The 72,089-nt window shown below is 35.6% G+C and overlaps 3 protein-coding genes and 1 long non-coding RNA gene across 7 annotated transcripts in view; 1 reads left to right on the top strand and 3 right to left on the bottom strand.

Annotated features, from left to right (window-relative positions):
* LOC141657363 (low-specificity L-threonine aldolase 1-like) overlaps positions 1–3,378 on the bottom strand; it is a 10,588-nt gene extending 7,210 nt beyond the window's left edge. For 2 of the 4 annotated variants that reach the window (XM_074464565.1, XM_074464568.1), the window contains exons 1-8: positions 2,971–3,185; positions 1,866–2,316; positions 1,603–1,714; positions 1,324–1,374; positions 937–1,008; positions 720–852; positions 442–500; positions 1–87 (exon numbers count right to left, since the gene is read on the bottom strand). The exon at positions 1–87 is cut by the window's left edge and continues 14 nt beyond it. In XM_074464565.1, the coding sequence (XP_074320666.1) occupies positions 1–87; positions 442–500; positions 720–852; positions 937–1,008; positions 1,324–1,374; positions 1,603–1,714; positions 1,866–2,316; positions 2,971–2,989 (984 nt within the window). In that variant the 5' untranslated portion in view covers positions 2,990–3,185. Of the gene's footprint in view, positions 88–441; positions 501–719; positions 853–936; positions 1,009–1,323; positions 1,375–1,602; positions 1,715–1,865; positions 2,317–2,970 lie in introns of all 4 variants that reach the window. The other 2 variants (XM_074464567.1, XM_074464566.1) reach the window with 2 other exon arrangements.
* Positions 3,379–15,944: 12,566 nt separating this feature from the next.
* On the bottom strand, positions 15,945–16,574 carry LOC141655314 (protein FAR1-RELATED SEQUENCE 11-like). Its single transcript, XM_074462399.1, has one exon. The coding sequence runs from the start codon at positions 16,572–16,574 to the stop codon at positions 15,945–15,947; it is 630 nt and encodes a 209-aa protein (XP_074318500.1).
* A 3,604-nt stretch (positions 16,575–20,178) lies between these two features.
* Positions 20,179–21,693, top strand: LOC141656090 (uncharacterized). The gene is made up of 2 exons (XM_074463016.1): positions 20,179–20,827; positions 20,943–21,693. Exons 1-2 carry the CDS (start codon positions 20,243–20,245, stop codon positions 21,513–21,515), a joined length of 1,158 nt encoding a protein of 385 aa, XP_074319117.1. The 5' UTR covers positions 20,179–20,242; the 3' UTR covers positions 21,516–21,693.
* A 554-nt stretch (positions 21,694–22,247) lies between these two features.
* LOC141656091 (uncharacterized) lies at positions 22,248–23,014 on the bottom strand. Its single transcript, XR_012548333.1, has 2 exons — positions 22,923–23,014; positions 22,248–22,806 (listed from the first exon to the last, which is right to left on the bottom strand). It is a non-coding gene; the product is annotated as an uncharacterized LOC141656091 (long non-coding RNA).
* Between the last annotated feature and the right edge of the window lie 49,075 nt (positions 23,015–72,089).

The following is a 72,089-nucleotide window of genomic DNA, read 5'->3' on the forward strand; positions in this document are numbered from 1 at the left end:
TGGCATGACCAATATACCATGCTCCTCCAAAGTTTTGCCAAGCTTTGTTGCTGTGGTTCTGGAATCCTTGCACACATTGACATAGATCTGATAAAAGGAAAATGTGACAAAATAAGAAATTTTAGATACTATGGTATCCCCAAGTCCTACATCTAACAGGAGATAGGGTGCTCAATGGGCAAAAATCTGAAGGGCATGTGGCGACTACAAGCGGATGCACGGTATTGTTGTTATAGAAGTTTGGGTATTAGTTCCGAGAACAGAAATTAAAAAATACAAAGAATTGTGGAAGAATGTTTGGGACATTTCTGGTAATGAGTACTTCTCCGGGTCCTCCATTGGTGACAACTAGCAAACATCAGAGTTTGTGATTGTGATTTGTGAGAGATGTCTTTCGCAACTTATGACTTTAATTTGATCGTCAAAATTTAAAACGCTTACGATATTGGTCTCAACTGATGTAATATCCACTGTAAGCCCTTCAATTTTGTTCAAGCCCTCTGCACATTACATAATTCAAAGGAAAACATTTAAATATGAAAATTTTGCAGCGATTGATTACTCGTATATATGAAATAAATGAACTATTACATTACCTACAGGTTACAGGGAAAAGGATAAGAACAATTACTGAAAGCTGAAACATATGTTATGGACTATGGAGTACATAACTGTACTTGAGATATTGAAACTAGCTACTTGTAGCAGAAAATGAGAACCTGCAAGTAGCTTAGCATTTTTATGGTCAGTTTCAAGATTTTTGACATTGTCTTGCACGGCAACAAGAGCAGCAGCACATAAAACACCAATCTGCCTCATTCCACCACCTAAAGTTTTCCGCATAATTTTTGCCTAAATGATTAGAGAAAAAAGTAATTAGGGTGATCACCTGAGACAAGCCCAAGCAAATCTATGTATGCTCAAGTTAAGTGATACCTTGGCTATGAAACTCTTCGATCCAACAATGACCGTTCCCACGGGCGCTCCCAAACCTTTTGACAGGCATACCTTTGGTTCACAAATTAGAAAACCATATATAATGTAAGAAAAAACTGTTTTGGATAATGTGGAAGAAAGCAAAATGGCTCACGATATTTTAATTGTCAATTAATGTCTGTCTGTCAATACAAACAGTGATGCATATAAATAACCCCTACTTGCCATGGGCGAGAGCCTTAGACAAATTGGGGTAATGTTGGTTGCTAATAAAACTAACCAATCTCTATTGCCAGAAATGCAAAGGTTGGTTAAGAAGGTATTCTGTAAACAAATATTTGGCAGTTGAAACTAATCGTCCAAGGCCGGGAAACCAAGTAAACATACCGAAACTGAATCAGCTGCTTGCACCAATCTATCTACAGGAACATTAAGTGCCTGAAAGTGGACATAAGCGTATCCTAAGATCCTCGAAGCATAAAACTATCAAATTTTTATTTTAATGTAAAGAGAGCCACAATTGTCCATGATTATGAAGGTCGTTTTGATGCAACCCAGATCATGAGTAACACCAATCAATAACTTCACAAATAACATGAGCAACATACTACTAGGTTCTATAGTCATGAATGCATTCTCAAGATAGTAACCAGTCGCTCCACTCACAGTTGCAGCATTGAATATACGAGCACCATCGATATGAAGCTTCACATCATGCTTCTTTGCCAACTCTCCAACTCTGTCTGTGTATTCAACGGACAGACATCGGCCGCCAGTACTGAAATTCAACAGCATCGATGGTTAGCGGATTTTTTGTACATCATAGAAATATTATACGCATCAAAGACTTTCAATCTTGATGACAGCATAGTTACTGAAACAATCAATAATCAGAGAGCCTGCAAGTTTACAAGAATTATAATTCTTACTTGGCATGTGAGTTCTCGAGGCAGATAACTCTTGTAACAGGATAATAAAGTTCCCCTTTTGGATCTCTAATGGCACCTTCAATCGAATCCAAATCCATAGTCCCGTCTTTGTTATTCCTCAGTGTTCTTGGATGGATGCCGCCAATGGTAGCAATACCACCATTCTCATAAATATGGATGTGAGAATTATCACCAAGAATGATTTCACTACCCCTTACATCACAATGCACAAGTATACTAATTAGATTACCCATAGTTCCTGACGGGACAAACAACGCGGCCTCTTTACCCATTATCCTAGCCATTTCTATTTCAAGGCCAAGGGCAGTCGGGTCATTACCCAATACATCGTCGTCAACCTCAGCATTTGCCATTGCAGCACGCATTGCATCGGTTGGTTTCGTTACGGTGTCTGATCGCATGTCGATCACCCTTCTCATTATTTTGCCATCTAATTAAAAACAACAAATTAAGTAAATAAAAAAATTGTATAGAAATTAAAAACTAATGGAGAAGTTAACAGGAGCCCCGATTATGTTACAAGAAACTAGGCTCAAACTAACTTGAAACGCTATTCATAAAATTCATATTGAAATGGTTCTTTAAGATTATCAACTATAAACCATGTATTTACATCAAGCCGGAAAACAATTACGCCGTAGGTTATTTAAACTTTGCACAACATTTTAAGCCGAGAAATATGGCATCAGCGAAAAGGCGGCCGGAATTTGAAAAAGAATTTTTTATCTCATGAAGTGTAAATTCAGGGGATATTTCTCTTTCCGACTGAACCAACAAGGCAGAAATAAACATCCAACATTTCCGATACATGGAAATGTCAGGCATGCAAAAAAGAATATACATCTGTGGACAAACAACAAAAACAATAACACTGAACCAGTGGTTCCGGCAATCGCGGGTTAAGGATCAAATATACGCAGCCTTATAAAAGGTAAGGCAACACAAGGGTTTATCCACATGACCGAAAATGAAACGATAAATTCTAACGAAAACATCGATTTCCAAATGATCATAATTACACAAACTGTATAATTAAGAAAATTGACAAAATTGGTAAAAAGGAAGAAGAGAGAAAAACTCTTACCAGTTGCAGCTTCACCCATTTTTATCTGTAAATCAATCAAGCAAAATACAAGTATTTGTGTTGTTTAAAACAAATAATGGTTTAACTTAAAACCCTGAAATTGAAAGAGAGGTTTGCAGGAATCAGCACAAACTTTAGTTTTCTCGTGAAGTAGTGATCCCACAAGTGGTACACTTCGGTAACAAAATACAAATGAAATATGTCAAGTGTGTAGTGTTTGTAAAAGCAAAGGCCACGTTGTTTTATGGAAATATGGCACAAATTCTCATTTGTGACGGGTTAAATAAACACACCTGATAGAAAAAACAAATACACATGACTTTTTAGATACGGTATATTATCTTATCTGAATAATATTTGACTCATCACAAATTTCGGATGAATATAACCGTCATAAAGAAGACTTACGAAAAAGTACGAAAAGTGGACCGATTCTTTTTATCCTAAAAACGAATGTTACGAAAAATTTGTGAAGAAAAACAAACAACTTTGGACAAATTCAAATTCCCCACCTCGTATTTGTTGGGAATGGAGAGAAGGATCCACGTACAGCGGACTTATAGGAATTTTATTAACATTTCATCAACAAATTTGAGCATGAGCATTTTACGAATAAATATATCTTCTTGATCGTATCGGATGCCTATTAGGCATTTAGGCCTGTCACATGTTGCAATTTGGCCATGCAAGTCATTAAACATTGCATTAAAGATTTAAAGCGGGTTGGAATGTGTTAGGATTATAGAGGGGAGAGAGTTGTATAAAGGAAATTGTATTATTAATTGTGTTCCTATACGGTAGCCGTCATATCTTCTAACCTAACCCTAATGGGCCTAGCCTAATATCCTAATACCCTCCCGCAATCGTAAAGGTAGTACGTAGTACGAACTTTAACGTACGAACTTTACGATTGGAGAAATACAAGAAAAACATAAGAAAATAATTCTTCGTCAACTTCTCCATCTTCATTTCCGCAAGGTTGACAAGATAAACGAGTATAAACTCGTCAGAAAATTTCTTCGAACAAGAACGTCAAGTTTTTCGAACTTGTCGAATATCAAATAATTTTTTTAGGAACATTAATCGGACCTAAACAAATTTCACTAAGACGGAAAATTATCCGTTAATTTTAAAGTTTGGAGAACGCTAAGTTTTTCGAACTTCAACTAGATCTGAACCACCATCATAGTGATTAAAATTGCGTAACTCGCCAGTAAATTTGTACCACCTTGAACGAAATTGAAGACAATAAATCAACCCAAATTTCAAAAGAATGCAATCTCAATCTTGTAATAATCTATTTGATGGGGGTATTTTGGCTTGTTTATTGGAGGGTCTACAAGAGTTATGGCATGAAGCATAAGAATGAATATGATTTCCCGTGAAACGTTCAACCAAACAAATTGCATTAAATGGAATTTTTTTTTTTGTTTTGTTTTTTGTTTTTTTTGGTTTGAAAGGAGATTTTAATAATGACCATAGTAACTCCCATCGGTGAGTGTCATGAATTTTCGCCCACCGGCAAGATTACGGAAGCGATTTAAAGAGTCCTCTTAGGAAAGAGGCTCTGATACCATGTTAGGATTATAGAGGGGATATAGTTGTATAAGGGAATTGTATTATTGATTGTGTTGACTGATCAAAATACAAGTAGGATATATATAATAAATCACAATGCCCTAAACCATATACGGTAACATAACCCTAATGAGCCTAGCCTAATATCCTAATAGAATGTTTGATCATTATAGGGTATAAGACCATCCTAAGGAGAAGGTTATATTAATCACAAAATCTCATTGAAGACGGGCGATATCCGTCACAAACTTGTGACGGATACCGTTTCCTCTCACAAAATACCCATTGAGAGGTGAGTGGGAAGCACATGGGGGGTGCCCCACCTTGTCCCCTCTCCTTTTGTGAGAGTGTTCTTAATGTGGGATTACCGTCACAAGCAAGAAAGACTTTGTATATTAATTGGGTCACTAATATTTTAGCCCTTAATCCCACCTTATTTATCTTGACCAACTATTAGTCTATCATCCTCCCAAGGAGAAGGTCAAGACCTAGGTTATCAATCCAATCATTTTCCACTTTCTAACAATTCCAATCATTTTCCACAATCCCTATCCAACTAAGGGCACTAGCAATAGAAGGTTTGTCAAGGGTTTGTAAGATGACATGTCCTCTATTTTTGAGGTTTGTCTACAAACCTTCTATTGATAGACATAGATGTTAAGGTTTGTAGTTAAGAAGTTATCAATCCAATCATTTCCCACTTTCCAACAATTCCAATCATTTTCCACATTCCCTACCCAACTAAGGGTACTAGCAATAGAAGATTTGTCAAGGGTTTGTAAGATGACATGTCCTCTATTTTTGAGGTTTGTCTACAAACCTTCTATTGCTAGACATAGATTCTAAGGTTTGTAGTTAAGAAGGGTTACTATATTGTATCCTGGTTTGTAGAAAGAGAGTGTGTAAGAGGAGGAATAATAGTGTGGGCCACGTTATAAACCTTAAAAAGGTTTATATATTGTTGAGATGAGGTTTGTACATAAATGTGTTTGTATATTAGCTTATGTGGCATGAGAACAAACCTCTTGGAGGCTCATCTATTGCTAATGCCCTAAAAGCTATCGCTCTCTTACTTTTTCAATTATTATTGGGTCCTGATTTTCGCAGTACACATTTTACTCATCACAGTACACCATTGACCATTATACCCTTCTCATTTCCCCTCCCATTCTCTCTTCCAATCTATTCTCTCTCATCTCACCTACCCATAATCTTTAATTCACCCACTTACTATTAATGAATAAAACATTACGGGAAGTGGTTCGCCGCCGGAGTAGTGGCCGGTCGATTAACCGCCGACGGTGGGACTATAATAGTCGTCGGAGGGTGGTGGCTTGGGCGTTGGGTACACATTATACGTTCGTCGTGATGGGTTATGGCGGCTATATTGCTATGTCGCCAGCAGAGAAGTCCATTGACCGGCCGACCATACAGACGGCGGTAAGGTGGCGGCACAACTGTTGCGGTGGTGGGTCGGTGGTGATAAGGAATCGTTGGTGACTTGGTGTGTACTACTGTACTACGTTGATGTACGCTTGTTTTATCATTGTTTTTAATTTGTTTAGTGTGTACTACATTATTGATGTACTACATTGACTAATTACTATATTAATAAATGATAACCGACAATCCAACACAGCCAAATCCTCCCACCACCGTACCACTTTACCGACGCTGGCGGACCACCGATGACTGGCCAAAGTAACCAACACCAACACCAACAAACCCACCATATCACACTTATTAGTCACTAGATTTTGTGCCCGTGCGATGCACGGATAATGAAATAGTATTATGTTTTTAAGCGAGCTATTACAAATGTAAGGTTTTGCATCTGCAAAACGTAAATTTTTCTTCGTAGAATATACTTCCTCCATTCAACTCCAGTCTACCACTTTGCTTTTTCACGTTCGCCAACGCGGATTTTACGCGGTAAATATCGCTAGTTACGTATTTGAAAAAGTTATAAAAGTTAGATATTTTAATGTACTCGTAAAGACAAATCAAATAAGATCCCACATGAAAATATTTTCACTTATGTATTGAGAGAAAATCGAGATTGAATGCGCACTTATAAATAGTGTCGAAAATGGAAATAGGAAGGGTGAAGTTGAATGGAGGAAGTATAATTAATGAGTTAAAGAAGAGCGGTCTATTTCTGCTATTTTAATTGTGGATCTGATAAGGAGGCTCGCATCTGACAAAATTATTTCACATGAGAAGAGCTAATGGTACAATAGCAATTAGAATTATTTATTACTTTCATCCTCATTTTTTTCCCATTGGACATTAAAAATAATTATATTTAATATTTTAAATTTTAAATTACAAAAATAATTGAGAAATCAAGTTATATAACTTTATATCATTTAATAATAATAACATAATAATTATAAGAAAAATAATTCATCTAAGAAAAATAATTCCTACCATTGAGGCATTGACGTAGGCTGATCGTCTTTAGATTCGTATATACAAATGCGTGCATTACAATGTCATGCGAATACGTACCCGTAATGCTTAACATCAACTTCGAACAAAAGTTGAATTCATCTAAGAAAAACTACGATAAAGTAAAATCATAACAAAGGTATACTTTAACTACTATAGTTGGACAAATTTATAAATGGATAATTTTGGGGAAAAGAAGAGATTGAGGTGGAGAAAGTACTATAAATATTTCAATAATAACACAAGTTATGAAAATTATATGAAACAGACTAATAACTAACTCAATTCCACATTCCTCTTTGAGCAATATATAGCATTACTCTTACATATTTCAATTCACATGCATGACAATTTCTCGTCGGCCTATTTCCTCTGATTATCTTAAAACAAAAAGTAATGATTGTCAGCAAAATCAACTATATTAAATTAAAAATCTAAGATCAATAACTAATTAAGACAAATTTGTATGCATAAAATAGATGCATCTATGAGTTTTAAAAGCCAAATAGATCGAGAGGAAAGGTCAATAAAAATTCCAGTTGCGGAATATATCATCAAATAGTGAGTATTTATATATACTCCGTAGTCCGTATCTAGTATATATATATAAGAGAGTTTTTTCGAGCGATTCTAGAGCGTCCACATCATCAAAAATTAATTTAGGAAAGTTTCATAAATAATATTTTCCACATAAAAACTAAAGTGGAGAATCTTTTAATTATTATAATATCTATATTTTCTATTTTATATTCATGAGAAGTTTCTAATTTTTATATAAAAACTTTGACATTTCATTTGGCAGAAAAAATGTTGTTATAAAAATTATGAAGATAATATAATTAGATTCGTGGTAAAAAATGCTTTCATTAGAGTATAGATTTCATATGATTTGCACATACGAGTATTAAAGATGGTGTACTTCTTTTAATATGTTATATGTCCCACATTGAAAAACAATGTTAGTGTGGTGATTATAATACGTATAAATTATATAATTGTCCCACATCGAAAGATTAACATAAGGTGGGTGATCCTATGAATATAAATAGGAGTCGTCACCAACCAAAAACCTTTTGAGCCTCTTAAGTATTGTTTTGGAGAGCTCTTAAGAGTGTATATCATTATCTTCACAGTATGATATATACATATTTTTTCTATATTATGTATTATATTCAAGTGATGTTTATAATCTTTATATAAAAACTTATACATCTCATTTGCCAAAAAAAGTATTTATAAAAAAACGTACGAATATTAATAAATAGTACACCCTCCATTCAAGATCAAATACAACATTTTCATTTACACACTTGCCAAGACACAAATTACAACGTAAATATCTTTAAGTTTACATTATAAAAAAATTTAAAATTTGATATTCTCATTGTACTTTATAGGTGAATCAAATAAGATCCCACATGACCATGTTTTGTCTTACATATTGCAAGGAATTGTAAAGATTCTATTCGTTTATGAATAGTGTAAAAAAAAGAATGTTGTATTTGGTCTTGAATCGAGAGAGTATAGTATTTGCTCATTATTATTAACCCGGGTTAGATGTCGAATTATGTGCGAAAAAGATGGTGTATTTCTAAGTATGTTATTTGTCCCACATTGAAAAATATGTTGGTGTGGTGAATATATTACATATAAATAATAGAATTGTCCCACATCGAAAGTTTAGCATAAGGTGGGTGATCATATGATTATAAATAGAAGGCATCCTTAGAACCTAAATACCAACCCAAAACCTCATGAGTCTCTTAAGCATTGTTTTGGAGAGCTCTTAAGAGTTTATATCATTATCTCCACGATATGATATATATATTTTTTATATTATGTCCAAGTTATGTTTATAATTTTTATATAAAAACTTATACATCTCATTTAGCAAAAAAGTAATATAATTTTTTTTTTGAAAAATTATATAATTAGATTCGTGGTAAATAATGCTAGCATTAGAATATAGTATCATATTATTTGCATATATTTTAATTACGATAAGAAGATAAAAAAAATGTACTATACGAATATTAATAAATAGTATAGTATTTGCTTATTATTATTAAACTGGGTTAGATCTCGAATTAGGTGCGAAAAAGATGGTGTATTTCTAAGTATATTGTTTGTCCCACATTGAAAAATAATGTAGGTGTGGTGAATATACTACATATAAATAGTTGAATTGTCTCACATTGTAAGAGTATCATGAGGTGAGGGAGGTATCACATGATTATAAATATGAGTCATATTTGAAACTTAGGAGTATCAACCCAAAATCTTTCGAATCGCTTAAAAATTATCTTAGAGAGTTCTTATAAGAGTTTGTATTAACGGAAAACCTTAGTTACAAGAATACCATACAAATATTAATCACGTAGATATTTATAAAAGCGATTATATATTACTATATTAGTGATATTATAATGTTTATTTTAAGACAATCAATAGTATAATAACTTTATTTAAGACAAAATCATAATTAAAAAATAAAATGGGTGCTAAATATACATAAATTTGTTTGTGTCATATAATGATAATCTCTATACTAAAATAGAAAATTTATGAATTATATAATACAATCAAGTGTTGCATAAAAAGATCTTAGCTTGAATCCACAAACAAATCAATAATGAGCTTTTTTACTTTGATAAATAGTAGAATTAAATCTTTATAACTTTCAAATATAGGTAATTATTATGCCTCATTACATTTGAGTAACTAAAATACATCATAATTTTTAACCATTAATCAAAATCGCACCAGAAAAAGGAAATATTTTGCATTTGTTTATACATTTTATTGCTCCCTCAATTACATCTTAAAAGTCGTGTTAGGAAAAAAAATGTAATTTAAATCATATCATTTGCATTTAATTATGACAAAAAATGAAAAAAAAAACGTACGAATATAAATAGATAGTATAATATTTTCTCATTATTAAATCGGGTTGGATATCGAAATAGGTGTAAAAAAGATGGTGTACTTTTTCGTGTGTTATTTGTCCCACATTGAAAAATAATGTAGGTGTGGTAAATATACTACATATAAATGATATAATTAGTTGAGTTGTCCCACATCAGAAAATTATCATAAGGGTGGGTGATCTTAAAAATTAATTTAGGAAAGTATCATAAATAATATTTTTTGATGTAAAAAATAAAGTGAAAAATCTTTTAATTATTATAATATTTATTTCCTATATTATATTCAAGTGATGTTCCTAATTTTTATATAAAAAAAATTTACATTTCATTTGGCAAAAAAATATCTTTAAGAAAATTATGAAAATAACATAATTTGATTCGTGGTAAAAATGATATCATTAGCGTATAGATTCCATATAATTTGTACATATATAAAATTGTGTACTTCTTAGTATGTTATATGTTCAACGTTGAAAAATAATGTAGGATTATATAAAAATAATAGAATTGTCCCACATCGAAAGATTAACATAAGATGTAGTGGTCTTATGATTATAAATATGAGGCATCATTGGAACTTAAGTATCAACCTAACATCTTTTGCGTCTCTTAAATAAGATGTTTTGACTTTTGATCATATCTAAATAAATGATTAGACATAAGATGTAAATATTAAGACCTTATAACCAATTTTTTTTACTAAAGTTAATTACCCCGTTGCAACGCACGGGCATCCAAACTAGTATATTAATATTAAATGGTAAAATTCTATCTCTAATTGAAAAGAATCATAATTTTATCTTTTAGAACATATTTTTTTTTATTTCACAATTCAGAGTTTTATCTTTTATACATAGTTTTATCTTTTATAATTTGTGTGGTTTTTTTTTCTAATTTCGGTAGTTCAGAAAAGTTGGAGACTACCACGTGCTTTGAAAAAAGTTTCTTTTATATATATACATTGATTAACTCTTAATTAATTTAGACATAAACCCTAGTTTAAAAAAAAGGGAACAAAATTATAAAAAAGAGTCAAATTAATAATTAATATAGAATTAACAAATTGAATAATTATTCGTATGTGAAGAATTGAAGAAATTTAAAGTGGTTGAAGAAGGTAAAGTTTCAACCATTGAGAGAAGGTAGAGAGATTTAGGTTTGATGATTTTTAGTCAAGGGTAGATAAATGGAAAGTGTGATGAAAAAAGTACTGAAATGAGTAAAAGTTGTACTGCGAAAATAAATTCTGTTATTATTTACTTAGCAAATTTTAAATAAGTTAATTTTCTAATTTTGTAAATATCTTAATAAAAATAATACATACTGCAGTATGATAAATAAAAAAATTGTTGACGGTGTTATTTAAAATAAAAAATTTAGTCCGGATTATAAATAAAAAAAAAATAAAAAAAACGTAAAAACAAGTATATTGATAAACGGTTAAATCCAATCGAATGGTCAAAGTTTAAGTACACCCGATATATATAGTCTAACAAAAATCGTTAATTAATTCAAACGATTATATTTAATGGTCGTAACCAAAATCGTAAAAATAAAAACACCAATATTAATAAAGAAAAATAATTTTAAAATTAATTATTTGGAATATTAAGTAAAAATTGAAAAAAAAAAACAAAAAAATAAAAAAGGAAAGAAGTTAAATGTTAACGTGTTTAACTTTAACCCACAACCCTCAAACCAATTCAACTAATTTGTTCTTCACTTCCCGGAGTTCCAAACACAAATAAAAAATAAAAATAATTACTCTCATTCCCTAAACATAAATCAAATAATCCAAGCAAAATACACTGATTTGTTCTTCATTTTCTGGATTTCCAAGATCTAATTTTTCACAAATCACGGTCACCGTCTTCAACCCTCCTTCATCATCGTTCACGGCCAGCATCATCACGATCACTGTCTTTACCTCCACCATCAACTTCATCTGTCTCTTACCCAGATCATCATCACCGTCATCACCACTCTTCCCGTTCTTATTTGAGGTAATTAATTTAATTTGGTTTCCATTCACATAATAATGCTGTTTATACAATTAATTTGGTACTTTTTGTTTGAATTCAAAATGGATCAAAATATGTTATAATTGAGTTTATTTTATAGATAATTTAAAAAGTGACTCAAAAAAGTATGCTCATATTTTATTTAATCTTGATTTGGTATATAATTTTAATTTTACATCTTATTAAGTTATCTTCTTTTTTGGCAGAGAATGAGAAAGGAGAAAGAGATAGGGTGTTGTGCAAGATTGCAGGCTTCAAAGTCTTCATCCTTTTTCTTCTTTCATTTCTCACCAATAACCAATCAGAGGAAGCCACATACAAGGTCACCAACAAGGTTACCATTATTCTCAACTCAAGGTCACAAATTGACCATTGCTAGTTCAAGGTCATCCTAAACACCATCTTAATACTACTTAATTATGTCAATAACATGACCCAACAAGGTCACGACCCAATTGGTGACCTTGCTTGGGCACGGTCTAAAGATGGGTTGAATACACTTGAGTTTTTATATTTTGTCGGATTATTTTTGGTCATTTCATGTCTCTTTTAAATTAGTCATTTTAAGTCTTTTTTGGTCAATTAAAGTTATATTTTGTTGAATCATTTTCGGGTCGGGTGGTTTCGGACCGGGTTAGTTTCGAATTAACAAAGCACGGGTTAGGTTCAGGTCTGGTCGGGTCAATTCGACTTTCGGGTTACACTCGACGGTTATAGTTCGGATCAATTTCGGGTCTCGGGTCAGCCTTTTCGAGCCAGGTCAATCGGGTCGGTTGATTTTGCCAAGTCTAATTATATTAAAAAAAAACCAGTGCGTATTTCGTTTCAAATGAGCCGAGCACGCCCAAAACTTATTAGTCTAGGATAAAAAAAGCATGATAGGTAAGAAATCTATAAATTTAGTGAGTATAAGGTCATACTACGCCAATCACACAATTTGGACCCTCAATCTTTATTTGTTTCTCTCCATTTCTTCTATAATATACGCATATTTTAATATATTTTATTTCTTCATTCATTAAACTTTTTATGAAACAAATATAACCATTAAATTGTCACAAGATTTAATCTAGGTCGTTCATAAACTCAAAAAAATTTCAAAAATTGAAACTAAAACTCATAGAGAGGTTACCTTTAGTGTTTCAATTTGATCACCACCGAATATTTTCGCTTTGATCCAAGTAATCAACAATTTAGCACATACATATTGCAAGTAAGACTAATATTTTACGCAATTAAATGTGATCTTTATACTCTATATTACAGTATGTGTATGTGTTCAGTTTATGTTTCTTTTTATTGCAAATAAACTCACAAGAATAAATATGGGTTTAGTTTATGCTGAAAAAATCCACGTACGCCCCTACTTATAGTAATGAAGACGTTGTTTATATCAATTAGGGCGAGCATGGTCAATAAAGTTAAGGCTGAGATTGCCAGTTTGGATACCACTAGGCAGAAGTGCTTGCAATCTTGCATGCATGCATGATGAGTCAATAATGAGTCATTTACGAAGAAGGTGGTAAGCCCAAGTTCTAACCAACCTCGGAACTTTGGAGGCGGCTTGTTTTACCCAAACCATGAAATTTTGAGATGTAATCCTATGAGGTGACACGGATAAGCATAATTAGGAAATAATATTAGTTAAATAAGGACACAGATTCGAGATAACGATTTTAAGAAAGGAATAGGAGTTGTATTATTTTCCATATCCTTCCCAGACTCCATTATGATATATGATACTATATATTATAAAAGGTTTTAGGGTTATGGAAAAAGAGGATGGAGTTTTTTCATCTGAAACCACAAGGGAGTAAACATCTTATTCTTCCTACATACTGTCTGCCTCAAGCACCCATAAAAGTAAGAGACCGGTAGTGATCCATCTCTTCCATTCTAGTAGACATGGGTTTCAGGGTTGTGCTTGTGGACCGAGTAGAGGAGCAACAAGTGAGGCTCTCTAATCTCTCCTATTATAAGCTATTTGAGGAATTTATGCTTCAAGAGGTAAATATTTTTTTGTCTTTTAGCATAGTTCATATTATCTTATGCATGTGATCATAGGATAAATGTTAGGAAATTGTTTCCTGTAATATTATCTTTAGTATGGTTCATATTTTGTTAGCTTTGATTGTCTAATTAATTGTTAATTAGATAATATTTGCATCGGTTTTTCTAACGCGTGCCCTAAGGACACGCATTAATACTTAATTAGGCATACATTAAGTGTTATGCATAGCCAAGATTTTTTAGTTACCTTAATTATCTCTTATTATTATTATTATCTCCTAAATATTCTTTTATTATCTCCCTAATATTTCTACCCCAATATTGCTTCCCCACGTTTGCCACTAAGTTTGACTTTTTTTTTTTAAAAAAAAAAATCTACCTAGTACATAATTGTTCTTAATCAACTACAACTACAATTAATTAGAATATATTGACAGTAGAAAAACAGTAACGGAATATATTAAACTTAATCGATGAATGTCATAGTCACTCCGAACAATTTTAAAAAATCTCAAATAAAATTGCAAGATACAAAAAATAAAATTTGGAAAGATACAATAAAGCCTCTAAATTTATTCTACTCCTTTAAACAAAAAATTAGATTTAAGCCTTCTCTTGTTTGGGAGTCTTTTTTCCTCTTCTTAGCATCAACCGGGACAGTATTTACATGAATGTTTTCCTTTTCTGGACAAGTTGTAATTTTATGTCCGAGCTTTTTACAAAAAGAACAATTTCTACTTTGCCTTTGTGCAGCTTCTTTTCCACCTATTTCTCGCCTGAATTTCGGACGACCTTTAGTTTTTGAAACCGGAGGATTATGAATGTGATTATCCTCTCCCAAATTAATTATTTCAGAACCCAATACTTCACTTTCAGAAATTGTTTGATTGAGTGGCGGAACGATTACCCTGGTATGGAACTCATCACGACACCATCGTAAGGGTAAATATCTCACTGGTATGTCAAAACGGTCTTTATGTATGAATACAGATAATATATGTCGGCAATGAATACCCCAAAACTCAAAAAGCTTATAGCTACAACTAATATTGTCGCAATTCCAAACGACATTATGCTTTTGTGTACGTAGCTCCTTATAATATCGGACAACGAAAACGTGAGTGTGATCCAAACCTACCGTATATTGAGTAGCCCTTTCAAACTCTTCTTGAAACTTTTTGAAAGAAAATGATGTGAAAACTTTATACACTTGCTCTTCCAACGGAGATGACGTACGCAAAGAAGATCCTCTATATGTATCCAACATGGTATGGTGTAGTTGAGTTTACCCAATATCCTTAACTGCTAGATCAATCTGTACGTGTGCCAATTGATAAGAAATGAATTAGAAATGTATCAACATGGATAAAAAGAAAATACTCTTAAAGTGTAGAATAATAACAAACTTCAAATATTTACCTGACTAATAAGCTGAGTCAAACACAATCGTGATGATGTAAATCGTTTCACAAAACTGTTGACACTCTCATATCTTCCCGTTGTGGTCATACCACCAAAAAAATAATCACGAAGGTAAGCCGGCGCTCAATTTCGCCCGATCTCGTATAAACCACGGACATGCTTATTTTCTTGTAAATTAAACTTCGATACCATAAGAGGCCATTCTTGTTCAAAATCATCAATATTGTCAAACATATAAAGCCATTAAAAATCAGAACACCAACGTGAATATTGATTTCTAAGAAGAGCCGTAAACCAAGAAGAAAATTTAGATGTAATATGCCATATGCAATAAGCTTGTTTTGTAAGTGGCATTTCTATTGAGATTGCTTCTGACATCCGTGGATCCTGGTCAGTAATTATTGTCATTGGCGGCTTCTTCATCAGTGTAACAAAAGTCTAACAACAAACAAAAAATACGTAAGAAGTATATACAACAATATAACTTTACAACATAAAAAAAAAGCGGATATCTATAGAATATGTGTACCTTCATCAACCAACAAAAAGTAGCTCTACTTTCTCTTCAGAGAAGAGCACAACCAAATAATATAGTTCTTCCATGATTATCAATGCCAATAAAAATGCCAAAAATCATGTCATATAAATTTACTCTGTGAGTTGTATCAAAACCAGTAGAGTCTCCGTACTCTTGATACAAATCAAAGCAGTGAGCAGGCGACCAAAATATATTCTCCAGCCTATTCTCATTGTCAATAGTAAAATCAAATTGAAAGTTAGAGTTCTCAGTTTTGGCGCTCTTACAAATTTCGAGAAGATCCATAGCGTCATTGGCCAAATTCTCTTGTCGCTTTCTACTAAAACAATTATGAACATCTTTCTTAAAAAATGGTAAATCGCCATACTTCACATTTTTCTGGAGCCCCATCACTCGTATTATTTTCCTGACTGAAAGACCAACATTTTTATACAACATAAGTTGTTGCTCATCTTCTTTAGATATGCAGCGATAAGAAGGAAGAAATCGCACTTGAGTAGATGACAAAAGTTGATTGTTATGATGTGAATTAAATTGGGTAACATGCCACTCCTCAAGAAAAATGTCACAAGATTTTTTAAGAGTTATACGCATAACAGCGTTACAACCACACCTCGTTGATGGTCTGTTTCGCTGCTCCTTACACGGCTCCACCATTTTCACTCTTGGAAATCCTTCTCGATGACAAAAAAAATCTTTCCTAACCATTTTTCCATTCTTAGTTTCAAACCGACCTCTACGAATTGAAAACCCATTATCTCTAGCAAAATTCTCGTAAAACAAATAAGCCTCCTGTTCACTTAGAAAACATTGACCAACAAAGAGTTCAAAGAGTTTCTATCAATATTTTCTTCCCCATTGTTAATCAACTCACATAATTCATCTTTTGGTTCATTGTTTAAGTTAAACAAATTAATTACATTTAACCTAGATACACAAATCACAGAAAAGTATTAGTATTTTAAATAATGAATAAACATGATAACTGTTACGACATCTATATGACTATATTCATGTCAACTATGAATGAAGCGTATGTTATCAGTCAACTTAATGTCAACTTAGAAAACAGAAGGTTTCAGGCCTTGAGGGAAGGGAAGTATTGCAATGCCAAATTTCATGTCACCTAACCATATAATGATAGAGACAATAATTAACAAAACATGGAAACCAACACGCATGCTCTCTGTGACGATAGTATAATTCATTAAAATACATGTTATCGGTCAAAGATGATGTTCATGTTAATCACATAACATCAAATGGAAACTAAGAACCGTCTCAAACACCTTAATGCGACAGTTTACGCTTCCCCAAATCTTCTGCGGTGACGATAATATGATTCATCAAAATACATGTTAACATCATCCATTATGGGTCTGGCAATATTATGACACGATTCAATTTCAATTATAACGTTTAAGATACCATAGTTTCGATCGAGATAGAAAAACACAAAATTTTACACTAAAAAACAACAAAATATGTGAGAAGACGACCTGTTAAATATAGAGAAGGGATAGTAATTCATATACAAACCTTGCATGAAGAGATTTCGTTGCACCAGAATCGATTGAATTCCTCATCACTGATTTGGAATAGAAGAAAAATTGAGTTTTATTAGATTTGTAAACAGTGTTGTAGAAAATAAAGGGACATACTTTTTCACATACGAATTTTTCTCTTTCACATATGACTTTTACAATATTACCCTTGTCATTTTTCATTCTCTCTCCCTAATAATTTTTCCCTCTCTTCCCTTATCTCGTATCACCATCTCCGATTAATAAAAAATAAATTATGGAGTGGTAGTTAATTATTAAAAAAAATGAAATCCAATTAATCAATGAATAAGAAAAACAAACTAGTTATTATTATTTAAAAAAGAGTAATTTATCAAATACACCCTCCTCAAATACACTTTTTTAAAATAACTCCCACCTCAAATTTTTTTATTTTCTTACACCCATTTTAATGTCTCCGTTTATAACTTGCACCCATAACCGTTTTCAGGTGAAAAAGCATGTGAAATGACGAAAATGCCCCCGCGTGTTTAAAAAGCTATGACTCTTCATTTCCCTCCCTTATTCCATCTGTTGAACAACACAACACTTGTTAAAATTCCCCCAAAAATCTTCCCAAATCCCAGTTTAAACTCTTTAAAATTTCCCCTAAATTTTCCCCAAATTTCCGCTTAAAACCCTAATTTTCGAGGGATTGTTCATTCATCAGGATTGATTTATGTAAGTTTTCATTCTATCTCTTATTTCGAATTTCTTTGTTTGTTATTTTTGATTTCTGTAACCTTTGTCTTCAATAATGTTGATTGTAGTAGCTTTATTTTCTCGGTTTGTAATCCGATAATTCTATGTTTAATTTTGAGCATCCTAATTTCGGGTTATCTATTTTCGGGTTTAGGGTGTTGGGGTTTTGTATTTTCGGGTTTATGATTCTAATTTTAGTGTTTATTAGTTTAGGTTTTCCAATCTTTGATTTTGTCCTTTGTTATAGGAAATGGCTTCAAAAAGTACTCCTATTAGGGTGACTTTGCGTGTCAATCATGGTGGTCAATTTAAGGTTCACGAAGGGAAGTTTGACTATGTGAAGTCTTGTGCATCTTCAAACCGGTGTTCTGTTTGATGATGTAATCGTAGAGATGTTTAAGAAATTGGCTATTAGATTAACTAGAAGAGATGACTCAGAAATTTGGTATAGAAGACCAATGAGGAGTATTAGGGATGCTAATGGAAAAGGGTTATTGGTTTCCTGTTTTGATTTAATCAATTTAGTAAAGACTCTATGCAAGACTACCAATACATTGACTGTGTGGATAACTGAACCCTTAACAGTAGAATCTTTTGCTTCTACCTCAACTATAGTACAAACAAAGAAAAGAGCAAAAGTGCAACGGTGGTCCCACCAAGTAAAGATGCTTTGATGGGAAGTACCTCTACTTCTTTATGCACTCTGAACAAAACACTAAGGCCCAAAATAGCCTTCTTTGTCCCATCCCACTCCAATTCAAAGCACCCACCCAACAAATACCTACCCCAACTAATGCAATTCTGAGATCTTTAAGAAGAAGCCCTCGACAACACAAAAATACCACGAAAGCTTCAACAAAAAAGATCACAAAACCGACCTTGTTATTGTAAATGAGGCCATCTGCTAGGGAGAAGTTACCCTTGAGGAGGAGGGTAAACTTTGGTGCTCAGCCTGGGATTGTTATAAGGGATTCGGATGTGGAGTCCGAGCGGGAGAGTGGTTGTTTGAATGGTGTAGTAACCGGGTTTATTGAGCTAGGAAGACATAAAAAAGGGACGAGAAAAGGGAAAGCTAAAGTGAATGAAGGCATAGAAGTGACAAAGGAAGGTAAATGTAAGAAGATAGCAACTGTGAGAAAGGAGGAGAAGAAGGTAGTTGTGAGAAAGGGCCGAGGAAGAAAGAAGTAGATCTTGGGAAGGGGAAGAAAGTAGATCTAAAGAAGAAAGGAAAGAAAGTAGATTTGAGAAAGGGTAGGAAGAAATTGCTTGAAAACATAATAGAAGAAGAAGAGTTCGGTGATTCGAGTTGAGTGAGCAAGCGGTGAAGATTTTGGTCTTAATGAATTTGATATTGGTTTAAATAAGAGTGATGACTTATTTGAAAAACAAGATACTGGCTTAACTATAAAGGGAGTAGAAACTGGTTTAGGCATTGAAGAATTGAAAGGAAAAGAAATAAATGTACTTGAGCCTTCAAAAGCAAAAGAGAAGGTTTTATATGGAGTTGATGACTTGAATGTCAATGTGGAGGCAGATTTGGATTATGACTCGGAGGAGTTGAGAAGCCTGGTTGGATCTGATAATGCTGATGAGGGCACATCTAACCCTACATTTAACCACGACCATGACTTTAGCAAGCCTATAAAGCCGAGGTTAGGGTTAAACTTCCCTAGTGTTGAGGTTTTTAGGAAAGCCCTTGTGCAGCATAGTGTGACAAATGGCTATGACTTCTACTACTCACACAATGGAAGGGACAGGTGTGACTCATTGTTACAATAGGTGCAAGTGTGAGTGGAACAAGAAGAGGTCAAAGCTTCCAAAGTGTGTTTGTGGGATTAAGAATCCCCTGTAAGTTCGAGTACATGCTAGGGATGTGACAGAAGGAATTTTTCGATAATCTGGGTTACATTTGAAGCATAAGCGTGTAATGTCCACTTACAATAGAAAAGTGGGGTCCGAGTACCTAGCTCATATGTTGAGTTTTGGAGAAACAATAGTGACTGGAAATTACAGAAATTCCAAAAACATGTACTACAAGAGCTAGGAGTTCATGTAACCTACATGAGATGTTGGTTGGCAAGAGCTAGGGCAAGGCTCATGATTCATGGTAATGGCAAGGATCAATATGCCAAAGTATGGGAGTATGCAGCAGCAACATTGAAGTACAACCCTGGTAGTTCAGCATTTGTGGTGTGTGACAATATTGAGAGGCCTCCACCTATATTCAAAAGATTCTATGTCTGCCTAAAAGCTTGTAAAGAAGGATTCATACAAGGATGCAGGCCTATAATTGGAGTGGATGGATGTCATTTGAAGGGTGTATATCCTGGCATATGTCTGGTTGCTGTTGGGGTTGATGCAAACAATAACATATTCCCAGTAGCATGGGCAGTGGTTGAGGTGGAGAATAGGGACAGTTGGACCTGGTTTTTGGAGCTTCTAGCTAGTGATATAGGCAAAGTAGAGGGGGAAGGGCTTACAGTGATGTCTGACAGACAGAAGGGTCTGATTGATGCCCTAGCTACTGTGGTGCCAAAGGCCAATATCAGATTCTGTGCAAGACACATTTGGGCCAATCTGAAATTGAGATTCAGTGGTCAGTTATACAAAGAAACATTCTGGGCTGCAGCCAGAGCTATGACAAGGGTAAGCATGCCTTCTCTAATGTATCTGAAATTGAGATTCAGTGGTCACTTGTTTTTTTATGTTTACTCTTAACTGTTATTTCTTACAGTGTATCTATGTATCTTAAAATGTGTAGGCTGATTTCTCAAAAGAAATGGAGGGCATGAAGCTATTATCAAGAGATGCATGGTCTTTTTTGAATGACATTCCCCCAAGGCATTGGTCTAGGCATGCATTTGACACTACCTGTAAGTCACACCTTCTCTTAAACAATGTGTGTGAGGTATTTAATGCTGTGTTGAAGGAAGCTAGAGATAAACCTATACTTACACAACTAGAATGGATGAGAAAGTATGTTATGCAAAGATTATGTCAAAAGAGAGAGGGTGCTAAATCATATGAAGGGAGAGTGATGCCATATGTGGATAAGTACTTAGACTGGGCAAAGGATGAGTCCAGATTTGCTACCTTTATGCAATCTGATGAGCATGAATTTGAGGTGGAACTCAGAGGGGAACAAGTTGTTGTGAACTTGTTAGACAAGACTTGTGGGTGCAACCATTGGAACTTAACTGGTTTACCTTGCCCACATGCAATGGCATGTCTCTTGGAAAAGAGAATGGACCCAAAAAACTATGTGGATGATTTTATTCAAAGGAGAGGTACATGCTCACCTATGCCAACAAAGTTTCCCCTATGCCTGGGGTAAAACATTGGGAACCTACTGCTATGCCAGAGCCACTACCACCACCCTTAAGGACCATGCCAGGAAGACCTAAGGGAAAGAAGAGAAGAAAAGAAGCTGGAGAGATAGAAGAACAGCAACTGAAGAGAGGGAAGAAGTCTAAACATTGCAGCAACTGTGGAGGCTCGGTCACTACAAGAGAACTTGCAAAAACCTGCTTTTGCACCACCAAACATCTTGTGAGGGCACCTGGTGGCAGACCACAAAAAAAAGACCGAATGGGCACGAGAACATCGAGAGAAAGCAAGGGCAAGGGCAGCCCAAAAGGAAGCATGGAAAACAAGACATCTCGGTGGAGCATCATCAAGCACCTCCATTTTGCTATGCCATCAACAAACACTGCTGCACCTACTTCATTGTCATTCACAGAGCTTTTATCCCAAGCTTCTAATGTTCAAGGAAATCAAGCATGGCACCAGTCTTGATCAAAGTCATGAATGCTATTGTTATTGAACTTGTGTAAGGTTTATTTATGAACAATTCAACAAATTTCTAAACCTGCTTTTGTTACTTATGAACAATTAGTTGGACTTGTGTAAGGTTTGTGAACTTGCTTTTGTGATGTAATGCAATTCATCGATTTACGGTTTATCAATATTTCAAGATTTGTGAACTTGCTTTTGTTGTGCTAATAACCAAATGCAATGTAAAAAATTGCAGCGTGTAATGAACAAGCAATTAAAATGAACAAGCAATTAAGAAGAACATAAGGTCTGACATTATCATTAAGAACTTAAAACCCACATTGTCGTTGCCATTACATTAAACATAGATACTCAGACTTACATACGACAAACTACTATGAAAATGATGAGCATCATACAGGCAAACACTACCATAGACAAGCTGCAACAATAACTGCCCCTCTCATACTTTGCCATGAAGGCTTTGTTCTTCAGATTTTCAATCTCAAATTGTAGCTTCTTCCTATCCTCCTTAAGCCATTGTATTTCACGACTCAAACAACCAACTTCATAATCAACAAGTCTCTTCTCCATCTTGAGCTTGTTGATTATCTCTTCGCCACTCGGTTTGAACGCGATCATGCCAACGAAACCAACGACAACCAACCATACCACCTGTTGGGTTAGAGAACTTGCACTTCTCAAAACGTCTTCCTGGATTGTCATTAGTACCAGACGTCAAAATGGCAACCGGCACACCACAAAGACATTTTCTAGGTTGCTCTTCAACGCCACTGTTATGACTGCTTTCATAGCTACTTTCAAATGACATTTTGATTGGCAAGCTAACCCTAATTTTCAGAAGACAAATCAAACCAACATCAAAATCACAACCTAATTACCAACAACCATATCGAAATTAAAATGAAAAAAGTTAACCAAATCCAAACAATGGAGAATGATTTACCTTGACAGAGAATGAGAATACAATGTAGGAAACGAAATCCAAACAAAATTGAGGAAAAGAAGAAGGATTGAAAGAGAAAGAAGAGAATGAATGGGGGAATTAGAAAGAAGAACACAACACAATTATAAAGGAGGAAATGAGGGCAAAATGGTCCGAAAAAATAGGTTTTAACTCAAAAATTTAAAAGCGACGGAAAAGTCAGGAAACGTTATTGGGTGCAAGTTTTGAACGGAGCCATTAAGTTGGGTGTAAAAAAATAAAAAAATTTGAGGTGGGAGTTATTTTAAAAAAGTGCATTTGCTGAGGGTGTATTTGATAAATTACTCTTTAAAAAAATAACAAACTAATTAAATATTACACAGAAAAAAGAAAAAAAAAATCAGCAACACAGTAAACGTTAAACTCTCATCATCTCCGTTCCCCCACCACCACGACGCAACCACTTAACCACCACCATCCTTTTTGCAGCCGGCAACCAGACCAACCACTCCAGCCTCCAACCGTTCGCACCAACCACTCCTATCCAACCATAACCCCGATCGGTAACCCGACTCCGACGCATACAAAATGCAGCACTCCGTATTCAAGCCGTACCCCACATTGCACCACCGTCACCGCGCCACCCCCTAGCCACCGCACATTCAGAGCCGCGTCAACCACCCTACCCACCGTGCCTTTCACCATCCATAAACCCTAATTAGTTATAATTTTGCTTCACATATTAATTTCACCAAAAATTAAACCTAATAATTTCAATAAGAGGTATTAATACTTGTTAAAAACGAAAAATTATTTCATTAATCGAAGAATTGTGATTCATTGTTCAAGTTTTTTGATTAATTAGATTTAATTTTAGGGAAAGTGTATATTAGGAGTTAATTTGATTATGATTAGCAAAAAGGGTATAATATGGAAATTTTATGGAAAAATGTATGTGAAAGAGTAAAATCCGTATGTGAAAAAGTAATTCCGAAAATAAAAACTTAACGATGGAAGAGAAGAAATATTAGGGAGATAATAAAAGAATATTTAGAAGATAATAATAAGAGATAATTAAGGTAACTAAAAAATCTTGGCTATAGATAACACTTAATGTGTGCCTAATTAAGTATTAATGCGTGCCCTAAGGGCACGCGTTAGAAAAACCGCATTTGCATTTATTATAAGTTAATATTTCAATGATTAGATTCATTTTTTTGTCCGTCTACATTGTGATTCAATTATAATCTAGAGTTTATCATGGGAAAATTTACATGATTAATATGGAGAAATTGGTTGATTGAATTTTTGTTAAGTCGGCCGTAAATTATGAATTTTACGATCAAAGATTAATTTTTTTTCATTTATATCTCTATAATTATAAGTTAAATTCATTATAATTGCTTGACTTCATTAAAGCCAAATTCTATAAAAAAGTCTTTTATGAATTTGGGTAACAAATTTGAAAAATCGTTTTTCCTTATTTTGTTATAAGTTAATGATACATCCTAATACTTCCCCAATAAAATTCTGATTTGTGTCAATTAGGTAAAAGTGTTTATCTTTTTGTTACAAAATTGAGTTTAATTTTATTTTCCTTCTTTAATTATTGGGTTGTTTGATAAAACCGATTAATGACTAGGGAAGTAAGGGAAGACATGTGCTTCACCTATTAATTAAGCTCACTCTAATTGATTCAATTTGATTGTCATATTGAATGACAGAAGTGTTCTTCTTTTGGCCTATCAGGGAAAACGTGATTTTCCTTGTGACAAAAAGAAAATTTATTTTTCAATTATGAATTTTTTCATAATTTGATTACCCCCATGATAAAATATTAATTATTGAGTCATAATAAATTCGTTTGTCTAGTTTACGACTTAATCGTCAAGTCGTGTTACTAGTTCTTTTAATTTTATTCTAAATCGTTAATAATATGATGAATGGTTCATTATTTTTGCATATTGCGAATGCGGCGCTTGAATGCCATCATATTTAATGTTGTGATTGCTTGAGGCGACTAGTATGACCTAAACTAGGATGGTTTACGATCTACGTATCGTTAATTTTTGTAATTGTTTAAGACCCGTGTATCGTTTTGCGTTGTAATAACTTATTTCGTCTTGTTATCCGAGCAATGTGTAATTATTTTAGGTCATATGATTGCGTGCGCATCGTATTTCAATGTAATAATTTATTATTTTTTTTAATTTTTATTAGCTAGTTTGTAATTAGTAAAAATTAATGTAATTCGAAGACAAAGTCTAGAGAGGATGAAGGATGGAGATCCAAAAGATTCGAGGGAGGTTTCTTGAAGGACTTTTTCCGCTGAAGAAGTTTTTGGACCTAATTAGTTTAGGGGCCATACTAGATCATTATTCTTTTTTATGCTTGCATTTAAGTTCGTTTTACGCTTGCTTTTTTTTTTTTTTTTTTTGTGAATGTGGTTATTTTTTTTATAGGTTCACCGTATTATGTCCGACATTTGATCCCCAAATTTAAAATATTGAGTCTCATGTTTTTCCAAACAACACCTATTAAGCCTTATGAAGAGTCATGCACGAGAGCACCTAAGAGGGGGATGGGGTGAATTAGATGTCTATTTATAAATTTAAGCTTAATGAAAGCTTCTTTTAAAAGTCTTAAACACTTTCGACTACACTTAGATGAAAGGATATGTTGATACTTAGAACTATAGAGTTAGAAGTATGCAACGACAATTCAACAAGTATAAGTCACAGTGTAAAATCCATAGTGGATTCTGAAATAACATCGAGAGTTAAAGTGCAGCGGAATCAAATCGTAAATAGACAAAACAAACGGTAATTTTAAAACTGATTCGGTCACTACTTTGCGACCTACGTTGAACGCTATTTTATTAAACGTCTTAGAAGTAACTCATACAAACTAAGACCACCCTTAATAATAAAACTATTATACCGGGATATTTTGGAACCCGCAAAGGAACCTTAGGATGCGTGAGCCTCGGTTTTGATGAGTCTACTCTGGAGTGTAGTATAACTATAAAGTGGAGTGAGTATAACCTATACTAGACATAGTGGAGTTGTTATAATGTCCGCCTATAGAAGGGTCATCTTAAAACTGTCATAACTTGAGATCTAGACATGGTATTAATGTGATTCGAATTGGAAGTGATAGCTTGTTCGCTTACGATTCCAACGGTAGGTCACACACCCAAAATGACCAAGAAACGAGTGAGATATGACTGTTTTACGAAAATTGGTCATTGCTGAAAACTGCGTTGCACTCGACCGAGTGAAGGTCACTCGACCGAGTGGACTCGAAACTCAATCGAGTGAGTGACACTCGACTGAGTGAGTGACACTCGACCGAGTGGATCGAGTGACGCTGAATCAGAACACGGGAAAAGGAAATCTTATCCCCTTATCCCCATTCATTCTATCTTTTTCCTTCTCACTCCAAATGCTCTCCCTTCTCTCTAAAACCCTCACAAACACTCTTACATGGGATTCAAGCTTACTTTCATGGATTATTCATCCTTTTCCTTCCTACCTCAACATTTGTAAGTTAAGATCTACCCTTCTTTAATTAGTTTAAACCCTAACTTTTGGGGTTTTGTATTGGGTAATTAATTAGTAATTAGTATATGTAATATTGGTAATTAGTGGGTAGTAATAAGGGGTTTTGTAGATTATAAGATGTATTTATGATAGTATTAAATTATTTTTATAAGATTAAGACGATCTTACGAGACGGAATCGTGCGGGATTCGAGTTGCTTGTGAAGAATGCTAAAAGGTAAGTTAATCCTACTCGGTCTCAATAATGTGGTGTTATTTATGTTGATGTTGTAATTAGTCTCATATAATTTAGGGCATTTGCATTACAACATGTTTAGTTGTTAATTGCATCATTAAGAGGATGATTATGACATGTTGGGTAGTATTTCATGTATTGGTTATTATTGTGTATGTGGAGGACGTGTTGCTGTTAAGGAGACGTAAGACGGTTAGGAGACCGTCTTACACATGAGTCGTCTCTTGGAGATTCCCACTCCAAGAGGGATGTGCACACTAATGGCTTGAGTTCGGAGGGACGCGTGTGGTTGAGGCACGACGTCTGGCAGGGGATCCGGTTGGCTTTCGGACCCGGTAAGTCTGGGCGTGTCCCAGTACCAGTGTGATTGTCGATATGTCTGGGCATGTCCCGGTACTGTGGTTGTTGTGGGTACGTCCGGGCGTGTCTCGGTACCGGCGTGGTGGTTGTTGATAGTATATCATTCATATTATTGGCATATTGCATATTTATTAATCATGTTGTGTCGTATGTTTAATTATTGAAACTAACGTGTTGTGTGTCTGTGTAATTGTCACCTATTTCCGAGGTGGTCTATGTCGATTCATATGATATTTCCGATCATATGGGGAGCAGGTTAAATACAGGTTATCTTTGGTAGCACATGGAAGGCGGGACGAGCCTTGATAACATCCGAGTCGAGTATAGTTAACTAGAAGAGTATAATAGTCATGAGTTGTACTCTATTATTTATTCATTCATGGTTATATAGTTGACTAAATTTATCATTTATAAGAAATGTTTCTTGATTGTATCTCCGATTTACCGCTTCGGGAAACCAAGATGGTAACATCTCCCGATTACCTTGGCCGGGTAAGGGGGGAGGGGGGATTACAAAGTGGTATCAGAGCGACGATTTTGGAACCTAAACCAATGAACCAAAATGAATCTAGGAGTGTCTAATAAAATGAACCCAACATGAGTACAATAGAAGGTCGGTTTTGGATGAGTAGGCGCCCTCATATAAAAACTAGTGCCTATTGTCTCGGTTGGTCACTACGTGGGTGGTTAAGAGTATGGGTGACCGTGATAAGGTTATTTTCAGTCGTTGACCTATCAAAATAAATCTTAAATTACTACTAACTGGTAGCTAGTGGGGTCGAATCCACAGGGAGGCGAAGTAATTAATCTAGTTTGTTTATATTCAAGTTCGTCTTAAAGGTAACAAATTTATTGGGGTTTGATTGTTTGATTTCTAATAACTAATTGCGATGTAAATAAAGACAAATTAAATAATAATAAAGAGTCTAGGGATCGGGTTCACTAAGTAGTCATCCAAGGGTAAGGTTTAATTCATTGATTGAGCAATTTATATTGTTGAAATTCATATGATCGGTCGATTCTAATATGTCTTTTTAGATCTAAACTTAACACGCAATCGCTATTATTAAGTCGGTCTAATTCAATTATCGTGGCCTATACTAGTCTTAACCCGGTCGGTGAAAATCCTAGTCTATGCAATACTAATTAATCAATTCTGATCATTAATTAATTAACTAGATGTAAGACGATAATTAAACAACAATCAAAAGCAATTTAACAATCAATTCATAAGTTAACCCTTTTCTAACAACCTAGATCCCCTTTCACCCTAGATTAAAGGCTTAGCTACTCATAGTAAAGGGAAGAACAACAATAGCAATAATAAAAAATATGATGAAAAATAATAAAAGATGAATAACGATTGTATAATAATAATTGAGGAAAGATTAATACCGTAATAGAGGAATGCTTAGATCCGGAAGTAAGAGCAATAAACTAAACTAAACTACGAGTTTTAGAGAGTTTTCTAAGGTAGGTATGTGAAACTATGTAAAATAAGACGTAAAATAAACTAGGGCACGATTTAGGTATTTATAATAAAACATAACCGACTTAAGGAAAATTGCGGAAAATATAAAAACTAATGGTTCCTCGATCGAGCCTCGAAGTACTCGATCGAGTACATGCTTCCTTGATCAAGCCACCTTAAACTTTATCGAGGATCTCCTCTGTTTCAGCTCCTTTCTTCGTGTTATCTTCTTAACTTCTCTTCCTTCATTCTTATGGATTCCCGTGCCATACTTCGTGTATTCCTTCATGCCTACTCCGCGATGCCCATTTTATTCCTTTGCTCCTCAAATGCATCATTCCTGCATTAAACATCAAATAGCGGAAGTATCGACATTCTAACATAAAAGGCATGTAAATAATATAATTTAGCACGAAAACCATATCAAAAGCAATTAAGGGGAGACATAAATATGTATATAATTATTGATACGTGCATTTTATATAGTCTTTTTAGCCTATTTTGCACGTATTTCCATGTACTTTTGTACCGTTTTATATTGCATTATGCCCCGAATGGCTACTTTGGTTCGTTTGGTTTGTTTTATAGGAATGAACCTGAAAGTAGTGGAATCGTACCGCTTTCGTCCTGTTTTGCATACATTTTGAGGAGACGGGAACTTTAGAGCGAGAGCACAACATTGGGATGCGTGAAGGAATGGTCAACAAAGCCGTCGGCAACGAGTTGAAGCTGATTTTGGAGGAAGAACACTCGATCGAGGAGTAATTAGGTCGATCGAGTGCTTTTATATGCTGAGGAGGTCGATGAGTAATTTATTTTACTCGATCGAAGTGTTGATTTGAGGCTTTCCTCGATCGAGTAACATTTCTACTCGATCGAGAGGATTTTATGCTGAAGTCCTCGATCGAGTTGTCTCAAACTACTCGATTGAGAGGATTGGAAGTCTCACAGGCTTTAATTAACCCGTGTTGCTTATTTTAGTTTTGGACTTTTTATTTTCTATTTAAGCGTGGAATAATTAGGTCATTAGGATTTCTTAATTACGTTTTACACTGCTTAACACCTGTATTGCGCCACTTTACTCTTTTCTCTTTCCCTAAACTTTTCTACTGCAAACTTGCTTTCGGATTATTTTGCTTGGATCTTGGTTGTTCTTTACGCCGGAATTCTCGTGATTGTAATCTTTCTCTCCTATTAATCTTAATCTTGCTTTTATTTACTTTAATTCCTTTGTTCTCTATTCCTTAATTTCTGCCTTAATTTGTTTATGCATTATTATTATTGTTTCATTATGTTTATTATTAGTTCATTCATTATTATTAATATTGACAACATTAATAGCATGAGTAGCTAAATTCATTCATGTTGGGATTAGGGGATCTATGGTAGAAATGTGACGATGTAGCGAATAGGCTAGATGACTTATTTGTGAGAATCTGTACCCATGGCAATTTAATTATAATACCGACTTAGTTGAGTGCACGCTTCTAAGTTACCCTTTAATCTGGTTAAATTTATTCCTGGATCGGAAGATTGGACTAAATAGACCTGCTATGAACAGTAGACTACCCTAATGAGGACGGAAGTTAAGTTAGTGGAAGTCTAGGATAGAAAGTGGACCGGAAGGACCTTTCAACATCCGTCTCACAGCAAATTATCTAGATTATTTGCAGTTGAGTCATTAGACTACCGTAGTGAACCGAAGTCCCGACATGTTCCCTCTTTATTGATCATCTTATTCACATTTTCTTGCCTTTACTGCTCTTTCCTTGCTACTCTTTCCCTTAGACCTTTTTAGTTTAGAAAACCAAATTCAAACCCCCATTTGTGACCAAATAGACGGACCTTTAACAAATATCTTGCTTCCCTGTGGAGATCGACCTGACTTCCCTAGCTATATTAGTTAGTGCCAGTTGGTTATTTTTGGTAGGTACACGACTAGCCTGTCAAATTTTGGCGCCGTTGCCGGGGAGGCAATAGCCCTATCTGTTTTTGTTTTCGTTTATTTTTATCCGTCTCAGGGAATTTTTATTCTCTGAGACAGCTCTCATTTATCTCTTTAAGTGTTGTGTATGCCCAGGTCAAATAGGTCGGAGTTAGTTTCAGCTGATTCTGAGCCAGAGAGACTGTTTAGGCACAGACTCCATTTGCAAAGTGAACTTCGAAAGGAAGACTTGAGTACTTTCGAGCCCGAGCTGCAGCATTTTCTATTTGCAGAAGACCAGTCTTTAGAAGAAGACAATCTCATTTTTGCTAACCAACCAGTAAAGATGCCGAACATTACAAGTCATTCGGAGCCTAAAGCATCTTCTATTCCCAAGGGTTTCAACCTCCAGACTGAGGACGACAACACCTTTGATATCAGACCGTCTTACATAAATCTGGTGGAGAAAAATCTGTATAGGGGTGTGGCGGGTGAAGACCCAAGGAAGCACATGGAGGTCTTTACTAATTACTGCTCTACTATTCCCGCTACAAAGGGAGTAAATCAAGACAAGATTAAGGAGGTGCTCTTTCCTTTCTCTTTGATTGACTCAGCCCGTGAGTGGTTGACTGATCTTGACCGTGCAGCTGCTGGTATCACCAATTGGGAAACTGTCGCACTTGCCTTCTACAAAAGATATTTACCTCCATAACGCACTAATCAGTTGAGGGCAAAGATTACTAGCTTCAAGCAGGCACCTGATGAGACTTTCTATGAAGCTTGGTGTCGGTTCAAGAGGTTGGTGAGGTCTCTTCCTTACCATGGGTTTGATCCGTGGTTTCTGTCCAATCAGTTCTACAATGGGTTGTACGATGACCAGAGAGCTATACTTGACGCCTCATCCAACAGAAGATTTCAAAAGAATACTGATGATGATAAGGGATGGACCATTATTGAGGAGATGGCGACCCATTGTGCTGAATATGAGAACTCACGGGACGGTATTCGAACAGTCCATTCAGTTGACAAGGCAGTTGTGGCTCAGCTGGAAGCCATGAATGCTAGGTTTGATAGATTTGAGCTGCAAAATGCTGGGGAGCCATAGACGGTTCATTTGCTGACTAGACAGGAAACTGTCATTTGTGAGAGATATGGAGTAGATGACGGTCATACTGCTATTGACTGTCTTACTGAGAAAGAACAGGTCCTTACTTTTCAACAATACAGGCAAGGAGAGGGTGCTTATTACAACAATCAAGGGGCAGTCCATCCCAATTTGAGGTGGACAAGTCAAAATGTGCTCAATCCCACTCCTCCACCACAGCAGTAACAACCATATGTCCCCCCTCATAAGGCTCAACAAGGCTTCCAAAAGCCTCCTTCTTTTCCTCCACCAAATCAAGGTGCATCATCTTCAGGTGGGGTAAGTGAGCTAGGTGAGCTTAAGTCGATGTTGCAGTCGTTGACAAAGCAATGGCAGTTAAGTGACCAACAGAAAGAAGCATCCATCAAGTCACTTGAAACTCAAGTTGCTCAGTTAGCCGCGAACCAGTCCACGAGGAAACAGGGTCATTCGCCATCTCAAGCTGATAAGAATCCGCATGAGACGGTGAATTTAATTAATTTGAGAAGCGGTTATTCATATGAAGGACCAAAATTACCTATTGACAGGAGTATTTCAGACCCGAGGAATGAGGTAAATGACGATGATCAGTCATTTGTTGCTGAAAAAGAATTAACCACGAAGAAGATACTCGATCGACTGGTTTCTGGGGGTCGATCGAGTAAAATTGAAGCTGAAAGGACTCGATCGAGTGGAGTTCTTACTCGATCGAGTGAACAGGATAAAGAAGAGGTCGATCGAGAGGTGCAGATAGCTCGATCGAGTGATATTGCTGAGGAAACTGTTCGATCGAGTGGTAATTTTTATCGATCGAACACTACTGATATTGTAGACCTCGATCGAGAGCCTGCTAGTACCCGATCGAGTGATATTTCACCCAGAAGAATTCGATCGAGAGGTAAATGGTCTCGATCGAGTGATAAGGAGCTTGATCCAGCTGATACATTGGAAGAGAGAAACAAAGGGCTCGAGATACCTATTACCGTGCCCTTTCCGAGGCGATTACAGAACACGAAAGCCAATCAACAGTTCGCCTCCTGAAAAGCTTATAAGTCACTGTTCCATTCGCCGAATTGCTGACACAGGTACCCTCTTATTTAAAATTTATGAAAGAAATTTTATCACGTAAGAGGCACATTAATGATCATGAGACGGTAGCTTTGACCGAGGTAGGGACTGCCCTTGTTCAAAATAAGTTACCTCCTAAACAGTCAGACCCGGGTAGTTTCTCAATTCCATGTCATATAGGTACCTGTAACACCCCCACACTCCAAGTGCCTTACCAGGACCACTCAGGTATAAGGATGCTACCATCTCGGTTACCCGAGGCATGATAATCATAAGACAATAACGAAACATTAAATAATATAAATTTAGTGAAAAGTTACAACTGAAACCAAATACCAAAATACGATACATGTTCTCAAAACCAACTGTCTACTGAGTTAACTGAAAAGTCTATAAAACTAGTAAAGCTACAGCGGAAGACTTCTATCGTCAGACGGTGGCACATCCCAGCTATCCCAGTAACTCAACTCAAACCTGCTCAATTACTGCTCACCATCCCCGAATGAATCACCGTAGGTTTTACAAAACAACAACCGGGGTCAGTACTAATCACACAACTTATATATATCAACAATACGACAAACAGACAGCTTACACCGTCACACACACTCAATCACACCAGTCCCATCAATCTCAATCACCGATCGTCCTTTGGACTACCACGCCGATGGGGGACCGCAGCCGTACCCACCAAATCCCCGCTCCTCAAATTGAGCGATAACCCTGTCCATTAATGTGCACATCCCCTTCCGTGGCGGGTTCCACGAAGGGCGAAACTAGGGCGTGAAGCCACTCCCGCAAGTGACTCCACTCAGCCGAGAACGCGTCTCGAGAACCAAAGACAAACAATCACAATCAACAACCGTCACAATACAATTACTATATTATTCAATCAACCACAACACATCAACATCACATTATGGGACTAATACTGAGTAGGAAATCCTGCCGGAAAGCACAACTATCGAGGACGGTATCAACATTTTGTATCAAAAAGCCTCTTCTACAAATCCTCCTCCTATCATACATACACATAATTACTACCAATCATAATCTACACAAAACCCCTAAATCCCCATATTAGGGTTTAACCAACTTAAAGGAAATACTGTAAAAACGGTACATAGATCTTACCCTCGACGCAAGGATCTCAACGGTATAACGAAAGGTGAAATCCGACCTTCCAAACTCCGGGATTTGCTAACAATGCGATTAAAGCGAAGAACGTACTTTGTTTTTCTCTCTTGTGGTGATTAGGTTTTGAAAAAGTGTTTAAGAACAATGACGGAAGTATTATATACCTTAATCGCATAATTAACAAAACCCGAGAAATAACTCCCCGTAAACCGGCTACTCGATCGAGTAGCTAAGGTACTCGATCGAGTGCCCCCTTACTCGATCGAGTATCTTAGTTACTCGATCGAGTACCCAACAGGTCAGAAACTATTTTAAAACACAACTCACCCTTACTCGACAAAGTAAGGCCTACTCGATAGAGTACCCAGAGACTCATAAATACGGAGTATTACAGTCTTCCCTCCTTAAAAAGAACTTCGTCCCCGAAGTTCAACCCATACAAAAAAACAAACCTACCAACTTGACTAGGACACAACAACGCAACTAAGACTCAAAACAAAACCTCACCCTATAACTCGTGATCTCTTAACACCAACTCCACCAACTATTCCTACCTCCACACATCGTTCACGATGTCGTATCAACTACATCATAAACTCTCCCGACACTAATTCCATACACTACCAACTACCATTCTCTAACGCTGCTAGCTCCATAATATCATCCACTACCAAATCACTCATAGACATCAAACGGAATGTTACATTCTACCACCCTTAAAAGGAACTTCGTCCTCGAAGTTTACTCAGACTCATAACATCATCCTCCAACTGTCAATACTATATAAAATATTCTCCCACTCCTAAACATCACACTACTACAAGCTCGACCATCGCCTTTTACAACATCAACCACAAAATATTCAACTTCCTTCTTTATGCTACACCAACACTCTACTTCTAATTATATTACAACATGCACAAACATGAAACTCTCTTTTACCGCATCCTACTCCTCTTAAAACAAATATTACGTCCTCGTAACTCACTAATACTAAATTCTTAGTTATATCATCTCATTATCCTCATCACCACCACATGTCAAAGATAACCGCCTATAACCTCATTTCTATAACCATTCCTATTTCCAAGACTCTCTTACTTAAACAGTTCTCATACTTCAATTCACTCTGCACTCCATTTAACCAAAACCATAAAACTCTTAGTATAACCAATACTCCAACTCTTCCACATTACCGCAACATGGCATACCTCTCTATGTAAATCACCTATCTCCCAAAAGCATAACTCACAATCCACACTCGTTACGTACACTCACACTAGATCCTCAAGTTCTTTCCTTTATTACCGCAAAACTCATACATAACTTATCATGACAATAATTCCCCCAACACCCTACACTCACTGTCTCAACAAAGGATTATGAACCACCTGCATCTTTCAGGTCATTACCACACATGTTTTACGAATCACTTGCCATGACTATGTGCATCGATGTCTCATCTACAACAAGATCAAAAGTACTGTAACAACTTCTAACAACTGTATCCCATCAACAGAACATTTCTATACCATGACAACAACGAAAACATATACAACTCTCTTTATATCATACTCTAACCTCATTCTCAAACTGAAACTTGTAAGAAACATCAGCAAACAAAACAACAGTCTATCTGTCCAAACTGAAACTCACAGGAAACAACAACAAACAAAACAACAATCTATGTATAACTGGTATGTACTTTCGAAAACTCGTATCATAATCATCTGTCTACTCCACCAACAACGGTGTGGCATCGCAAAACCGTCACCAACAGCCACACCGCAGTGTGAAAATACCCGCATCACAACACTACGTACCGTGCCCGGATCACCACCCGAGACGCCACAACCACACCGATAGACATCACAACTACGTACAATTCCATAAACACTGACTCAGAAATCACTTTTCGGACAAGAAAACTTACTCAAATCCACTTTACTCAATCCCAACACAACATATTATATGAATAAAACAGATAATAACCTCATGAATATCATCCCCTTACCATATCACAGATTAACATGTATCATGAATACATACAAGTATAACCAAATCATGCGGATAACTCAAATTATTACCTTTTTAATCATCATTCAATTAGATTAGCGTACCCAATCATGCATTGAGAACATTCAAATAACAACTTTATGATAATCACACCATACCACGTCTTGTGAGGTCAAAGCCTCACACCAACATTTATATATATATATATATATATATATATATATATATATATATATATATATATATATATATATATATATATATATATATATATATATATATATATATATATATATATATATATATATATATCATGCACCCGTAATCACACCCAAAGTCAATCCCGATCACGTAAGTTACCACCGATAAAAGTTACCTCTCACCCGAGCTTAACTCGTATACCCCTCATAACATATTCTTCCATTATCATATCTATCACCCCCTGCCAATTGTAACCATGCCATTAATACTCAACTACTAACAACCGCCTCATATAACCACCTCTTATACTCTCTCACAACCATACCTATCAATCTGGTCTCTACAAAATCAACCTCTTTAGAATTGTTACCTTTCTAATATACCATCACCCTTAACCACTAGTCACAAACCATAACACTACCACTGTCCGGACATCAAACCTCTTACACTCATCTCTAAACATCACGATTTCTTTCCGATCTTTGGTTATCATCCCAAACAACGAACATCAAATCCATCAACAAAATTAACTCAACATTCTTCCCAATACTATCCTCAATTGTATTATCATCTAGCTCTCCACCAAAATCTCTTATCATGCAGATATTCTACCAACTTCTTACTTTCCTTAATTCCTCAAAACTCGAGACTAATCATGTTGTCTCGAAACTCCTATATAACCATTAACTAACATCCTCATGATTGGTGTCGCACATCTCGGTGACTCCTTATCTCTATATCACATAACTCCGGTCAACATTTTCTTAGTTTTACTCCCCTCATTCTTTTCTTTTTACACTCGACAAAAGTAATTAACCATTCAACTCCTTATTACTTCTTCCTAACGCTTTAGTGCTGCAATTACCTTTTCGTTGCTCCAAAACTCAAATCTCACTATTTCATGTCGATATCATCTCACTCTTTCTTACCATGGATCTTCTTTTATTGTGCTATCACTCACACTTGCCACTAACCTATCCATAAAATCAACGTTCACTGTTCAAACAATTTCAATTCATGTCGTTAATTGCCCAAGGAAATCACATATTAGTTTCACCTCTTAATAAACCAAATCTCCTAAACTCACTCATTGTCTACAAGTCCACCTCGCGGCATGTCTCCATCTCAGTTCACTATAGACCACCATTCTCCATCCCTTTACAACGACTTTTCATTACAGATATTCCTAACCAACACAATCTAACCATCTCCCTCCATAATTCTTACACATCTCAAGTTGCTACTATCCACATCCTTCCTGACACCCCTTTAGTCTCACATTCCTTACACTTACATTACTCCTTACTCACATCCACTTGCCTTTACATCACTCAAATTCGCGAATATATCACTCACCACGTCTCACCAAAACTTGCGCCATGCCTCAATCGGCTCATCAATGTTCTTTTTGCCTTTCCACTTCTCAGCACAACCACATATAGCTCATCTCCTCCCACCAAACTCATACTCACCATAAGGTGCCACTCACCACCATAATATTGGGTAACTTACGCTTCAGGACCAACACATACGTAAAACAATACATAACGAAATAATTGAACACCTTTGAATTAAACATAATATCCAACGAAGTCAAAAGATAAGCATATGACCCAAAATAGGGGTCACTAGATCGAGTACAGGCCACTCGATCGAGTAAGTGACTTACTCGATCGAGTAGGTGAAGATCAAAAGCACGTAAAACAAATTAACAGGGCCACTCGATCGAGTAAGTGACGTACTCGATCGAGTTCCCTCCTACTCGATCGAGTACCAAGGCTACTCGATCGAGTACCTACGCATTTCTCAGCACTGTCCAGTTTTCGTAAAACAGCCATAACTCACTCATTTCTTGGTCGTTTTGGGCGTGTGACCTGTCGTTAGAATCGTAAAAGGACAAGCTATCACCTCCAATTGGAATCACATCTAAACCATTTATGAATCTCAATTTATAACAGTTTAAAGACAACTTTGCTGTAGTCAGACGACATAACTATTTGATTTTACTTCCAAACAGCTTAAACAGCAACCAAGCAAACAAAACCAGTCCAAAACTCATAAAACCAGTATTCATAATCATATGTTACTATTTTCAAAAGCCAAGCAACAACATTCATCATGCACATAGGTTATTTAACTTGTCAATCACGATTTACCCACATGCTTTTATTTTATAACTTTACGTACACAATAACATAATATACGACATAAAATCCCCTATTCACATGTTACTAACATCGCAATATTATAAAATCCATTACCCACATAAACATGTTCCACACATGAATTTCATATTTTTATGCAACTACTTACTTAATCTCTTCCAACCAATTCATCCATTACTGCTACACACTTCTTACCACATTTACACATGAACAATAGTGGACAAGTACATAAACTTATCATACAACTTTATGCAAACAAAATATACGTATACGACACAACATTCCTATGCACATGTTATTATTATGCCACATTATGAATCATCCATCCTGCAACATCATCATTCATCACATATTATCACATATGAACTACTTCCTTTTTCTACCACATCATTCATCATTCTCATATACTTTTCCTACAATTCCAACCAACATTGTAAACCAACTACCATGCAACATGCTTTCAATCAACAACAGTTCTATATACTTCACCAACCTTGCATTCACAATCTCAACCTTTTACTCCAACATTCAACAATTACAACATACATCATCACATCCACATACGAACTAACAAGCATCACATACGACCTTGACATACACCCCCCATGTGACCGGTTCAAAATTGTAGGGCGAGTTCGCGACTTTAGGACGTCTCCCAAGCCTTTGCATTAGCTCCTACAACCTTTACCCCGGGTTCATTTTAATTGACTCCTTAGATTCATTGGTTACAGGTTTCAGGATCGGCTCTGATACCATTTGTAACACCCCCACACTCCAAGTGCCTTACCAGGACCACTCAGGTATAAGGATGCTACCATCTCGGTTACCCGAGGCATGATAATCATAAGACAATAACGAAACAACATTAAATAATATAACTTTAGTGAAAAGTTACAACTGAAACCAAATACCAAAATACGATACATGTTCTCAAAACCAACTCTCAATGAGTTAATCGAAAAGTCTATAAAACTAGTAAAGCTACAAGGAAGATTTCTATCGTCGGACGGTGGCACATCCAGCCTATCCCAAGAACTCAACTCAAACTTGCTCAATTACTGCTCACCATCCCCGAATGAATCACCGCAGGTTTTACAAAACAACAACCGGGGTCAGTACTAATCACACAACTTATATATATCAACAATACGACAAACAGACAACTTACACCGTCACACACACTCAATCACACCAGTCCCATCAATCTCAATCACCGACTGTCCACTGGACCAGCCCTGCCAGTGGGGGACCGCAGCCGTACCCACCAAATCCCCGCTCCTCAAATTGAGCGATAACCCTGTCCATTAATGTGCACATCCCCTTCCGTGGCGGGTTCCACGAAGGGCGAAACTAGGGCGTGAAGCCACTCCCGCAAGTGACTCCACTCAGCCGAGAACGCGTCTCGAGAACCAGAGACAAACAATCACAATCAACAACCGTCACAATACAATTACTATATTATTCAATCAACCACAACACATCAACATCACATTATGGGACTAATACTGAGTAGGAAATCCTACCTGGAAAGCACAACTATCAGACGGTATCAACAGCTGTATCAAAAAGCCTCTTCTACAAATCCTCCTCCTATCATACATACACATAATTACTACCAATCATAATCTACACAAAACCCCTAAATCCCCATATTAGGGTTTAACCAACTTAAAGGAAATACTGTAAAAACGGTACATAGATCTTACCCTCGACGCAAGGATCTCAACGGTATAACGAAAGGTGAAATCCGACCTTCCAAACTCCGGGATTTGCTAACAATGCGATTAAAGCGAAGAACGTACTTTGTTTTCTCTCTTGACAGTGATTAGGTTTTGAAAAAGTGTTTAAGAACAATGACGGAAGTATTATATACCTTAATCGCATAATTAACAAAACCCGAGAAATAACTCCCCGTAAACCGGCTACTCGATCGAGTAGCTAAGGTACTCGATCGAGTGCCCCCTTACTCGATCGAGTATCTTAGTTACTCGATCGAGTACCGAACAGGTCAGAAACTATTTTAAAACGCAACTCACCCTTACTCGACAGAGTAAGGCCTACTCGATAGAGTACCCAGAGACTCATAAATACGGAGTATTACAGTACCCATTTGATTGATAACGCGCTATGCGATCTTGGTGCTAGCGTGAGCGTCTTAGCTTTGTCTCTTGCTAAGAGACTTGGTTTGACTAAATTTAATTGCACGAACATAACTGTACAGATGGCCGACCGTAGTATATCACGGCCGTTAGTTGTCATTGAGGACATACCTGTTAAAATCGGGAGATTCTTTATTCCCGTTGATTTGTTGTGCTAGATATTCCCGAGGACACTCACACCCCTATTATTTTAGGGAGACCATTTTTATTCACTGCCCGTGCAGTGATAAATGTCGGGGGTAAGACACTAACATTTTAGGTAGGAGACGAGGAATTAATTTTCCACCAGTCTAAGTCTCGCAGGACTCCCATGCAAGCTCAACCTTGCAATGCCCTTTCCTCTACTGACCCTCCTATTGACACTCCAGATGAAAATTTGGAATTTTGTGCTGCTATTGTGACCCCTCCGCCTCAGATTGAGAGCAAAAAGGAGGAGATTTCGTCTATTTTCCTTGCTGCAGGTACAGATGAAAAAGATGCAGGAGCTGTCAAGGGTCGTTGTGCAATTAAAATCAATCAAAGTGGGGATGACAAAGTCAAAGCTGGTGAGAAAGAAAAAGGGACGAGAAAAGTTCGTGCGTATGTGGACGTCAACTATTCTCCTCCTACTGGTTCAAATTCAAGATCGTGGAGAATGAAGAGGACGGTTAACGATGCCGAAGGGACGTCCTCCAGTCAGAAGCCCTCCGTTGGGCTACTGAATTGTCTTGAGAAATGAGCGGGGAAATGCCCCGTGTAACAATTTGGTATATCGGGATATGTTTGCGATTGTTTTTATGCAGGTTTGGGGAAGTTTTAACGCATCTTAAGGACTTATACGGGGAAAAGCACTCGATCGAGTACTTTTTGTACTCGATCGAGATGATACTACAGGAAAAGGGGTCGCTCGAAGGCTTTGCAGTTGCTCGATCGAATTGGCTAAATAAGGGAGTTCTCAATCGAGTAGATTTCTACTCGATCGAGTAAATAGAAGCTGAAACGCGTCGATCGAGTGATTTCAAATCACTCGATCGAGTGAAAAGGATTTTTACACGCAGGAAGTGTCTTCTAAACACCCTCCTTTTTCATTATTTCGTTCATTATTCATTATCAACCCTTATTTGCGATAAAAACCTCCCAAATCCTCCATTTTTATTGCCCTTTTACCAAATCAAACACCTACAAACTCTTCATTGCTAATTAATCGTCATTTCCCCCTTATTTTCCCTCTGATTGTTGTTGGTTTTTGCGATCAATTGAGGAGTTAGAGTTTGCGGTTTTTGCTCAAAAATCGCCTAATTTGCACCATTCTTTGTCGATTAATTGCTTCTTTTGTAGGTCTCAATCATCAAGTAAGTATCCCTTCTACCCTCTTGTTGTTTAATTGCTTTAATTTTATCAATTGAGGTAAATTAGGGTTTAGGGTTTAGCATAGTCGAAATTCGAAATTTTCGACTGTTTTTAGGATTTCCTGTTTACATTGCTTCACTTAATGATTGTTTTCCCTTTACCTATCGTTGATTATCTGCTTGTCTCGAATTATTGAGGTAAAATTGGGAATTAAGGTTTGTTAAGTCAAAAATTTTGACTGTTTTGGGGAAATCTCGCTGTTTACTTGTTAATTGATTATCGTTTCCCCTTCCTTACTTGATTAGGATGGACAGTAGCTCAATGCCCTCTTCCAGTTCGACTGCTACTCTGTCCTTGATTGAGATGGTGGTCCCTGCTGTCACCACCGTCTTCACTTCCGTTAGTACCACTGCCACTGCTCCCGTGTTCCTTGTGACGTCGGCTGGTATTGTCGTTACTGCTGCTAGCACTGCTGCTAGTTCCGTCTCAGCTTCCACCTCCGTCACAGCCTCTGCTACTAGCACTGCTGCTAGCCCTTATTCCTCTGTGTCGGTCTCTGCTGCTTCTTCTATTGCAGCTTCAGCTAGTACTTCAGGTACGGTGACCACCCCTGCTGCGTGGTCACCCGCAGTCATAGCTTCTTACCGGGCGACTCTAGTACCTCGTCCCATCGGAGGACGGACTTCTACTTCAGGTTCTAGAGGCCGGGGTCGTGCACGAGCTATACCTACTGCCGGCCGTTCTGCTGGCCGTGTTACCATCCGAGGGGACGAGTCCGTCGACTCGCACCCCGACTACCCCGAGGTAATTTTTGTTAACAATATTCATCGCACTAGATTTTATCGTTTAGTAGACTGTGACTTTCTCCCGACTCACTTTTTGTGCCGTTCGTCACTTGAGAGGCTTGGTATCTACGAGCCGGTGTGTGAGATTTTGAGGGGTACGGGGATGGCTGGACTTGTGACCATGAGTGTCCACACCTTCAGGGAGCTGACCCTTGAGTTTTTAAGCTCCTTTACCTTCTCCTCCGGGGCACACGACGCTACTTCTACTTGTGCTTCTGTTTCTTTCCGGTTGTTCAACCGGACTTTTTCTTTGACTTTGGAGGAGTTTGGTACTAGACTTGGCCTTTCCTTTACGGGCGCCACTGCCGCCCCCAGGAAGGTTCTCCGTCAGCTTTGGCGGACTTTGGCACAGACTACCTACGAGGAGCGACGGCTCGCTCAGGTCCACCTTCCCCCTTCCCGTTACTTCCTACGACTGATGGGAAGTACTATTTTTGGCCGTAGGGAGCCAAATAACGTGACTAACACCGAGCTTTCTATTCTGGACGGGTACCTGAACATTGACAGCGAGGGCCCCTTTGCCCTCAACATTGCTTACCTGACCGCCCATTACTTCCAGTCTCAGGGGGAGAAGGCCACGGGCACCATTGTCTGTGGTGGCATAGCCACCTTCCTTGCTCGTTATCTCCTCCCTGCTTTACCTCGTGACTTACCGTACATACCGGAAGATAGGTTCCTGGACCTAGCATCTATGTTGTCCATGACTTGGCTGACTTCTGACTACCGGACTTGGAAGATTAGTGGTTCCTTGTCCGAGGACCTTCCTTGCACCACCCTTCCTCGCCTCGTCCCCCTGCCCACTGTTAGGGGCAGGTTACCACCACCGTTACCCATGTACCACCTATCGCTCCGACCACCTACTACCTTGCCCGCTTCTAGAAAGCGGCGTCGACCTGAGACCGGAGAGGGATCCACACCTTCTACGGGTGGCCAGACTTCCACGACCACTCCTACCCCGATCCCTACTCCTACTCCTACTCCTGCGCCCGGCCAGGCACAGCCGGTTCTTCCGGCTAATTTTGTTTCTCCTCCACCCTTTGAGGCGACTGCGGTCATGGACCAAGGGCGCCGTGACGGTTTATTGCTTGATATTGCAGAGAGACAGGCTCGTATGGGGAGGGACATAGCTCTTACTTTGTTCCCTCTATACGAGTATCACATGAGGCGACACCGTCCCATTCCAGAGGGTTGGCCACACCCGTCCTTCTACCGGTACCCAGCTGAGGGGTACCCTGAGCCAGCTAGTGAGGAGGAGGAGGAGGACGCAGCAGCGGCACCATCGAGAGCTCAGGCTGAGCAGAGGAGGCGGAGAGAGCAGGAGGAGGACCCGGACTTCACAGTGACGGTGGAGGACGTGACAGAGGAGGCTGACGAGTAGCTACTGGTCTACTCACTTCCCCATTTTTCAGGCTGGTTTGGGGAAGTTCGTGTTTTGTATGTATATTCTCGCTCTTTTATTTTCTTTTGTCTCGTTTTTCTTTTATTGTTTTCATTCATTTATTGGTTGTCTATTCCGGTTCCCCCATATAGATCTGCTGGTGTATGCTGGAGAACAATGAGGGCGTTGTCCGTTTTAGTTTGGGGAGGGTAATGCATCCTTTGAGTCTGCATTTGCATTTGTTTTGCATTCACGTTTCTATTTTCAGCTTGCATCGTATTTATTTATTTCATAAAATCATAAAATCCAAAAAATTAGAAAAATTTTAAAAAATTAATAAAATATTCACGTTTATTTTGCATATAGGTTGAGTCGGAACGGTTGATTTCCGTCATGATATTGCACTTTAACTTGTCATTTTACTTGAGCATTGCACTTTCGTTGACGGTTATTAGCTAAGTCTTACGTATAATCTACGAGTTTTTGTTCAAATATAGCTGACTGTTAGACGTGACCTAATAAAATGGCAACCTACTTACAATTTCTGAGAGTTAGAGCCTTATAACTGGTGACATTCATGACCAGTTTACATAGGAATTGAGAGTAGTACTCCTTGCATAGCTTGTTCATCATTTTTGCACTTTTATGACATTCGATTTCTTGTCAAATGCATGCATTCGGGTTTGTGGTCGGTGTCACATGCAGGGAGGTGCTTGCAAATTTTCCCTTTCTTACATTTTTCACCCATTTAGCTCCACTTAAGCCAAATTTAGCCTTTTTGACCCATTAGCTACATCCAAAACTGAGCCTGTCTAGTCAAGCTAGTTTAGTATGTCTTTTGTAGTATGTCTTTTCGTCTACGAGTTTGGCCCGTATATATTGATTGGAGATGGTGGAAATGAAGGGAGGATGAGAATGAAAATGAAAAAAAAAAAAAGAAATTGAAAAAGAAAAAGAAAGAAAAACGTGAAAAAAAATGAAAAAAAAGAGTGAATCACGTGTGATCAGAGAAGAAAAAGAAAAAAAATTGAAAAGTTTATTTGATTTGTATTGATTGTTTAATTAAGGCGGTATTAAAAAAGGGAAGTTTGTGACCGTCTCACTCCTCTGTTCTTATTCATATATTTTTGAGGAGATAGTGTATTTGGATGGTGAGTTGTGCCAAATGAAGGGCACTTGTGGTTATTTTCAGTCAGTTGAGATTCAGACGGTCTTATATGGTCCTGTTTAGGAACTAGCTTGGCGCTTTTACCTCCACATTTCCATAATCTGTTTTGCCTTTTCTCACCTGAACCTCACTTTCCTATACTATTTATAAGCCCTCGGCTGTGACGGACATTGTCGGTTGGAATGTGTGCATTAGTACTCGAATCGTCTTTCATTTTTGTTGCATGGATGCTATGTAGGTCGCAGTTTAGGTGAGTGACTGTTTCTCTTTCTCTCTTTTACATAATAATTCACCCTTTGCTTCATGAGAAAAGAGTAACCACGTGAGAGTCCGATTTTGTTGGTCTTGCAAGGTCGATAGGTTAGCTTTATTTCTGAACATCTTATAACTCGTTTGCGTATTGACTACTGTAGCTGTAACTGTTGATTTTTGTTGCATTAAATTGGTTCAAGTAGGCAAGTTATATCTAGATCTGAGTTATCATTTCCGTTCCATTAGTTTGCATTTAGTTTACTCGAGGACGAGTAAAGGTTCGGTTTGGGGAGATTTGATACGTGCATTTTATATAGTCTTTTTAGCCTATTTTTGCACGTATTTTCATGTACTTTTGTACCGTTTTATATTGCATTATGCCCCGAATGGCTACTTTGGTTCGTTTGGTCTGTTTTATAGGAATGAACCTGAAAGTAGTGGAATCGTACCCCTTTCGTCCTGTTTTGCATGCATTTTGAGGAGACGGGAACTTTAGAGCGAGAGCACTGCATTGGGATGCGTGAATGAATGGTCAACAAAGCCGCCGACAACGAGTTGAAGCTGATTTTGGAGGAAGAACACTCGATCGAGGAGTAATTAGGTCGATCGAGTGCTTTTATATGCTGAGGAGGTCGATCCAGTAATTTATTTTACTCGATCGAAGTGTTGATTTGAGGCTTTCCTCGAACGAGTAACATTTCTACTCGATCGAGAGGATTGGAAGTCTCACGGGCTTTAATTAACCCGTGTTGCTTATTTTAGTTTTGGACTTTTTATTTTCTATTTAAGCGTGGAATAATTAGGTCATTAGGATCTCTTAATTACGTTTTACACTGCTTAATACTTGTATTACGCCACTCTACTCTTTTCTCTTTCCCTAAACTTTTCTACTGTAAACTTGCTTTCGGATTATTTTGCTTGGATCTTGGTTGTTCTTTACGCCGGAATTCTCGTGATTGTAATCTTTCTCTCCTATTAATCTTAATCTTGCTTTTATTTACTTTAATTCCTTTGTTCTCTATTCCTTAATTTCTGCCCTAATTTGTTTATGCATTATTATTATTGTTTCATTATGTTTATTATTAGTTTATTCATTATTATTAATATTGACTACATTAATAGCATGAGTAGCTAAATTCATTCATGTTGGGATTAGGGGATCTATGGTAGAAATGTGACGATGTAGCGAATAGGCTAGATGACTTATTTGTGAGAATCTGTACCCATGGCAATTTAATTATAATACCGACTTAGTTGAGTGCACGCTTCTAAGTTACCCTTTAATCTGGTTAAATTTATTCCTGGATCGGAAGATTGGACTAAATAGACCTGCTATGAACAGTACACTATCCTAATGAGGACGGAAGTTAAGTTAGTGGAAATCTAGGATAGAAAGTGGACCGGAAGTACCTTTCAACATCCGTCTCACAGGAAATTATCTAGATTATTTGCAGTTGAGTCATTAGACTACCGTAGTGAACCGAAGTCCCGACATGTTACCTCTTTATTGATCATCTTATTCACATTTTCTTGCCTTTACTGCTCTTTCCTTGCTACTCTTTCCCTTAGACCTTTTTAGTTTAGAAAACCAAATTCAAACCCCCATTTGTGACCAAATAGACGGACCTTTAACAGATATCTTGCCTCCCTATAGAGATCGACCCGACTTCCCTAGCTATATTAGTTAGTGCTAGTTGGTTATTTTTGGTAGGTACACGACTAGCCTGTCAATTATGACTCATCAAACTCCCCCAAACCATCTCTTTGCTTGTCCTCAAGCAAAGCATCACACAATTACAAAAGGCAAATCATACAAATGGCGAATAAACAACTCAGAGCTAATGTTGATGCACATACAAATCCCAAGCTATCCATAGTAATGACCAAAGTGTACCAATAAAACAAATTCAAAGGTACGTGAAATAGAAAACATAGCTCAAGTCTCATGTCACCGTACTATAGACAAATGCCAAATACCTTTCGATCCTGCAAGACAAATTAGTCATATTCTCGCGGATTCACTCGTGATAAAGGGAATAACAACAATAAGATTAATGAACAACATAATTAAAAATATAAATTTGATAAGGTTATTTTCAGTCGTTGACCTATCAAATTAAATCCTAAATTACTACTAACTGTTAGCTAGTGGCAAGAAAGGGTCGAATCCACAAGGAGGCGAGGTAATTAATCTAGTTTGTTTATAGTCAAGTTCGTCTTAAAGGTAACAGTGTTTTCGGGTTTTACTATTTGATTTCTAATAACTAATTGCGATGTAAATAAAGACTAATTAAATAATAATAATAAAGAGTCTAGGGATCGGGTTCACTAGGTAGTCATCCAAGGATAAGGTTTAATTCATTGATTGAGCAATTTATATTGTTGAAACTCATATGATCGGTCGATTCTAATATGTCTTTTTAGATCTAAACTTAACATGCAATCGCTATTATTAAGTCGGTCTAATTCGATTATCGTGGCCTATACTAGTCTTAACCCGATCGGTGAAAATCCTAGTTTATGCAATACTAATTAACCAATTCTGATCAGTAATTAATTAACTAGATGTAAGACGATAATTAAACAACAATCAAAAGCTATTTAACAATTAATTCATAAGTTAACCCTTTTCTAACAACCTAGATCCCCTTTCATCCTAGGTTAAAGGCTTAGCTACTCATACTAAAGGGAAGAACAACAATAGCAATAATAAAAAACATGATGAAAAATAATAAAAGATGAATAACGATTGAATAATAATAATTGAGGAAAGATTAATACCATAATAGAGGAATGCTTAGATCCGGAACTAAGAGCAATAAACTAAACTAAACTAAGAATTTTAGAGAGTTTTCTAAGGTAGGTATGCGAAACTATGTAAAATAAGACGTAAAATAAACTAGGGTGCGATTTTGGTATTTATAATAAAACATAACCGACTTAAGGAAAATTGCGGAAAAAATAGAAACTGATGGTTCCTCGATCGAGCCTCGAAGTACTCGATCGAGTACATGCTTCCTCGATCGAGCCACCTTACACTTGATCGAGGATCTCCCCTATTTCAGCTCCTTTCTTCGTGCTATCTTCTTAACTTCTCTTCCTTCATTCTTATGGATTCCGTGCCATACTTCGTGTATTCCTTCATGCCTACTCCGCGATGCCCATTTCATTCCTTTGGTCCTCAAATACATCATTCCTGCATTAAACAACAAATAGCGAAAGTATCGACATTCTAACATAAAAGGCATGTAAATAATATAATTTAGCACGAAAACCGTATAAAAAGCAATTAAGGGGAGGCATAAATATGTATATAATTATGACTCATCAGACCGCTATATGGAAAGTTGTATGGTTGCATGATTATGTGTGTAATACCTCATAAATTCTAGAGCTAGTACTCGGTCGAGTGGCCGAGTACTCGACCGAGTAAACCTAACTCGACCGAGTGAGTTTACAAATTTGTTAAAGCTCTTGATTCTTAGGTCACTCGACCGAGTGGAGGTTCACTCGACCGAGTGGAGCCTCACTGGACCTAGTGAACCGAGCACTCGACCGAGTGCTGCGGGAAGCGCTGAGTTTTCACGCGTGGGCTTTTCTATTGATGGGCCTTGACATATATATACCCTATTGTCTGATTTTTCCCATTTCCAAACCCTAATTCCTTATCTCTAAACCCCTCCTACCTCTCTCTACAATCCCTCCTCTCTAAATCCTAGATCTAACACTATGGGTGAAGAATTTAGAAGATTCATTCACATATTCTTATTCCCTATCACTTGGGGAGTATTATACTATCTTTTTTCCTTTAATTTGGATAATTCGTTTTAAGACTCAAACCCCAGAATTTGGGGGATTTTCATGGGTAATGTTAATTAGTGTTTTAATTAGTAATAGGAGTAATTAATGGGTAATAATGAAGGGTTAATTAGTAGTATTAGTTGTTGTAGGATACTTTGTGATAGTTGTTATGGAATTATGTAGGATGAGACGATTTTATGATATGGATGCTTGGTGGTTTCGGATTTGCTTATGGAGTATGCTAAAAGGTAGGTTAATCCTACTCGGTTTCAATAACGTGGTCATTTGACATGTTATTGTTAATGTTGTAACTAGTGTCACATAATTAGAGTAATTGCATTATAACATGTTTAGTGAGTAATCGAGGATATAAGTATGTCCGTTGAATTGCATTATAACATGATATTGATAAAGATGCATGACTTGATGAGTCGGTAATTGGCATATTGTGTGGTATCTTGCATTATTGTATTTGTCACGTATATTGGAGAATATGACGGTTGTGATTATTTGGTGGTGTTACTTGGTTATTGAGGAGACTAAGACGGTTGGAGACCGTCTTACACTTAAGTCACCTCTTGGAGCTTACCGCTCCAAGAGGGATGTGCACTTTAATGGCTTGAGTTATGGAGGGACTCCTGTGGTTGAGAAACGACGTCTGGCAGGGGATCCGGTTGGCTTCCGGACACGGTACGTCTGGGCGTGTCCCGGTACCTGTATGTGGTTGTTGGTAAGTCTGGGCCTGTCCCGGTACCAGTGTGGTTGTCGGTATGTCTGGGAATGTCCCGTTACCGTAGTGGTGGTTGTGTGATAGCATGTTATTCATATCATAGTCATGCTGCATATTCACACACTCGTGTCGTGTCACACTTCATTTATAGGTTGTAGGTCTGTGTAATTGTCACCTATTTATGGGGTGGCCTGTGTCGATCCATATGATATTTCCGATCATATGGGGAGTAGGTTGAGTATATGTTATCTTGATAGCACGTGGGAGACGGGACGAACCATGATGACATCCGAGTCGAGTTGGTGGTGTTGTAAAACTCGTCGTCAAAAGTTACTCAACCAAAATAATATTTATAACTTCACAAACTACTCTTAGTAAAGAGGCAAGTAAAGGTCGGATCCCAAGGGACGGGTATTGATGTAGGATTTTCAATTGTAAATGGTCGTGTCTTAGGGTGTCACAATTTGGGGTTGAGATAGGAGATCAATTAAAACTAATCAACAATAAAAACAAAGTAAGTTAGATAAAATGAAGGTGTAAACAATTAATTAAAAGCACTAGGGTATCATGGGTTCATAGGGGATTCATGGGAGTTGATCATACAAACATGTTATCGAATTATAAGCAAGCAATTATTGTTGTGATGGGATCGAGTTAATGTATATCTTACAATCCCTAAGAAGGTTTGGGTCCCGGAGCCGAATCGATTAGATTGTACAACACCTACAAGTCGACTTAGTCCTTCCTATTCAATATTATGCACGGTCTAATGAGGCTCGAGTTGGTTTATGTCTTACAAGCCTCATTGAAAAGACAAGTGATGGGTAAAAAATACTAGGATTCATAGGCTCGCATTTCATCAAACATAACATGTGCATAAGTTGAAATCACCACAAGCAAGCAAATTAATTATGAAAACATATTAGATTAAGTATGAATTAATGCCCATGTTGGTTTCCCCTAATTCCCCATTAACCCTAGCTAAGGAAACTACTCACTCATTATCAAGTTTAACATGCTAACAAGGTTGTCAATCATACTAGCAAGACAAAACATGATGAACAAATAAAAATGATTAACAATAATTAAAAGGATTAAGAGAGAATTATACCTATGAAGATTCCAAATAATAAAGCAAAGAATAATAGATGTACTTAATGATTGATGGAAGATTGTCAATCCTCCAAATAAACCCAAATAAGCTTCTAATTACCCAAAATAAATGATGAACAATAGAGAAATTAAGGAAAGATTAAGAAATGAGATTTGTATTAAGACTAGATTAAGAGTTGATTACAAGATTAAGATGAGATTACTAATTGATTACAATTTAAATAAGAGAGTATTAAGATTGCTTCTTTAATCTAGGTAGTACAAAGGGGTATTTATACTAAATATTAGGTACAAAGATTAGGGTTACTAATGGCGTAAATGACTATTAAGACCCTTAATAAAAGTTGAGGAAGTGCTCCTCTCCAAGAAGACGCGCATCTCCGTTTTGCTAGTCCCGCATAGATATGCTCGTCCCGAGTGGCTTGGAAGCTGGCACAGTGGTTTCTGTCAGGAGATCCGAGCGGATCATTAGGGGAGACGCTCGGATCATAGGGCTTCAAGACGAGCGTCTTAAGCTCGGGACGCTCGTATTGTTGTGCAGGGAGACGCCCGGATTGCTTGCAATCCGCTCGGATCCTGGGTCAGACATTTCTCTTTTCTTCAATCCTCAACAATCCGCAGGGATCTTGTTGGGGATGCAAGGATACTTTCATCATTGCCCAATCTACTTTGTTATCTACATAGGCCTTCTAGTATAGTCTTCCTTTTGATGCTTGGTCATTAGATGCGATCAATTTAGCTCCATTTCGCCATGTAAATGCAAGGTTTGCACTCCTCTCCTACCAAGGAACAAAACCTCAAAGAATATGTAAAATGGAAAACTAAAGATAGTAAATTACCCAATTATGCACTATAAAGCATAGGAACGAGGCTAATTCGAGGACTAAATGTGCTCAAATATGAGTCACATCAAACATCCCCAAACCAAACCTTTGCTCGCCCTGAGTAAAGAGGTGACAAAAACAAGGACCTTTATTCAAACTAACCTACTAATATAGCCAATATGAGACAATTAGCGGGTCTCACTCCGCCCCTTCAACTCAAAACAAGACAATCATGAGGTAGGATGCCTTCTTGCAAGGCAAGGTGGGGCTTGCAAAAATGGCGACACATCCAAGCATTAAAGCACACAAAACAAGTAATGTATGCATCTACAAAAATGAATAGCCACTTTCCTCATCTAAGTGGTGGAAATTATCTAAAAGGGAAGCAATCTAAGGGTACACATTGTTAGGTTCATATACCTATTATTAGACTCCTCTAATATGGAACTAATTAACTTGTTAATTATTTGTTCTTTAGATCAAGTGCATGCATAACAATATAAGAGATTTATAAGAAAAACAATGTCCCTTACATTGCTATATGGTTCGAAATATAGGGCACAAGTAAGGTCACCTTCCTTCACTTGTTCTTGAGCTTAATGTGATGGATGATCCTCCAAGATCCCAAGTATAGAAATCCTCCTTTGATTGCACCCAAGACTTACCCTTAAACTAGTATACTAATTAACTAGATTATTATACTAGTACCCTTAAAATGATTCTAATATTATTATTATTACTACACTAGTAATGTTATTGTGATATTAGAATGGATGAACAAATGCTTGTGAATCTCCAAAAACTTGTAGAGAAAAGTAGAGAGAAGGACGAGTGTTTTGCATGTAGATGTAAAATGAATGAGTAAAAATGAAATGAGAACAAAATTCTCATTAAGAGAAGGAGGGGGAACCGGTGGGAGTCAAGGGGAAGGTGCCAAAATTGGCATCTTACTTTTTCCTTTTGGTCTTCTCAAAATATTAGGTGTGTAAGCTAGTATGCACTAGCTAAGATGATGTTCCATTTATCACATAAAATAATGTCATCCTCACACCCATAATACTCCCTCCATTCGGTCCATATGTCATAAAATGGACCACCATTTTATTTTGTCAATTTGTCATTTGTCACACAATATGTCACATGTAGTATGTTACATGTTATTAATTAATTTTAATGCATACTTATCACATAAATATCATTTTACAAATTAATTAAATTACATACAACAAATTGACTAGTGATACTTGATCACATAAATAAAATGGGTCATATAATTATAATACACAACATCTTGTAATTATAATTAACCATTCATTCTTTCCTTTATTGTTTCTCAAACAATAAACAATTTTAGTAACAAAGCATTTTTATTATTAAAATAAATCTTATTTAATCCCATTACAATAAGATATCAATATTCTCTCTCACAAGTAAATTATTCACTTTTAAGGAATTGATTACCTTGTATCGTCATACAATTAATCAATTTATCCATTAAGGGAATTGTCCTTTAGGTGTGACCTTAAGGGATCAACTGACCACCACCGTCACACGACAGTAATGTCAAACTCTAGTCAGCCAATCATTACCGATTAATGACGATGAGTTGATTATATAATAAATCATCCCTCACGTATTCTTAATATGAGATTTTAATTATGATATTAAATCATGTGAGCGCACTATTGTCGAGGACACATTTCCCAACAATCTCCCACTTGTCCTAGACAAGTGTGCGTCACCTATTCTCTTGTCCTATTACAATCTCTCACTAAATGCAAGGTGTCTTGCAGGTCGTACTTACATTTGATCATATCTTTAGTGGTTTCCTCGATCTGGAGATTAACTGTCTGACCGGAATTATCTATCATAGATACCTTCCGAGCGTGGCCACGCATTTCCAGTTAACTTCTCCTCGAGTGGCCTTGAGATTTCAAACAACCCTGACAAGGGGTGGACAATTCCTATCGCCCTATTCCCTTCGTTCAGCCACAGTTCATCATTACCCAAAATATACCCAGTTTGACCTCATTTACGAAATCGTAGAGTATAAATCAAAGCTAATCAGAAGTTGTGCCAACTTGGGCGAATAGTCTCTAGTCAAACGAATTGACTCATAAGAATACTATAGTAGCTCTTGCCACGACCAGGCTTTATGAATTACCAGAACTCTATAAGCGGTCACTGCCCGACAGAGTGTCACATACAGTCTGCCTATGTGATCGACTAGTCATCCCATATGACTCTATGGCACTTGAACTTGCCATCAATCGCATCACACTCTAGTCACTTCGAGACGCCACCTCATATAAGTAACTAGGGGCGAATACCATGTCAATCCAGATTACTTTAATGGGGTTCAATTTGTCTCTACAACCCATTTGGATACGACAAGGTAGCGGTTGAGTTGAATGAAACTCAAACGATAAACGATTATCACATATGAATAGTCAATACACTATTACTACTTCATATCTTATAATCTTTAGTGTATTAATAACACTAGTTTAAATGCAATAAAAGCTTGGAAAGTAAATATACCCGATATCCATATATTCCAACTTTATTAATTGCTATTTCCTTCCATCCAATGTCATCTCTAATGGCATGAATTTATCTAAGTATGTGTCTAGACTTCTTACTAGACTTGGGTTCTTTAACTTGAAAGATGCTCCCACTGTTATCACATAACTTGTGATAAAGTCATTTGTAGAGGGATTCACTCTTAATTCCCAAGTTGACCATTTAATCACTTTTTACTTAGATTCCTTTTGTAGAATTTGTAATGCGCGAAACTAAAACACTTTTCTTAGTTTCTTACTCCTAAGTCAATAAGATATCCTAGGATTTCAACAAATCCCTTTGAGTTTGGAAACTAATGTTTGTGCAACGCTTCAACACATTACTTAGTTTATCATCCGAACATATGAATGAATCCTTAATTCTTCTCAAGAATCTCAAGGATGTTCTTTAAGGCTCTCACAAGCCATATGATGGGAATTATCTTGTTATTGACTTATCATACCCTAGGCATATATCACATCATGGCACGTGCGTCTGTTGGCATACATGATCATTCTAATGGCGGGAACATTAGAATTCGATTTCATGTGATCAACAACTTAATAGGTTCAGTGAATGATTATGACTCCATCATAGTAATTCTACTTCCATCAACATGAATAGCCTATTTGACCTTGTTGTTGTACAACAGATGTGAAATATCTTATCCTCATAAGACTCTCAACTCTATGCCAATATTCTCTCACATAGATTCAAAATCTAGAATACTTTGCATCCCTTTCCAAGTCTCCCAATTACTCTTGCCAGAAGAGAGCATTGGTACATTATTCTCAATAAGTAATATGTTATCAACATATAAGACATGGAGAAATGATTTCGGTGTTGGAAATGTATATCTCATTGCTTAACATATTCATATATGTGATGATTTTAATTTAGTCATAAAATTAAAAGATGATCTTATGCATGCAAACTTAAATTAAAAGAGAAGAAATCATTGTCCTTACTACATGATTTCGGTCATATGAGCACCAACAAGATCTCCTTCTTGTTAGTTCTTGAGCTATCCATATATAAGGATGATCCTCCAAAAATCCCAAAGTAGAGATTCTCCTCTTGATTGCACCCAAGACTATCCCTTATCCCCACTAAATAATATTAGCTAGATATTAGTTTAGTAGTTTACCTTAAAATTGATTACTAACACTCATATATTACATTAATAATTTTAGTAATTTCTTTGAACAATTTGGATCAAAGTTTCTCAAGTTTTTAGAGAAAATGAAGGAGAAGAGAGAAAAAGGCATGTGAATGAATTATCATCATATGAATGTGTAAGAGAGGAAAATAATAACCAACAACCCATCATGACAAGGGGAGTGTCACGGTTTTGGTAGAGCCAAAATGGCATCATTTCTTTTCCTTTTGCTCTTCTCAATATTATAGGTGTGTAAGAATAGGTAGAGTAGGTTTTATTAATTTATTCTTATCACATAAAATAATCACCCACTAAAGCCTACCACCCACAATATTTAGGTCCACTTCTATAAAATGGACTACCATTTTATTTTTGTCAATTTGTCATTTGTCATACAATATGTCACATGTAGTATGCTACATGTTATTAATTAATTTTAATGCATATTTATCACATAAATATCATTTTATGAATTAATTAAATTACATCCAATAATTTGACTAGTGATACTTGATCACATAAATAAAATGGGTCATGTAATTATAATTCACAATATCTTGTAATTATAATTAACCATTCATTCCTATCTCTATTGTTTCTCAAACAATAAATAATTTTAGTAACAAAGCATTTTATTACTAAAATAAATATTATTTAATCCCATTACAATAAGATATTTATTCTCTCTCACAAATCGAATTGTTCAATTTTAAGGAATTGATCAACTTGCATCGTCATACAATTAATCAACTTTATAGATAAGGGCATCATCCTTTAGGTGTGACCTTAAGGGATCAACTGACCACCACCGTCCCACGACAGTAACGTCAAACTCTAGCAAGCCAATCGTTACTGATTAATGTTGATCAGTCGACTATATAATTGAATCATCCCTTACGTATTCTTTATATGAGATTTAATAATGATATTTAAATCATGTGATCGCACTATTGTTGAGGACACATTTCCCAACAATCTCCCACTTGTCCTCGACAAGTGTGCGTCACCAATTCTCTTATCCTATTACTATCTCCCACTCAATGCAAGGTGTCTTTCGGGTCGTACTTGCAAGTGATCATATCGAGAGTGGTTTCCTCAATCTGGAGAATAATTGATTGAACGGATTTATCTACCATAGATATATTCCGAGCGTGGCCACGCATTTCCAGTTCATTACTCCTCGAGTGGCCCTGAGATATTGTTTTAACCCTGACAAGGGGATGGAAAATTCCTATCGCACTCATTCCCTTCGATTAGCCACAGCCATCATAACCCAAAATATGCCCATTTGACCCCATTTACGAAGGTCGTAGTAACACAAATCAAAGTTAATCTGAAACTGTGCCATCTTAGGCGAACAGTCTTTAGTCAAAAGAATCGACTCATTAGAATACTATAGTAGCTCTCACCACGACCAGGCTTTATAAATTTGCCAGAACTCTATAAGCGATCACAGCCCGACAAATTGTTCTTAACAGTCTGCCTATGTGATCGACTAATCATCTCACATGACTCTATGGCACTTGAACTTGCCATCAATCGCATCACACTCTAGTCACTTCGAGACGTCACCTCATACAAGTGACTATGGGCAAATACCATGTTAATCCGGGTTCACTTTAACGGGGTTCAATATTGTCTCTACAACCCGTTTGGATGTAACAAAGTATAAAAGGAGTTTTTAAAGTAAAAACTCGAACGACAAATGCGATTATCACATATGAATAGTCAATGCCTGATTACTATTTCATGTTCTATAATCTAATTTTGATCTTGTATGTAGTTGTTCATTTCAATTCAATTGAAATGACATGACTCATCATGTTTAGCTTTTGAGAAGGCTTTGGTTAGTAGGTTTTATCAACTTCTTGTACTTTACTCAACCTTACTACATACTCGTTTTCCTTTGTAATGTATACATTTGTATCACAAAAACTTTCTGAGTACGTGTCGAGATCCAATCAAGACATAGGCCCTCAAGCCTAAGAATAGCTCCCATTTGTTTTCACGATTGTGCGGGACTCATCCTCTTGCACATCTCATGATTGCAAGTGTACTCAATTTCCGTTGTAAATATTTCTCATTGTTCTTTATTGCCTAGAACGATTCTAGAAAATCTATTTCTTAAATAACATAGCCACAATGGTATCTTAACGATCTTAATGTGTTTTAATTATGGTTTTGTCGGAAACCATGCGCAATCTCAATTGTCAATTGTCACTTGTGTAACACCCTTACACAAAATTGCATCAAAAACACTTTGCATTATATCCTTAATGCTTTTGCAAGCACTTAAGGGTAATTTATATGGCTACTTGGTAACTATTTCTTGAATTTGATTTTGAAACAATTCATCATACTCAAAGTATATGAAGTGTTATACATCATTACTTATTTAATTGATCCGGCAGCGGAAGCAAATGGAATCAATCAAATATGTTCAACTTGATTGAACTAGTCATGAATCTTATCAACATAAGACTTCTTATTTGACGCTAATATCATGTGGATTTATCTTCATAAATCCGGATATTAAAGATGTATTATAATACTCCATAAGTCTTAAATCATTCCCAATGATCGATATGTCATCCACATATAAGACTAATTAAAATTTCCGTAACTCCCACTAAACTCCATGTATAAAAACAACTTCTCGTCTTATCGAGAAAAGTTTTATAACATGATCAAAACATTGATTCTTAACTCATTGATGTCCTACTTAAGACCATCTCTTAAGTTCCATATTTTCTTAGGATTGCAAGAATCTACAAAACTCAAGACATGTATTGAATACATTCCTTCTAATTGAAGAAGTGGGTTTTAGATTCACTTGCTGTATGTGTATCCTCATAATGAAACACAATCCCTAAGAAGATCCAAATAGACTTAAGCATTTTAACTAGTGCAAAACCCTTTGCAACCAATCATGATTTGAAATCTCTCTTCATTAGTGCAAAACCCTTTGTCACTAATCAAGCCTTTATTTCGGATTTTCATGGCTCTAAGCCTTGTATTGAGTTGTGGCTTAAACATTCTCATGTAAGTCATATGTTCATTACTTTCTAGAAGTAATCAACTTGAATCAAAAGATTTCTTTTGTAAGTTATAAGCTCTTTACTTTCTTAGAAGTAGCATGAATTCATCATTTTCAACAAGTGACGAGTTTAACCTCCTAGGTTTTAAAGAACAACATCTTACACAAAACGTCTCATGTAGCCAAGAAAGACCAGTTTCTTGCGACATAACATTCTTTGTGGCATTCTTTGTGGCTCTTGAATAATTTCTCCCACTCTGTCTTCTAAAAATAAACTTGTATTTTAGAAAGACAGCTTCACGAGCCGCAAACCCGTCGTACTCGTGATAATTGAAAGGGAAAAATGAGCATTTGTTTCTTGTGAAAACTTACAAATATGATACCCTACCATTTCATATCTCATATGATTCGTTTTAGATTTAGTGGAAAAATAATTTAGACAAAATATAAAATCCCCAAAAGGATCAAGTAACTCAAAGTAACTTGATTGAAGTCCAAACCATATTGAATAGCGTTTGAATTCTTATCTAATCACACATTATTCCATAATGCGTGCTAAGAGAGATTAACTTGTGATACTATATCACATTTCCTTTGGCTTATATCAAAGTCTTCACTTTGATAATCCCATCACGACTAAATCGTGCTTCCTTGAACTTTTGAACTTCTTCAAAGATTTCTCTATTTACCTTATTAAGTGAACACATTAGTGTCAACCTAAATCGTTGGTAAAAGAAAATGATCAACCTATTTTGGATCAATGATTTACAACCTCGATCTCCTTTTCAACCAAAAGACACGAGACATCTTGCTTTGAATACAAGATACGCATATACCATTAACAATCTAATGGTTTCAAGAGTAATCAATAACTCTTTGCGTTCATCATTCGAGAATCTAAGGTTTAATCTTGGGTTACCAATTTGAGTCTTGCATCATCTTCATGATATATCATTCTAGTTTGGTTTAGAATATAATCACCTTGATAATGGGCTAGCCATACATCAAATCGTGGTGTATAGGGCCACAAAAGTGAAACCTCTTTTGTATCTTAACAAGTTTATATTCTTATTTAGAGTTTATTCACTTAATAGTCATAATTAAGTACAACTCTAAACCCAAAAACTAGATTGAGTACACAATGACTCTATCTCTCAACATTATTGTTGCTAGTCGTCATATTCTAATCATCCTATGTATCAAGTACAATGATGAAAACCTCCATTGGTTTCTAATATTGACGATGTAGTTCTAGCAAGATTTATGTTAATCAAATAAACATTTAAAGAAGAAGATCCTATTAGATGTCCCACAACTAACTTGTTGATTATTCAATAATTTGGGGTAGTTTCCTTTCTAGTGTCCAACATTTAAGACAATGGAACTTTATCTGTCGGGATTGATAGGTTTAGTGTCGTTATTCTCAATAACTTTACTTTTAACATTACCTTGTATCAATTCCATTATAATCTTTACTTCTTGAACCTCGTCCTCATCTTAACGGTTTAAGATAATGCTCCCACTCATTTCAATGAGTCTTTGCTTTGAGAATCAAAATTGAATTCATGAAGATTACTCTTCATTTGTTCGTTTTAGTCTTAAAACTTTCATTGAAGTGGTTGCGTTATTTTGGTCAATTACGAATTCTGAAAAATCTAATTACCAAAACAATTTATCGCTTCAAGGTACTTAATTCAATTAAGTATATGAAAAACAATCCATTGTAAGTAGATGTGTTAGTCAAGAATCAAAAACCTGTTTAATAATGAATAACTTTAATCTATACTCTTTACAAGAGATCCTTAGCAATGGTTCATTTGAGGTTTTAGAAGCAAATTCATATTTGTCTTTAGTTACGATGTTTTAATGGAGATTTGAGTCAAAAATCGAAATGATATCGTATATGAATTGTGGTAAAGAAATAGAACAATATGATAACGGAATAGTGGAAAACTTAACATTTATCGTTATAATAATACTTGTAAATAACAAGTAAAGCATTTACATAGTGACCTCTACCCAACTATGATAAATGATTCCAAGATCCAAATTCATATTAACTTGGGCACGGTAGGGCCGATTCATCCCTTATCAATATAACTCGGTGGATTAACACTTTAATCGATTCTACTTTTAGAACTCTTGGTCGATAAAATTACATTAACATTTATCTTTAGCCCGGAACACATGCGACTACGGTCACGAATACTTCCGTTGAGCTCAATCCAAATTTCGAATAAATGTGTCCATGATCCAAATCCACATCAATTTGGGCACGGTAGGGCCGATTCATCCCTCATCAACATGAATTCGGTGGATAGACATTTATCACCCACTTCACCAATGTAACAAGGTTTGTCTTACGGTAAAGCCGACTCAACTCCCTTCATGAAACCGGTACTTCATGGTTTCTAATTTTTGGTAAGGCTAAGTCTCAATTGATTATTTTAGCGAGAGGTCATGTCAATTTATTATCTATCACGTTTTAAGTGAACTAAAGCGGTGAACTACGATAATTATAATTGACACGGTCGATAAACTCGATTAAAATGACAATGCATGTTTTAGTTATGGCGATTTAGCGATGCATGCGACATATAGATAAAATGCAAAGCATAAATTAAATCCTAGTATGGCCTTCCTAAAATAGAAAATCTAATTAACTATTACATATTCGGAAACCAACTCCATTGGTCCCTTGAACTTCGGTTGAGGCACGCATCTCGAGGTAACACCGTCTTTATGTATCGTCTTCCTTGAGTGACACCGTCTTCAAGGAACTCCGAAATAAATTACATAGCAAATTACATAATTTCCTATTATACATTTGTAATTAAAATAAAATAAATCTATTAAATTACAAAACGGTGATACGAGATCACAATAAATTACAACCGAATCGATATTCCCATACATTTCGGGTAATACCAATAAAAACTAAGGCCATACTAAGTAAAATTACATAATTCAAAAATTACATAAAATAAAATTATGACAATCATAAATAAAATGCAGCATTATAATATGTATGAACATGCCCAATTTTATGCTAAATCGCCTTTAAGGAGCCAATATCGTATATTAAACGGTTTTACGGATTTGCGTGATTCAACCTTTTATAATCACAATAATTACATAAATTCATATTTATGCACAAGTTAATTACCCTAACCAACTTAGGACTCAAAATTAGTCTCCACTAACCATTTGACTATAATTAACTTATATTTCTTAAAATTGTTCATTAATGGACTCAAATTACAATAAAATGCCATAAACTTCAAATAAATCACAAAAATTTCAAATAAATTCAAAATTTGAAATTTAAACTCATGAACATTCTGGAAAAAAATAAAATACCATGACACTCATAATGTTCAAAAACTTAGGTTAAAATTTCGAAAATTTATCGGAAAAGCTATGTTGCGGTTTATCGGATTTATCAATTAAAATAATAAAAACATGAGAAAAAATTATATTCATCAACTTTTCAATTTTAGATCTGAAAAAGATAATAAAATGCAACATGTGACGTTTTTCCTTAGTCATGAAGTATGTTTTAGCAATTTTTCACTAATTAAGTCACTATTTATGCTATTTTTCATCAAAAATTCATAAATCATGCATGAAGACTTCATTATAGCCTATTATTTTACACACATCTTGTAAAATTGCATGTGACAACATACTAAATTTCTATGACCATATTCAAAATATTTCTCATATTAACCTATTTTTTATTTAAATTCGATTTTTATCATGAAAAATCCATATTTCGAGCATAAGAACTCCAAAAATTCTGAAAATTTCCAGATCATCTAAAAATAATATATGTGAAAACATATCAAAAAAACCACTGGAAAATTCGAAGTTTAACTAATTTTCGTCCAAAAATGACATTTTTATCATAAAAATCACATTTTAATGCCAATATTAAATAAAATGAACAATAAAAATCCATAAATTAACCAAAATATCCTAAATACATTTTAGGATCATAAAATTTAACATGCATAAATTATTTTCGTGATATATCATAATAACACAAATTTACAAGTTTTATATGTTAATGGTATAACTCGGAAAAACTATAACCGATTTGCATGCAAACAACCAAGGTTCTTGATACCGCTTGTTGGAAATGGATATCTCATTGCTTAACATATTCATATATGTGATGATTTTAATTTAGTCATAAAATTAAAAGATGATCTTATGCATGCAAACTTAAATTAAAAGAGAAGAAATCATTGTCCTTACTACATGATTTCGGTCATATGGGCACCAACAAGATCTCCTTCTTGTTAGTTCTTGAGCTATCCATATATAAGGATGATCCTCCAAAAATCCCAAAGTAGAGATTCTCCTCTTGATTGCACCCAAGACTATCCCTTATCCCCACTAAATAATATTAGCTAGATATTAGTTTAGTAGTTTACCTTAAAATTGATTACTAACACTCATATATTACATTAATAATTTTAGTAATTTCTTTGAACAATTTGGATCAAAGTTTCTCAAGTTTTTAGAGAAAATGAAGGAGAAGAGAGAAAAAGGCATGTGAATGAATTATCATCATATGAATGTGTAAGAGAGGAAAATAATAACCAACAACCCATCATGACAAGGGGAGTGTCACGGTTTTGGTAGAGCCAAAATGGCATCATTTCTTTTCCTTTTGCTCTTCTCAATATTATAGGTGTGTAAGAATAGGTAGAGTAGGTTTTATTAATTTATTCTTATCACATAAAATAATCACCCACTAAAGCCTACCACCCACAATATTTAGGTCCACTTCTATAAAATGGACTACCATTTTATTTTTGTCAATTTGTCATTTGTCATACAATATGTCACATGTAGTATGCTACATGTTATTAATTAATTTTAATTCATATTTATCACATAAATATCATTTTATGAATTAATTAAATTACATCCAATAATTTGACTAGTGATACTTGATCACATAAATAAAATGGGTCATGTAATTATAATTCACAATATCTTGTAATTATAATTAACCATTCATTCCTATCTCTATTGTTTCTCAAACAATAAATAATTTTAGTAACAAAACATTTTATTACTAAAATAAATCTTATTTAATCCCATTACAATAAGATATTTATTCTCTCTCACAAATCGAATTGTTCAATTTTAAGGAATTGATCAACTTGCATCGTCATACAATTAATCAACTTTATAGATAAGGGCATCATCCTTTAGGTGTGACCTTAAGGGATCAACTGACCACCACCGTCCCACGACATTAACGTCAAACTCTAGCAAGCCAATCGTTACCGATTAATGTTGATCATTCGACTATATAATTGAATCATCCCTTACGTATTCTTTATATGAGATTTAATAATGATATTTAAATCATGTGATCGCACTATTGTTGAGGACACATTTCCCAACAATCTCCCACTTGTCCTCGACAAGTGTGCGTCACCAATTCTCTTATCCTATTACTATCTCCCACTAAATGCAAGGTGTCTTTCGGGTCGTACTTGCAAGTGATCATATCGAGAGTGGTTTCCTCGATCTGGAGAATAACTGATTGAACGGATTTATCTACCATAGATATATTCCGAGCGTGGCCACGCATTTCCAGTTCATTACTCCTCGAGTGGCCCTGAGATATTGTTTTAACCCTGACAAGGGGATGGAAAATTCCTATCGCACTCATTCCCTTCGATTAGCCACAGCCATCATAACCCAAAATATGCCCATTTGACCCCATTTACGAAGGTCGTAGTAACACAAATCAAAGTTAATCTGAAACTGTGCCATCTTAGGCGAACAGTCTTTAGTCAAAAGAATCGACTCATTAGAATACTATAGTAGCTCTCACCACGACCAGGCTATATAAATTTGCCAGAACTCTATAAGCGATCACAGCCCGACAAATTGTTCTTAACAGTCTGCCTATGTGATCGACTAATCATCTCACATGACTCTATGGCACTTGAACTTGCCATCAATCGCATCACACTCTAGTCACTTCGAGACGTCACCTCATACAAGTGACTATGGGCAAATACCATGTTAATCCGGGTTCACTTTAACGGGGTTCAATATTGTCTCTACAACCCGTTTGGATGTAACAAAGTATAAAAGGAGTTTTTAAAGTAAAAACTCGAACGACAAATGCGATTATCACATATGAATAGTCAATGCCTGATTACTATTTCATGTTCTATAATCTAATTTTGATCTTGTATGTAGTTGTTCATTTCAATTCAATTGAAATGACATGACTCATCATGTTTAGCCTGTGAGAAGGCTTTGGTTCGTAGGTTTTATCAACTTCTTGTACTTTACTCAACCTTACTACATACTCGTTTTCCTTTGTAATGTATACATTTGTATCACAAAAACTTTCTGAGTACGTGTCGAGATCCAATCAAGACATAGGCCCTCAAGCCTAAGAATAGCTCCCACTGTTTTCACAGTGTGCGGGACTCATCCTCTTGCACATCTCATGATTGCAAGTGTACTCAATTTCCGTTGTAAATATTTCTCATTGTTCTTTATTGCCTAGAACGATTCTAGAAAATCTATTTCTTAAATAACATAGCCACAATGGTATCTTAACGATCTTAATGTGTTTTAATTATGGTTTTGTCGGAAACCATGCGCAATCTCAATTGTCAATTGTCACTTGTGTAACACCCTTACACAAAATTGCATCAAAAACACTTTGCATTATATCCTTAATGCTTTTGCAAGCACTTAAGGGTAATTTATATGGCTACTTGGTAACTATTTCTTGAATTTGATTTTGAAACAATTCATCATACTCAAAGTATATGAAGTGTTATACATCATTACTTATTTAATTGATCCGGCAGCGGAAGCAAATGGAATCAATCAAATATGTTCAACTTGATTGAACTAGTCATGAATCTTATCAACATAAGACTTCTTATTTGACGCTAATATCATGTGGATTTATCTTCATAAATCCGGATATTAAAGATGTATTATAATACTCCATAAGTCTTAAATCATTCCCAATGATCGATATGTCATCCACATATAAGACTAATTAAAATTTCCGTAACTCCCACTAAACTCCATGTATAAAAACAACTTCTCGTCTTATCGAGAAAAGTTTTATAACATGATCAAAACATTGATTCTTAACTCATTGATGTCCTACTTAAGACCATCTCTTAAGTTCCATATTTTCTTAGGATTGCAAGAATCTACAAAACTCAAGACATGTATTGAATACATTCCTTCTAATTGAAGAAGTGGGTTTTAGATTCACTTTTCGTATGTGTATCCTCATAATGAAACACAATCCCTAAGAAGATCCAAATAGACTTAAGCATTTTAACTAGTGCAAAACCCTTTGCAACCAATCATGATTTGAAATCTCTCTTCATTAGTGCAAAACCCTTTGTCACTAATCAAGCCTTTTATTTCGGATTTTCATGGCTCTAAGCCTTGTATTGAGTTGTGGCTTAAACATTCTCATGTAAGTCATATGTTCATTACTTTCTAGAAGTAATCAACTTGAATCAAAAGATTTCTTTTGTAAGTTATAAGCTCTTTACTTTCTTAGAAGTAGCATGAATTCATCATTTTCAACAAGTGACGAGTTTAACCTCCTAGGTTTTAAAGAACAACATCTTACACAAAACGTCTCATGTAGCCAAGAAAGACCAGTTTCTTGCGACATAACATTCTTTGTGGCATTCTTTGTGGCTCTTGAATAATTTCTCCCACTCTGTCTTCTAAAAATAAACTTGTATTTTAGAAAGACAGCTTCACGAGCCGCAAACCCGTCGTACTCGTGATAATTGAAAGGGAAAAATGAGCATTTGTTTCTTGTGAAAACTTACAAATATGATACCCTACCATTTCATATCTCATATGATTCGTTTTAGATTTAGTGGAAAAATAATTTAGACAAAATATAAAATCCCCAAAAGGATCAAGTAACTCAAAGTAACTTGATTGAAGTCCAAACCATATCGAATAGCGTTTGAATTCTTATCTAATCACACATTATTCCATAATGCGTGCTAAGAGAGATTAACTTGTGATACTATATCACATTTCCTTTGGCTTATATCAAAGTCTTCACTTTGATAATCCCATCACGACTAAATCGTGCTTCCTTGAACTTTTGAACTTCTTCAAAGATTTCTCTATTTACCTTATTAAGTGAACACATTAGTGTCAACCTAAATCGTTGGTAAAAGAAAATGATCAACCTATTTTGGATCAATGATTTACAACCTCGATCTCCTTTTCAACCAAAAGACACGAGACATCTTGCTTTGAATACAAGATACGCATATACCATTAACAATCTAATGGTTTCAAGAGTAATCAATAACTCTTTGCGTTCATCATTCGAGAATCTAAGGTTTAATCTTGGGTTACCAATTTGAGTCTTGCATCATCTTCATGATATATCATTCTAGTTTGGTTTAGAATATAATCACCTTGATAATGGGCTAGCCATACATCAAATCGTGGTGTATAGGGCCACAAAAGTGAAACCTCTTTTGTATCTTAACAAGTTTATATTCTTATTTAGAGTTTATTCACTTAATAGTCATAATTAAGTACAACTCTAAACCCAAAAACTAGATTGAGTACACAATGACTCTATCTCTCAACATTATTGTTGCTAGTCGTCATATTCTAATCATCCTATGTATCAAGTACAATGATGAAAACCTCCATTGGTTTCTAATATTGACGATGTAGTTCTAGCAAGATTTATGTTAATCAAATAAACATTTAAAGAAGAAGATCCTATTAGATGTCCCACAACTAACTTGTTGATTATTCAATAATTTGGGGTAGTTTCCTTTCTAGTGTCCAACATTTAAGACAATGGAAACTTTATCTGTCGGGATTGATAGGTTTAGTGTCGTTATTCTCAATAACTTTACTTTTAACATTACCTTGTATCAATTCCATTATAATCTTTACTTCTTGAACCTCGTCCTCATCTTAACGGTTTAAGATAATGCTCCCACTCATTTCAATGAGTCTTTGCTTTGAGAATCAAAATTGAATTCATGAAGATTACTCTTCATTTGTTCGTTTTAGTCTTAAAACTTTCATTGAAGTGGTTGCGTTATTTTGGTCAATTACGAATTCTGACAAATCTAATTACCAAAACAATTTATCGCTTCAAGGTACTTAATTCAATTAAGTATATGAAAAACAATCCATTGTAAGTAGATGTGTTAGTCAAGAATCAAAAACCTGTTTGATAATGAATAACTTTAATCTATACTCTTTACAAGAGATCCTTAGAAATGGTTCATTTGAGGTTTTAGAAGCAAATTCATATTTGTCTTTAGTTACGATGTTTTAATGGAGATTTGAGTCAAAAATCGAAATGATATCGTATATGAATTGTGGTAAAGAAATAGAACAATATGATAACGGAATAGTGGAAAACTTAACATTTATCGTTATAATAATACTTGTAAATAACAAGTAAAGCATTTACATAGTGACCTCTACCCAACTATGATAAATGATTCCAAGATCCAAATTCATATTAACTTGGGCACGGTAGGGCCGATTCATCCCTTATCAATATAACTCGGTGGATTAACACTTTAATCGATTCTACTTTTAGAACTCTTGGTCGATAAAATTACATTAACATTTATCTTTAGCCCGGAACACATGCGACTACGGTCACGAATACTTCCGTTGAGCTCAATCCAAATTTCGAATAAATGTGTCCATGATCCAAATCCACATCAATTTGGGCACGGTAGGGCCGATTCATCCCTCATCAACATGAATTCGGTGGATAGACATTTATCACCCACTTCACCAATGTAACAAGGTTTGTCTTACGGTAAAGCCGACTCAACTCCCTTGCGAAACTGGTACTTCATGGTTTCTAATTTTTGGTAAGGCTAAGTCTCAATTTATTTTTTTTAGCGAGAGGTCATGTCAATTTATTATCTATCACGTTTTAAGTGAACTAAAGCGGTGAACTACGATAATTATAATTGACACGGTCGATAAACTCGATTAAAATGACAATGCATGTTTTAGTTATGGCGATTTAGCGATGCATGCGACATATAGATAAAATGCAAAGCATAAATTAAATCCTAGTATGGCCTTCCTAAAATAGAAAATCTAATTAACTATTACATATTCGGAAACCAACTCCATTGGTCCCTTGAACTTCGGTTGAGGCACGCATCTCGAGGTAACACCGTCTTTATGTATCGTCTTCCTTGAGTGACACCGTCTTCAAGGAACTCCGGAATAAATAAATTACATAGCAAATTACATAATTTCCTATTATACATTTGTAATTAAAATAAAATAAATCTATTAAATTACAAAACGGTGATACGAGATCACAATAAATTACAACCGAATCGATATTCCCATACATTTCGGGTAATACCAATAAAAACTAAGGCCATACTAAGTAAAATTACATAATTCAAAAATTACATAAAATAAAATTATGACAATCATAAATAAAATGCAGCATTATAATATGTATGAACATGCCCAATTTTATGCTAAATCGCCTTTAAGGAGCCAATATCGTATATTAAACGGTTTTTACGGATTTGCGTGATTTAACATTTTATAATCACAATAATTACATAAATTCATATTTATGCACAAGTTAATTACCCTAACCAACTTAGGACTCAAAATTAGTCTCCACTAACCATTTGACTATAATTAACTTATATTTCTTAAAATTGTTCATTAATGGACTCAAATTACAATAAAATGCCATAAACTTCAAATAAATCACAAAAATTTCAAATAAATTCAAAATTTGAAATTTAAACTCATGAACATTCTGGAAAAAAATAAAATACCATGACACTCATAATGTTCAAAAACTTAGGTTAAAATTTCGAAAATTTATCGGAAAAGCTATGTTGCGGTTTATCGGATTTAACAATTAAAATAATAAAAACATGAGAAAAAATTATATTCATCAACTTTTCAGTTTTAGATCTGAAAAAGATAATAAAATGAAACATGTGACGTTTTTCCTTAGTCATGAAGTATGTTTTAGCAATTTTTCACTAATTAAGTCACTATTTATGCTATTTTTCATCAAAAATTCATAAATTATGCATGAAGACTTCATTATAGCCTATTATTTTACACACATCTTGTAAAATTTCATGTGACAACATACTAAATTTCTATGACCATATTCAAAATATTTCTCATATTAACCTATTTTTTATTTAAATTCGATTTTTATCATGAAAAATCCATATTTCGAGCATAAGAACTCCAAAAATTCTGAAAATTTCCAGATCATCTAAAAATAATATATGTGAAAACATACCAAAAAACCACTGGAAAATTCGAAGTTTAACTAATTTTCGTCCAAAAATGACATTTTTATCATAAAAATCACATTTTAATGCCAATATTAAATAAAATGAACAATAAAAATCCATAAATTAACCAAAATATCCTAAATACATTTTAGGATCATAAACTTTAACATGCATAAATTATTTTCGTGATATATCATAATAACACAAATTTACAAGTTTTATATGTTAATGGTATAACTCGGAAAAACTATAACCGATTTGCATGCAAACAACCAAGGTTCTTGATACCGCTTGTTGGAATTGGATATCTCATTGCTTAACATATTCATATATGTGATGATTTTAATTTAGTCATAAAATTAAAAGATGATCTTATGCATGCAAACTTAAATTAAAAGAGAAGAAATCATTGTCCTTACTACATGATTTCGGTCATATGGGCACCAACAAGATCTCCTTCTTGTTAGTTCTTGAGCTATCCATATATAAGGATGATCCTCCAAAAATCCTAAAGTAGAGATTCTCCTCTTGATTGCACCCAAGACTATCCCTTATCCCCACTAAATAATATTAGCTAGATATTAGTTTAGTAGTTTACCTTAAAATTGATTACTAACACTCATATATTACATTAATAATTTTAGTAATTTCTTTGAACAATTTGGATCAAAGTTTCTCAAGTTTTTAGAGAAAATGAAGGAGAAGAGAGAAAAAGGCATGTGAATGAATTATCATCATATGAATGTGTAAGAGAGGAAAATAATAACCAACAACCCATCATGACAAGGGGAGTGTCACGGTTTTGGTAGAGCCAAAATGGCATCATTTCTTTTCCTTTTGCTCTTCTCAATATTATAGGTGTGTAAGAATAGGTAGAGTAGGTTTTATTAATTTATTCTTATCACATAAAATAATCACCCACTAAAGCCTACCACCCACAATATTTAGGTCCACTTCTATAAAATGGACTACCATTTTATTTTTGTCAATTTGTCATTTGTCATACAATATGTCACATGTAGTATGCTACATGTTATTAATTAATTTTAATGCATATTTATCACATAAATATCATTTTATGAATTAATTAAATTACATCCAATAATTTGACTAGTGATACTTGATCACATAAATAAAATGGGTCATGTAATTATAATTCACAATATCTTGTAATTATAATTAACCATTCATTCCTATCTCTATTGTTTCTCAAACAATAAATAATTTTAGTAACAAAGCATTTTATTACTAAAATAAATCTTATTTAATCCCATTACAATAAGATATTTATTCTCTCTCACAAATCGAATTGTTCAATTTTAAGGAATTGATCAACTTGCATCGTCATACAATTAATCAACTTTATAGATAAGGGCATCATCCTTTAGGTGTGACCTTAAGGGATCAACTGACCACCACCGTCCCACGACAGTAACGTCAAACTCTAGCAAGCCAATCGTTACCGATTAATGTTGATCAGTCGACTATATAATTGAATCATCCCTTACGTATTCTTTATATGAGATTTAATAATGATATTTAAATCGTGTGATCGCACTATTGTTGAGGACACATTTCCCAACAATCTCCCACTTGTCCTCGACAAGTGTGCGTCACCAATTCTCTTGTCCTATTACTATCTCCCACTCAATGCAAGGTGTCTTTCGGGTCGTACTTGCAAGTGATCATATCGAGAGTGGTTTCCTCGATCTGGAGAATAACTGATTGAACGGATTTATCTACCATAGATATCTTCCGAGCGTGGCCACGCATTTCCAGTTCATTACTCCTCGAGTGGCCCTGAGATATTGTTTTAACCCTGACAAGGGGATGGAAAATTCCTATCGCACTCATTCCCTTCGATTAGCCACAGCCATCATAACCCAAAATATGCCCATTTGACCCCATTTACGAAGGTCGTAGTAACACAAATCAAAGTTAATCTGAAACTGTGCCATCTTAGGCGAACAGTCTTTAGTCAAAAGAATCGACTCATTAGAATACTATAGTAGCTCTCACCACGACCAGGCTATATAAATTTGCCAGAACTCTATAAGCGGTCACAGCCCGACAAAGTGTTCTTAACAGTCTGCCTATGTGATCGACTAATCATCTCACATGACTCTATGGCACTTGAACTTGCCATCAATCGCATCACACTCTAGTTACTTCGAGACGTCACCTCATACAAGTGACTATGGGCAAATACCATGTTAATCCGGGTTCACTTTAACGG

This window comes from Silene latifolia, chromosome 5 (genome assembly GCF_048544455.1).
Source record: "Silene latifolia isolate original U9 population chromosome 5, ASM4854445v1, whole genome shotgun sequence".
Classification (NCBI taxonomy): domain Eukaryota; kingdom Viridiplantae; phylum Streptophyta; class Magnoliopsida; order Caryophyllales; family Caryophyllaceae; genus Silene; species Silene latifolia.

Bases quoted from the DNA above. Each gene is read 5' to 3' on its own strand.
- LOC141656090 (XM_074463016.1), top strand. From the start codon at position 20,243: ATGAGATGTTGGTTGGCAAGAGCTAGGGCAAGGCTCATGATTCATGGT. The intron at 20,828-20,942 runs GTAAGCATGCCT...TAAAATGTGTAG, and splicing joins CAGCCAGAGCTATGACAAGG to GCTGATTTCTCAAAAGAAAT.
- LOC141655314 (XM_074462399.1), bottom strand. From the start codon at position 16,574: ATGGTGGAGCCGTGTAAGGAGCAGCGAAACAGACCATCAACGAGGTGT.